A 72,089-nucleotide genomic window follows, 5' to 3' on the forward strand; every position below is an offset into this window, starting at 1 on the left:
TACGGGCCTTCAAAACCCGAGAATCCTGGAGATGTTGATTCTGCCACTATTGAATTTCTACTTCCATCTGGGCCAGTAAATCATATCAATGTCTATTTTCAGCTTCAAAGGTTCGGGCTTGCTTAGCCGCTTTGTCCTCAAGAGTGGCCACCTTTCTCTTCAAATTGGCAATGGTTTGCTCGTGATCCCTTTTCAACTGCTGCAGGTACCGGTTGCGCTCCTCTGTACTTTTTGCCCAGTGTGCCTCGAGTCCTGCTATGGTATTCTCAAAATTCTCCAACTCACTCCGGCACTCACTAATTTCCATTTTTAAACCTTTTATCATTCGCTCATCCGACCGGCTCCTTTGTTGGTTATCAGCGGTTATCCTTATTTGCTGGATTTGGGCCCTAAGCGCATCGTTTTCCTGGGCCAACCTGTTCTTTTCTCCCAGATCAGTAGCAACTTGCACGTTGTTCTCAAATTTTAGACCTTCAATTTGTTGTTTCAGCTTGCTGGTTTCAGCCCGATAGCCTTTTTCTTTTGCTAATCAGTCCCATTGCTCCTGTGATGACTCGGCAAAATTCAGGATATGGGGTCTTTTATCCGGACTTTTGTGCTCAAGTTCTCTTCTGTACCACACAAGGTACCCTGGTGCTACTTCACCTTTGGCCCGATCCTGCACGCAAGTATATGCTTTTAAACATTGGCATTCATTCCAGATCTGGCGGACTTTTGCTTCAGGAAATTGTCCATTAGGGCTAATCTCAATTGCTTGAGCACTAAGATATTCCTTGTGTGGCACTATCTGGCATCTCCCGAGTTGTCTCAAAACTCGATAGGGCGCGTAAGGCTGAATGCTCTTAAGTCCCATCAATAGAAAGTGGGTCCTAGCTGCCGGCATATATATAACCTCATCAACAGGCAACCATCCCAGTGTCCACTATATTTGGCTGGCAGTGAGGGTTCGAAAGAATGACGTCCATGCCATAACTCCCTAGGGTAGACTGACCTCCTTGATTCTCGTGTAAAACTCTTCTATGCAAGTCTTCTTCGAGGAAACATAACTCAAAAGCTCGGAACGGTGGCAGAGATGTTCAGTCATCCATATTTGTAGCAGCAAATTACACCCCTTGAAAAAATTCCCTCTGGCTTTGCAGGCTGTGAGAGCTCGAAAGATATCAGATACTACCATAGGCGCGAGAGTGCTTTCATTTTGAGTGAGCAAAGTACTGACGACCCCGGATATTTTCAGATCAATGTTTCCGTCTTTCCTTGGAAACACCAAAAGGCCCAAAAATGTTATCATGAAAGCCACTCGTCTATGCTCATCCCACTTATGACGGTTACCTTTGTTGCATAACTTGTTACCCGGATTGTTGAATCCTCCTACATGACCATATCTATCGTATATGAAGCACGGATTACAGAAACCTGCAGCCAAATCTCGGTTATGGACCGTCCTGGGTATCTTTAATGAATCTAGAAACCGATGCACAGTGACAGCTCTTGGGGCAATTAGGTATTTTTGCCTTAATGGAACTTCAACATTTCCGATGTACCCGGCTATTTCCTCCAGAGTCGGGGTGAGTTCAGAATCGGAGAAGTGGAAGACATTGTGTGCCGGGTCCCAGTAGGTGACCAAAGCTCTTATGATATCTCCCCGAGGCTGGATTTCCAATAAACCCGTGAGACCTTTCAGATATTTCTTGCCCTCATCTTGCCCTTCACCACCTAGATCATCCCACCATAGCCGCAACTGGACAGGGACTTTAGTCATTATCGAAAAGTGTTCATTTCGCTTTGTGCTCATCCTGCACATTTATTAAGGTGATTTAAGCAAAAATTATTTGACTCAAATATGATTTGACTATATTTTAGACAGAAAGATCCGATTTTCGAACACGGCCTTTCAGCACTTCGGGGATGAAGATTTCAAGGCTGTGAGGGTCAACCGATCAAAACTCTAAAGGATGATCGAAAGTGGCCGTTTATGCGAAGTCAGCCTTCCGCCGTCCCTTTCGGGAACATTTGGCTGTTTTTGACAAAAACAGCATCACTTGATTTATTTATGACTCTTTTTTTTTTCAAAATAGTGGCCCGACATTGGGAACACGGCCTCACAGAGCCTCGGGGACGAGGATTCTAAGGCTGTTGGGCAAATTGGTCAAAATTCAAAAAATGACCAAAACCGGTTGTTTATGCAAAGTCAGCCTTCCGGCGCGTCCCTTTCGGGAACATTCGGCTACATTTGACAAAAGCAGCATCACCCAACTCATTTATGATGAAATTAAAATTCTGACATTTTGGCTATTTCTAAAAAAGGGGAGGTTGGACCCGATGAGGGTTGCCTACATATCTCACACCCTGTGAGAATCAAACCGGCGTAGTTCGGTCAGATAAAACAAACTTCTTTTGAAAAACAAGACTCTTTTTCCATTGGCAAACAAAACCATTTTTCATAAACAAAACTCTTTTTTTTTTCTTTTTTTTCTTCAAAAATTCGGCAAAGTTTCGACACTATTTGGATGTTGATTTTTTTCAAAGTAGGCGATTAACTACCTCTATCTCCCTTTCCTCAAGACATTCAAAAGCCGGTCAGCATGCAAGTCCGAAACAAACAAATGCACAAGTAGCAAGTTGGATGCATCAGGATGGTCTTTTGTCATTTTGGTACATCTGTCCTAGACAGACCCAACCCCTGTGTTGAGCCTCCAAAGTCAAATGCACATGATGCAAACAAACGTTCCTACTAGGGATCCGGCATGAAGCTGGGTTATTCTAGGTTCGTAACCTGGGTATTTGTTCTAGACTGTGTACCCGAGCGGACAACTCGAGTCGAGGAGGGGGCTACGTACCGGGGACCCGCGAGATCGTCCGGCTTTGTAACTTGTCCGACCTCTTTCTTATTTCAGGGAATGACACTAACAGAATAGGGAGTCTCGACCAGCAAGCACATCCCCGAAGATGAGAAGAGGGTTTCGACACAGTTTATATACATTTCAGATAATATCAAAGTGGTAAAAGGCAACATTTAGCACGTTATGCCCAAACATGTAATAAAGATCAGATAATAAAGCCAAATATAACAATTATTCTAAGCTCGAATTCTTGAACCCTGAACTAGAGATTCTGGGTTCGGTCCCCAGCAGAGTCGCCAGAGCTGTCACACCTCCTTTTTGCACGCCTACCCTGAAGGATAAATGCGTGAGGGAGTTTTTCCAATTTAAGTGACAATATTCGAAATGGGATTATTTATTTAATTCAGAGTCGCCACTTGGGAAAGGTTTGGCTTTTGGTGTCCCAAGTCACCGGTTTATCTTGAATCCCAATTCGAGGAAAATATTCGACTTTTCAAATGAAGTCTGCGAACCAGAAATTCTAAGTAAGGAATTCTGTTGACCCGAGGGAAGGTGTTAGGCACCCCCGAATCCCGTGGTTCTAGCATGGTCGCTTAAATTGTTGTAATGGCTAAATATCTGATTTTTATACATGTTATGACTTGTGTGCTTTTATTAAGTTTAAACCGCTTTTATTATTATTTTTTTAATAGAATTGCAACGTCGTGAAAATGCATCTCGAACCACGTCACAATCAATGCACCCGTGATTGTTAATACGTTCCAACTCCGTTGAGATTTGGATTTGGGTCACATAAATGCGCACCCGAATTTAAGCATGTAATTTAATTAAAATCGCGTCTAAAGAGTCTAACGCATTATTATCTTTGGGGAAAGCCGTGAAGTTCGCTAAATGGCCACTCCTAAAATCTAAGTAATTATTAACATCTATTGAGGGCCCCGCAGTTTGTGCGTCTTTGTTTGGCGAGGCTCGCCTCATTTATTTTAAGGATATCCTAAAGTGACTACATTTCTATTAAATTCGTTTCTAAAATAAAAGAGAAAAAATCCTAATTAGTTACATGCTTAAAAAAAGGGCGTAACATATTAAATGCTAGATTAAGACAAATGTTAACGGAAAGGAATATTACTAAAATTGAAATTATAAATAAACTACGGAATCGACAAATAATATGTTCAAAAGAAACTAATTATCCTATAACTAGATTAAACTCGCATTGTTAGATGACTTGAACCGTTGGAATTAATTATTTACGACTATTTGAAACTAGAATCAATCTTAATTACTAATGCATATTCGAAAGTTTATTAAATTCAAACGTTAACTCGTCTTGTTTGAACTCAAATCATGCCATAATGCCTAATTCACGAAATTAATTTAAATTCATGCTTTAACTAAATTTAGCTACATGTTCACGATTAACCTACTGTTGACAATATTAAAACCTTCAAGCTAGTGAACTAACCAGTTTTACCAAGCCGATTCACTAAAGACCAACTTATGTTATTTTCCTCTTACTCCAATTGTTAAACAGTTTGACAGTAATGAGCATGCTTAAACATATACTACCTAATAACCAAACTAAAATAGAGTATTACTTAATACATCACTACAAGATGCCTAGTTATGCAAAACAACCGAAATTTACAGAATAATAAAACATGAGATAACCTAAACACAATCAGTAAAAGAGACAAAGGAAAAAAAAAGCTAAATTAAAACTTCAAAGTTCCATTCTTCATATGTATTCATGCTTTCACATTTCAGCTTACAATATCGATAAGGTTACGGCCATGTACCTGGTATTGGAAGTAAAAGAAGTGGAAGATCAGTAGAAGCAGCAGTAGCGTAAATACACAGCAACAACAGGTTCAGCAACAACAAAACCAGTAACGACCAGTAGAATAACCCAGTAACAGATTGAAAACCAGCAGTACCAGAATGCAATCGCAGTCAAAGCAGAAGAGAGACGGATACAAGACACAGTAGTTTACTGATATTTTGAATAACACTCAAGGAAAAGCAACCTGAAATTATTCAAGTAAAAGTTCAGCTTGTTTTTTCTCTTTTTGCTCTCAAATTCTGATTTCTCAAAATTCAGTCAACTCTCTCCACTTTCTCCTCTATCCTCCTTACACTGTGTAAAAATGACTCTATTTATAACCAAGACTCTTGTCTTGAACCACTAACCCGAAATATTCCCATAATTGCATGCCTTGCCCCCACTACTTAATGTTTTTCTTATTTAATTCCCTTGTTTCCCCATGCCTACATGTTTTGTCCCCCACTATATTAAACAAATACATTATTCTCACTCCATTATGTCTTGTCCCCCACTATATTAAACAAATGCATTATTCCCACTCCATTATGTTTTGTCCCCCACCATGTACTATTGTAATATTATTAATGCCTAGTGGACGGAGCACTCAGATTAAATAATTGTTTAAATTTTCAATTCCAAAAATACCCCTCCGAACTTACTGAAATTACCATTTTAACCTTGAAAATACTGCAATTTACCATTCTACCCCCATCAGCTATAACCAATTCGCCTAATCAATTCTAACCAAAATACAACAGCTATAACCAATTCCTAAACAAATTCAAACAACAAATTCAAACTAAATGATGAACAACAAAGAAACAAACTGGAATTATTTTGACTGAACAATATTTTTATTTTATTTTTTTCTTTTAACACCAAACCTACTTTCAGATTCAACAACAAACAAACAAGTAGATTCAAATTACTAAACTCAAAAATCAATTGAACTTCAAATTAAATCTAACAACATTACAACCAAAATAAAGGATTCAAGTGATTAACCTAACACACTTCTATATTAAAACTAAACAAGAACAAATGCATAAAAACAAACTGAAGAAATAATCAAGAAACGACAAACAACGAACAAGAAAAGAATCAAACATATATTTATTTCAGATCCGAGAATATCAAACAAAATACGGATAGAAATGAAACTTAAACCAACTAACCGGATCGGAACAATGATGAACTCGAACGGAAACAAATCTGCCCGGAAACTTTGAAACCAAAATAACTCGAATCTGCCCGGAAAATAACTCGACGAGTAGGAACGCAGCAGTGGCGGCGCTGGGCAGTCCGTAGGGGGGTCGTGCGGAGATGGAGTTCGCTGGGGGTTTCAGGTAGACGAGGCTGGTGGTAACGACGGGACTGCGTGTGACGTAGCTGCTGGTCATGAGGGAACTACTGGTCATTTGGAGACGACAAACTGCACGCATCGAAGCTGCACGTAGCAGCAGTTCACATCCATGGCTGGAGCCTCGCAACTGGAGGAGCTGGGCGTTCATGGCTTAGGTTGTCGCGGGTGGTCGCTTGGAACGAAGCTTGCTGGCTGCTGTAGGGTGGTTGTGTTATTTGGTCGTTTGGTCGTGGAAGTTGCTGTTGGTTTGGGGGCGATGAAGAAGACGAGGTTGAAGGGGTGGTAACGATGAAGGAGAAAACGAAGTAGTGGCAGCCATGGTCGACGTCCATGGTGGTCGACGAAAAAGACGAGGCAGTGGGGTTGTTTGGAGACGACGGACTATCGTGGTGATGAAGCTGTGTGTGTGTGTGTGTTGGTGGAGGATGAAGGGGACGACGGGAGAGGGGCAGCCATGGGAGGGGAGCTTTGGGAGTTTTGGAGAAGAAGAGGGAAAGAGAGGGGGGCGAGTGGTTTGTTAGGTTTAGGGTTAGGGAAATGAAAAAATGAAAAATGAAGAAAGGGGTTGGGTCTTTGGGGTTATGGACTGGGTCGACCCGGTTTGAAATGGACCGGGTCGTAGGGGAAGGCTGGGTATTTGGTTTAAAATTTGAAGAAAAGGCCCAATCCGATTTCTTCTATTTTTGTTCTTCTCTATTTATTCAATTTCCTAAATAATAAAGTTAAAAATGCTAAGATTAAATTATAAAAACCCAAAATTATCTCAAAAACTCCTAATAACAATTATCGCACATTTAAATAGCAATTAACGATAAAATCACACAATTTGGACGTTAAATGCTAAAAATGCAATGTACATTATTTTTTATGATTTTTTCATTTTGTAAAACAAATTTAATTAAATATTAAATGCAAACGCGACATATTTTTTATATTTTATTAATTTAAACAAATAAACATGCATAGACAAAAATACAAATAATTATCCAAAAATGGCACGAAAATTCAAAAATCGCACACAAAGGAAAATTGTTTTATTTTGGATTTTTGGGAGTAATTCTCATATAGGGCAAAAATCACGTGCTCACAGCCTTAACATACTTGAATCGTTTCTCTTGAGAATCCTCTAATACGCGTTAATTGCGACAAAAAACGGAACAAGTTATATGAAAAGCCTGAAGCAACGACATTGCTTATGCAGAGACAATCTTGATTTGTAACGACCCGATCGGTTGTTTTGAGCTCCGGCGCGTCATTCAGTAGTTTGAGGCCATGAGCAGCTTCATCTCAGGTATATTGACTTGAGTGTATGGTCAAAATTAAAATTCAGGAAGTTTGGAGTCAAATCTAAATGGAAATTCTCATTTTGATAGCTTAAAATTGAAGAAATGAAATAGGATTGGAATTTTGAGTAAAAGACCTCGGAATTGGGATCCGAAGGTTCCAGCAGGTTCGTATGATGATTTCGTACTGGGGCGTATGCCCGGATCGGGTTTTGGATAACCCGGGAGCGTTTTGGCGCCTATTGTGGAAGATAACATTTTAGGAGAAATTGCATCAGTTTGGCTTAAAATGCATTTTAGTGTTATTGATGTCCGTTTGGAATTCCGAGACTGGGAGTAGCTCCGTATGGCGATTATGGATTTGTGAGCGCGATCGGAAGTGAATTCGGAGGTCCGTAGGTCATTTTGGGCCGTTTGGCTAAATATAGAAATTTGAAGGTTTTTGAGAAAATTCGACCGGAAGTGGAAATTTTGATATCGGGGTCGGAATGCGATTCCGAAAGTTGGGGCAAGTCCGTAATGTCGAATGTGACTTGTGTGCAAAATTTGAAGTCATTCCTGAATGATTTTGGTAAGGTTTGAGACACTTAGTCTCTTTTAAGGAATCTTAAGTTGGAAAAGTCAACCGGATATTGACTTATGTGTTAGAGCGATCGAAATGCGAATTTTATGGTTCGGATAGCTTTGTTAGGTGATTTGGGACTTAGGAGTGTGTCCGGAATATTTTTGTGATGACCGGTGTAGAATTAAGCTTGAATCGGCAAAGTTAGTATTTTGGCGAATTCCGGTTGATAGGTAAGATTTTGATCCGTTCCTCGGAATGGAATTCCGAGAGTTGCTGTAGCTTCGTTATGTCATTTTGGACTTGTATGCAAAATTTGAGATCATTCGGACTAGTTTTGACGTGTTTCGACATCGGATGTGAAAATTTGAAGTTTCAAAGTTCATAGGCTTGAATCCGTGGTGAATTTAGTATTTTTGCGTTGTTTTTGGTGATTCGAAGGAACAACTAAGTTTGTGTCATATTATGGGACTTGTTAATATACTTTGTTGGGATCCCATGAGGCTCGGACAAATTTTGGAAGAGTTTTTGGAAGATTTTTGCCGTTTTGAGCATAAATGTAATGATCTAAAGGTTCATTTTTAGTTCTAGAGATCCAAATTTAATTCCGAGACTTCCGAAATTTTGATAATGAATTATAGGACTGATATGAAAATTTTGGTCTAATTTCATCAAGTCGCGATTAGGTTTTTGACGCGAAATATGAGTAATTGTTTAACGAGCAAAATGGATATCGCACTGGGAAAATGAGCTCCGAATTGAGTTTCGATTGAAGGGTTGTGTTCGTATTATTATTTGTGACTCATAGGAACAAGAATCGTCTAATTCCGAGTTCTTATGATGGAGTTAGAGCCATTTTAGTGAAAAATAGCTGTGCTGCAATTTAAATTGGCTGCTGGTGCATTTTTTTAGCAGCAGTGAACAGTAACCCACACGTGAACAGTGCCGCGCGGGTGAACAGTAATTGCGAAAATCTGGGCAGTGAGTTTATATCCGATTTTGGGTCATTTTTCCACCATTTTCAGTTATTTTGAGAGCTTTTGGACGGGGATTGAAGGGAGTTTCAACTGAGATCGAGTGGAGGTAAGTTTTCTGAGTTAAATACATGATTTTATTGAAGAATCATCCTTGAAATCCATGAAAACATAGCCAAATTATAAGAAATTAGGGCTTGAGATTGAAATTCTAAAATGAAGATTTGAGGGGTCATTTGAACTCCGATTTTGGTAAATTTTATATGTACGGACTCGTGGCGAGACGAGGAATCCAGTGATATGACTTTCGTAAATTTTCAAGAAGTGGGCCCGAGGCTCGGGTTTTGCAAATTTCGTGATTTTCGATATTTTTCGAGTCTTTTCGATTGAGTTATATTCCCTTAGCCTATTGTAATATATTCCTTGTGTTTTTGTCAAGATTCGACGCGCGAGGAGGTCGATTCGAAAGGAAAGGGCATCGTGGAGTAGACTTTTAGCCTTCTTGAGGTGAGTAATAGATGTAAATGTTGTTCTGAGGGTTGGAAACTCCGGACTTTCACATCGTAACGCTATATTGAGGCGTGACACGCACTCCATGGCGAGTGCGGGGTCGGATACTATTGGGGATTGTGACTTGGTCCATCCCGTGTGATGTTTATACTATACTGGTGATTGATACACATACTTCATTGATATTACTGGGCTTGATGCCATGTTTGGGGCCTTGTGCCGATTTGTAAAATCCTTCGAGGATTGATATTACTGCTTAGCATGATTTGCATATCATTTAATTTCAGTCCAAGGTTTTAAATGCTGTTTTGCAAACTCAGCCATAATTCTAAGTGTTGAAAACTTAAATGATATTTTTAAATGTATTCCGGGCTGGGAACTTCTGTTTTGTAAATGCCCAAGGGGCTTATTATATTATTTTCTGGACTGATTATAAAGTGACTTGAAACAGTGGTAACAATGACACTGTGTGATATACTTGAAACAGTGGTAACAATGACACTGTGTGATATACTTGAAACAGTGGTAACAATGACACTGTGTGATATACTTGAAACAGTGGTAACAATGACACTGTGTGATATACTTGAAATAGTGGTAACAATGACACTGGATGATATACTTGAACAGTGGTAACAATGGCACTGTATGATATAAATTGGTCAGGTAACAATGACTGACCGGTCAGGTAACAATGACTGACCAAGATATTGCGCTTGGGTTGTAGGAGCCCCTACGGAGTCTGTACACACCCCCAGTGAGCACCGTCGATGATAAATAAATATGGATGGTTCGGGCTGTACGCCGCAGTGGGTACTGGAATGTACCATCATATGCATTGCATTGCATTCATGTATTTCTATTTATACTGTTGTTTAGCTGCTCAGTTCCATATTTTGCTGTATATTTGGATTTTAGCTTACTTTGTGTATTTACTGGATTTTCTTATTTTCGTATTGTAGTTACTTTTATTACTCACTGGGTCGGAGTACTCACTTTACTCCCTGCACCTTGTGTGCAGATCCAGGGCAGTCTCAGGCTGAGTAGATCCAGTTGATCAGCAGATCCAGCTTCTGGGAGTATCGAGGTAGCTGCACGGCGTTCGCAACCATTGATCTTCTCCCTCCTATCCTATCTCTTTATTTCCGCATCATCAGACTTTGGATATACCATGTATTAGGATGATATTCTGTATTCTAGAGGCTCAGATTCATGACACCGAGTCCTAGTGAGATTATATTGTGTATTTTATTAAATTCTTCAGTACTTTAATCCTGCTTAATTGATATTTCTTTCCGCTATTTTTGATAAATTGGATTAAGTGTTGAATAATGGTTGGGCTTGCCTAGTAGTGTGCTGGGCGCCATCACAACCGGGATTTGGGTCGTGACAAGTTGGTATCAGAGCCTAGGTTACTTCGTCTCGCGAGTCATGAGCCAGTTTAGTAGAGTCTCACGGATCGGTACGGAGACGTCTGTACTTATCCTCGAGAGGCTGCCGAACCTTTAGGAAAACTTCACATTCTTGAATTCTTATCGTGTGTCCTTGATTCAGCTTGAAAAGAAACTTTTGAAATTCCTTCCGCGTGATCGTATGCACCAACGGGCGCTCAGTATCAGATGTGTCTCGATGGCTTTGATTCCCCGATCGAGGGGCGAGGTGTAATCTCTGTGAGTTTGAAGTTAGACCAGTATGGAGGACTTGAGGCCAAATCTTTGCCAATGGCTTGAGCACCGAGGTGCTGATTTTGTGAGCAAGTGTTTTGAACTCATATGTTCATTATTGTCCTTGTTAGCCGGAATGGCGGTTGGATATCCACGTGATGAGTATGTTAGTGTTGCGAGGTGTATTTGTACGACTTGGTAGTGGCGAAGAAGCCTACTGGATAGTAGATGAACTGTTAAGTGATTCGTTTCTTATTGTGATCTGTTGAGTAGCCCGAGTTATGGGCGCGTGAAGAATATTTTTCGTGTCTCCTAGTTAGATAAGTCTTGGAGCTGAGATCTCTTCCGTAAATGTATTATGACGAAATCGTTGAGTCAAGGAGACCACCTTGAAGGTCGAAAATATTAAAGAAAGAATATGTTCCTACTTGGTTGAATAGCCCAATAATGGAGGGTTGAAGGGTATTTTCTATGTGTTATGATTCAAATAGGTGCAACACATGTCCATGTATCAATTTAGATTTATGTAATTGATATGCATTGTGATGCTTTGTCAAGTTGTGGATGTGTTGTTAGGATGGTTTTTGGTGATTCTCTGGCAGGTGGATAAGACCAATTACAAAGGAGGCTCTGCCGAAATTTTTGAAAAAATTAGGACTTAGTTAAAAAAAAAATAAAAAAATTGGTCGCCTAGAGAGTGGGCTTAACTGTTGTGTGAGTAAATGCAAGAATTGCAGAAGAGTTAAAATTCCAGACGATTCGTGTTTCCACGAGCTTATGATGGAGTGAGTTTAATCTCACCATGATATTACGACAGCAATAGAGTATATGTGTTGTGATCTATGACTTCGAGCCAAGTTGGGGAGCTTGCTGTTGATTAGCTGATTGCACGGTTTATTACCTGCGTGAATTCTAGTTATTGGCGTATTGGTGGGTTATTGTAGCTACGGAAAAGGACCATGAGTAGTAATTTGAGTAAATGAGTTGTTGGATGCATGCTATGGTTAGCCTTATTGGCTCATATTTAGACTTGAGGGAAGATTCATGATTTATGCCTCGTATAGGTGCAGGTTTCGAGGGAAGTGATTCCGTTGGGTGCTTTATCGAGATGGTATTCATATGTTATAAAATTCAGTAGAGTTGGTTGCATTCGGGGCCAAGTCAGAGCTGGGTGGCTCTCAATAGCGGTCCTAGTGAATTCAAGAGGCAAAGTGTGGTGCCTGATGATTATGAGTCTATAAGTACAGTTAAGAGTCAAGCTTTTGAAGCAGCTTATGAAGAAAGACACAGAATGTTCTATGATGTTTTGACTTGCGGTGTAGCATTGAGAGACATGAAATGGTCATGGTTTTTGAGACAACATGGTCTCATGATTTAAGGTCACTCGGGGTGAGTGCGGTTGGATTAAGTTAGGTGTTGAAAGGAGATATTATTATTTCTAAGGCAATCAAGGATAAACTGGAAGGAAGTAGATTGATTAGCCATAGTTGAGTTGGAATATTGGTGTCAGTGATCGGTTCGTTCAGCGTGATCGAGTTATGCATGTGATTTGTGGCAGTGCGTGTGAGGCTTCTCGGCCATAGTGATTGATGTTATTCTGAATCATTCTTCTGTTAGGGCCTGTTATGAGTAGGCGGATCTCGGAAAGGGTTATGGCGGCTTGGACCACTACTTAGAGATTGGCATATTCGACGGTTAGGAGAATTCGCCTGTATGTTGCTATAGTTCTCCTGAAGTGAGTTAAATGGAAGGTCTTATGTGATGAAGTATTAGCCTATCGTCGGTTCCAGAGTTGTGATGGAGATCGTGTCTATCGTATATCGGCACATGAGGTGCAGTGAGTGGTACGGAATTTGAAGTAAGGACCAAGGTCGCAGTTTGGTCAATGAATGTGATGTCAAGAGCTCGGATGAGCAGGAAAGGAGTTTAAGTGTTTTGAGTAAGATGGGTATTGGCGTCAGTATCACCTGAGATCGGTGTTCTGTGAGAAATGCCTTGCATCCTGGTTAGGGATTCTTGATCGCTTTTCAGTGTTAGTGCAGCCGGTGGTTTGAATGTGCAGGCCTGTTAATTATTTCGGAAGATGGTGGGAGCTTGTCCCGCGGGAAGATTGTATAAGTGTGACATGTAGTCACTTGATTAATTAGAAATTTAAACCAAGTATGAGGATTTTGGTAATATCATCCATTTGATAATTTATGCTTGGAGGGCACTCTGCTTATTGGGTTATAGACCTGTGAAATATTATTGGCCTAGCTTGGCACGATAAGGATCGACTTGAGGTCGGGGGATAGATTTAAATGTGGAAGTGAGCCTTACGTCAGGCCAGTTGTGTTTATTTCAGCAATGCGCTCTTTATGGAAGGATAGTCGCGGTCTTATTTCGTGGTCAGATAATTCATGTAAAGATATATTGCGATGTATGAGTTATGAGACGACTTGGTAAATTCCTTATGTGTTGAGGTTCCGCTCAGCGGTGATGTTATATGAGCAGGATGGCTCTTGAGACTTAGATCATGTATCGCACCTCAGTTGTGCTTGAGTTGTAGCCTATAATGCTATATGTTTCCTTGGGAATGGTATTATGCACCTTAGTGTGTTTATGACCGATATTCGGTATTTGGATGTGGTGAGCTATTCAGCTCGACGTGTATCTCCTTATGTGAGTCCTATATGTGGATCGGGTGGAACGCCGCCATGGGTATGTTGTTTGGATCGGGTTGCGCGCCGCAATAGTATGATGTTCAGTTCATTGCCCATATTTGCTTTTATGTGTTCTGTTTCCTTGTTTTCTGAGGAAGTCCATGTTAGTGTGCGAGTTGAGTAGTTCCTCCCAGAGTTCGCCTTCCTTTTGTATCGCGTTCGAATTGGTAGCCCACTGGCACATTGTGGCGTCTTGTGGGATTTTTGATTATGTCCGAGGTGACTTATTGCCTGAGCAGTTCGTACTGGGTGAGACGAGGTTACTAGATTTGGGGTCAGTGCAAACTGATTATATGAAGTATATTATAGAGCAAAGATCATTCTTTGGTTTGAGACAAGGTAATGGAACTTGTCAGGAGTATAGATCCAATGAATTGTTGATTCAACAGTTGATTATGAATTTCGGCACATCTCTTCAGTCATATCGGTGTTGTAAAAACTAGAGCAAGAGCTATGTAGGTCATGAGATGCAATGGGAGCATCAGATTTGTGGAATTTCGACTATTATGTTTAAAGAATGTTATTGTGGTCCTATGAGTAAAGTGATGCAAAGTGTGAATTCAGCAAAGTTATGCAGCCATGTTGGGTACAGCGTGTGGAGATTGATATGGTGGTCGTATGATGGAAACAGGCTTGGCAGGAAATTCAGGATGTTGGAATTGGACCTAATGGCTTATTTGCTTGAATAAGGGAGTATACCTACAGAGTTGTCGAGCTAATGTGCTCAACTGAGTGGTGGTAGCACGGGAAGGTGCATGAGGTGTTAAACAAGTGATTTCAGACTACTTTAGTGTAGTTCTCAGCACGTTCGAGGACGAACGTATGTTTAAGTGGGGGAGATTGTAACGACCCGATCGGTCGTTTTGAGCTCCGGCGCGTCATTCAGCAGTTTGAGGCCATGAGCAGCTTCATCTCAGGTATATTGACTTGAGTGTATGGTCAGAATTAAAATTCAGGAAGTTTGGAGTCAAATCTAAATGGAAATTCTCATTTTGAAAGCTTAAAATTGAAGAAATGAACTAGGATTGGAATTTTGAGTAAAAGACCTCGGAATTGGGATCCGAAGATTCCAGCAGGTTCGTATGATGATTTCGTACTTGGGCGTATACCCGGATCGGGTTTTGGATAACTCGGGAGCATTTTGGCGCCTATTGTGGAAGATAACATTTTAGAAGAAATTGCATCAGTTTGGCTTAAAATGCATTTCAATGTTATTGATGTCCGTTTGGAATTCCGAGACTGGGAGTAGCTCCGTATGGTGATTATGGATTTGGGAGCGCGATCGGAAGTGAATTCGGAGGTCCGTAGGTCATTTTGGAGCCGTTTGGCTAAATATAGAAATTTGAAGGTTTTTGAGAAAATTTGACCGGAAGTGGAAATTTTGATATCGGGGTCGGAATGCGATTCCGAAAGTTGGGGCAAGTCCGTAATGTCGAATGTGACTTGTGTGCAAAATTTGAAGTCATTCCTGAATGATTTGGGTAAGGTTTGAGACACTTAGTCTCTTTTAAGGAAGCTTAAGTTGGAAAAGTCAACCGGATATTGACTTATGTGTTAGAGCGCTCGAAATACGAATTTTATGGTTCGGATAGCTTTGTTAGGTGTAGAATTAAGCTTGAATCGGCAAAGTTAGTATTTTGGCGAATTCCGGTTGATAGGTAAGATTTTGATCCGAGGCTCGGAATGGAATTTCGAGAGTTGTTGTAGCTTTGTTATGTCATTTTGGACTTGTCTGCAAAATTTGAGATCATTCGGACTAGTTTTGACGTGTTTCGACATCGGATGTGAAAATTTGAAGTTTCAATGTTCATAGGCTTGAATCCGTGGTGAATTTAGTATTTTTGTGTTGTTTTTGGTGATTCGAAGGAACAACTAAGTTTGTGTCATATTATGGGATTTGTTAGTATACTTTGTTGGGATCCCATGAGGCTCGGACAAATTTTGGAAGAGTTTTTGGAAGATTTTTGCCGTTTTGAGCATAAATGTAATGATCTAAAGGTTCATTTTTAGTTCTAGAGATCCAAATTTGATTCCGAGACTTCCGAAATTTTGATAATGAATTATAGGACTGATCTGAAAATTTTGGTATAATTTCATCAAGTCGCGATTAGGTTTTTCATGCGAAACATGAGTAATTGTTTAACGAGCAAACTGGATATCGCACTGGGCAAATGAGCTCCGAATTGAGTTTCGATTGAAGGGTTGTGTTCGTATTATTATTTGTGACTCATAGGAACAAGAATCGTCTAATTCCGCGTTCGTATGATAGAGTTAGAGCCATTTTAGTGAAAAATGGCTGTGCTGCAATTTAAATTGGCTGCTGGTGCATTTTTTTAGCAGCAGTGAACAGTAACCCGCGCGTGAACAGTGCCGCACGGGTGAACAGTAATTGCGAAAATATGGGCAGTGAGTTTATATCCGATTTTGGGTCATTCTTCCACCATTTTCAGTCATTTTGAGAGCTTTGGGATGGGGATTGAAGGAAGTTTCAACTGAGATCGATTGGAGGTAAGTTTTATGAGTTAAATACATGATTTTATTGAATAATAATCCTTGAAATCCATGAAAACATAGCCAAATTATAAGAAATTAGGGCTTGAGATTGAAATTCTAAAATGAAGATTTGAGGGGTCATTTGAACTCCGATTTTAGTAAATTTTATATGTACGGACTCGTGGCGATACGAGGAATCCGGTGATGTGACTTTTGTAATTTTTCGAGAAGTGGGCCCGGGGCTCGGGTTTTGCAAATTTCGTGATTTTCGATATTTTTCGAGTCTTTTCGATTGAGTTATATTTCCTTAGCCTATTGTAATATATTCCTTGTGGTTTTGGCAAGATTCGACGCGCGAGGAGGTCGATTCGAAAGGAAAGGGCATCGCGGAGTAGACTTTTGGCCGTCTTGAGGTGAGTAATAGATGTAAATGTTGTTCTGAGGGTTGGAAACCCCGGACTTTCACATCGTAACGCTATATTGAGGCGTGACACACACTCCATGGCGAGTGCGGGGTCGGATACTATTGGGGATTGTGACTTGGTCCATCCCGTGTGATGTTTATACTATACTGGTGATTGATACACATATTTCATTGATATTACTGGGCTTGATGCCATGTTTGGGGCCTTGTGCCGATTTGTAAAATCCTTCGAGGATTGATATTACTGCTTAGCATGATTTGCATATCATTTAATTTCAGTCCAAGGTTTTAAATGCTGTTTTGCAAACTCAGCCATAATTCTAAGTGTTGAAAATTTAAATGATATTTTTAAATGTATTCCGGGCGAGGAACTTCTGTTTTGTAAATGCCCAAGGGGCTTATTATATTATTTTCTGGACTGATTATAAAGTGACTTGAAACAGTGGTAACAATGACACTGTGTGATATACTTGAAACAGTGGTAACAATGACACTATGTGATATACTTGAAACAGTGGTAACAATGACACTGTGTGATATACTTGAAACAGTGGTAACAATGACAATGTGTGATATACTTGAAATAGTGGTAACAATGACACTGGATGATATACTTGAACAGTGGTAACAATGGCACTGTATGATATAAATTGGTTAGGTAACAATGGCTGACCGGTCAGGTAACAATGACTGACCAAGATATTGCGCTTGGGTTGTAGGAGCCCCTCCGGAGTCTGTACACTCCCCCAGTGAGCGCCGTCGACGATAAATAAATATGGATGGTTCGGGCTGTATGTCGCAGTGGGTACTGGAATGTACCATCATATGCATTGCATTGCATTCATGTATTTCTATTTATACTGTTGTTTAGCTGCTCAGTTCCATATGTTGCTGTATATTTGGATTTTAGCTTACTTTGTGTATTTACTGGATTTTTTTATCTTCGGACTGTAGTTACTTTTATTACTCACTGGGTCGGAGTACTCACTTTACTCCCTGCACCTTGTGTGCAGATCCAGGGCAGTCTCAGGCTCAGTAGATCCTGTTGATCAACAGATCCAGCTTCTGGGAGTTTCGAGGTAGCTGCACGGCGTTCGCAACCATTGATCTTCTCCCTCCTATCCTATCTCTTTATTTCTGCATCATCAGACTTTGGATATACCATGTATTAGGATGATATTCTGTATTCTAGAGGCTCAGATTCGTGACACCGGGTCCTAGTGAGATTATATTGTGTATTTTGTTAAATTCTTCAGTACTTTAATCTTGCTTAATTGATATTTCTTTCCGCTATTTTTGATAAATTAGATTAAGTGTTGAATAATGGTCGGGATTGCCTAGTAGTGTGCTGGGCGCCATCACGATCGGGATTTGAGTCGTGACATGATTGAACCATTTTCCTTAAGTAACTTATGAAATGAAAATCTTGATGAAGCTCTTTCAGAACAAAAACATTACAAAAAGTTTGTTGGAACTGAATTATGAAAGCTTTCATAAGTTTGCTGGAAGGCTTTCATAAGTAACTTATGAAATAAAAGTTTGCTGGAAAGCTTTTCATAAGATGTTATGGAAAAGTGTGCTGATATTGATTTTTTTTAAGATTTTAATCTTAAGTCTAGGTGGCCCCACATAGCAAGCTTAGTGTCTTTAGAGTATGACACCTTTCCATTTTCATGAATAGTCATTAAGGAATTTAGGAGGGCTTGCCACACTGGGGGGTTAAGTCTTATCCTATGCTTATTTTATTAATTAATTATCCATTAATTTTAATTAACTTATTCATTCCCCCATTAACCAATAATCAACCAATTACCCATATAATTAAAAATTATCTCAAATTACTGAAAATACTATTCACTCTTAATACACTTTACGTACCTTACTATCATGGTCATGGGGTACCTTGTATAGCATTAGTCCATAAATACCGGGTATTATGGCTCAGATCGTTTTTTTCCAAATCGACAACCTTCAACAAAACTCATTTTCTTTAATTCATTTACCCTTTATCTTTCATGGCACTTACTTATCACTTGATATAAATAGAATAAATATGTTAACCTTAAGATAACCTCATCCCTGCGTCTATGTCGGTTAACTGAAGACGAAACTTTAACGTACGAAAATGCGAGATGTAACATCCTTCCCCCTTAGAAACATTCGTCCTAACTCTCCGGGATCTATATAACTTTGGTATAGTCTCCTTTGTAACAACACTACTACCAACTCTTCCTGTGGAAACTCAATAATTCAACGTCACATAGGACCATAATCATCAATTACGACAATGGCCTCACACTACCAATGACAATAACTAACACAAGAATTCATACACGTACCTTAAGGTTATGACGTCTCAGTCGGACCCTTCTCTGGAGGAGGAAATAAGTAGGGATATCTAGACTTCATATCTTCCTTGGCCTCCAAGTCATTTCTTCCACATTATTGTTTCTCCAAAGTACTTTCACCGAAGCTACATCTTTAGTTCTCAATCTCCGAAACTGTCCGTCTAATATTGCAATGGGAGTTTCTTCATATGATAGCTGCTCTGTGACCTGAACGTCGTCATATGACACAACTCTGGAAGGATCTCTGATTCATTTACGGAGCATCAACACATGAAAGACTGGATGTACAGATTCCAAGTCGTAAGACAAGTCTAACTCATATGCTACCTGGCCTACCTTGCGTATGATCTTATATGGTCCAATGTATCGAGGGCTAAGTTTTCCCCTTTTTCCGAACCTCATAACGCCTTTCATTGGTGATATCTTTAGGAATACCCGATCGTCAACCTGAAACTTCAAGTCTCGCCGTCGATTATCCGTATAAGACTTCTAACGGCTTTGAGATGCCAATAGCCTTTCCTGTATAAGCTTAATTTTCTCGATTGCCTGCTGTACCAATTCTGGTTCTGCTAACGTAGTTTCCCCAATACCAAACCACCCTATAGGCGACCTACACTTTCGTTCGTAAAGAGCTTCGTATGGAGCCTTCTGAATACTGGAATGGTAGCTATATTATTTTATTGGGCCAGTCAGATTCGTTCCACCACCCCAGGAGCATGATCATAGAGCAGAATCAAAATTGGCGGTCCAATTTATAAGTTCAAAGTGGAGACAAAAAGTGATTCACGTCGTGCCGCAACATTAAATCAAGCGCTTGTTGGGAGGCAACCCAGCTTTATTGCTTTTTTTAAATATTTTTTATTACTATTTTTTTAATTCTATTATTTTTGTAGTGTCAATTTTTTATTTTCTAGGAGCATGGAAAACAAAGTTATTGGAAGGATGCAACAACAAACCAGATGGTTGGAACTAAGTGTGAGGTACCCGCACGAAGGACCAAGCCTAGGAGAAGTCTGAGTACCCTATGAGCTGCTAGTGCTTCGGTCTTTGGCCTACCAAGGAGTTTCTTTTACCCTCTTATAGTTATGATGTGCATTGGGGATAATGCACAATTTTAAATGTGGGTTGAGGAGATTATCTGGGTGACTTTTCATGATACTTTAGATGTGTTAGTTTAATTAAATAATATTTTTTAAAAAAGATTGGACTTTTTCCGACGATGGATCTATTAGATAATTTTCTTGAGGGATTTAAGTCTAAAGAAAAAAAAACAAAAAAGATTTTCTTTTATTAGGTAGTGTAGCAATTACCCCTTGGTTTTTCTTTGTGCCGCGGTTCTTTTCCAAGGGGTTTGTTTGAATCGGGTGTAGTTAGTTTTATTTTTTTAGGAGTAGGAGCCAGTGTGAGATGAATTGAATTGAAGCAATATCTCTTGACTTTGTTATGCCTTGAGAATAGTTAGTACTTTGGTTGTGATGCTTAGGCTCAATTTTTGACTCTTGTATAAGTACCTTAAATTATATGTTCTTAACTTTGCTCAACTATTTTGACTAAAGTGTATTTATGATCCAATCTTGAGTGAGTCATGTGCCATGTGCGTGTGAGGTTTGTATTTTGTGCATTGCATTTGATGTCTAGAACTTGCCCCGTGTGTTTGCAAAGCAAAATAGTAGTTTTGTTCAGTCTTGGAAGTGATATAGACATTTTTTTGTTGAGCCAGATATGTATATTTTACCCGCTTAATTGTTATGTATCATAGTTAACCCTTTTGAGCATGTAATCCTGTTTCTTTGGCAACCACATTACAAGCCTTACCTAATTGTTTGAATTAACCATCTATTTGAACCTGTTTACCTCTCACGAGCACTTGAATTGTTATGAACTGTGTAAAAGTTAAAGAGTGGATGGTTGGTTTGACATTTGAGTGGAACTAACGAGATAAAGAGAAAGGTGCACTGTATTAGAAAAAAAAGAGTAAGAGCCACTTGAATTGAAAAAGAAAAGAAAAAAATAGTTGTATTGTGTGCAGATATTCATTCACAAGTGGTAACTCTTGATGTAATAGTGCTTAAATAATTTGGGAGTTGATGTATATTGATGTGAAGGTGGAGTCATGGTTTGACATAAGCACGGGCTTGAATGTTAAAGTGTATGTATTAAAGTTCTTAGGGAGGTGTAGTCACTCTTATATCTAAATGTATCCTACCCGTCCTGCAGCCTACATTACAGCCAAATAAAGTCCTACTTGATCCTAGACTGAATGAGCTCGATTAATAGAGTAGTACACTACGGGCAAGCCTATGGTGCATCTTTTGTGGCATATAAATGTTATTTTTGAGAGTGAGTGAATTCTTTCCATCTTGAGTTCCTAAGTGTTCTTAAATTTTATTGTGTGGAACTACTCTCTTTTGTTGTGTGAGGGCACTTGATTCATGAAGGAAAGGTAATGTCAGTGACTGCTATGTTAGAGTAAGTAGGTGAGTTGTGAATAATACGTGGTACTTGTGAGTCAAATCTTGAGGTAAAGATGTTACGCTTTTGTGCTTAGTCTATTTTAAATATTCTTGGTGAATGAGTTAGGAGAATTGTTTAAAAAAAGGTCATGTCTATATAAAGTGTAGTTTGATTGCTCGAAAATGAGCAATAGTTTAAGTGTGGGATGTTGATGATAGGCTATAATTATGTATTTTAGTCGCTTATTACACTCTAGTTTACTGCACTTTAATTGAGTTTGAGCTTTAGCCGCTAGTGTTTTGCACTAATTGTGTACTTGATGCATTGTAGGAGTGATTCCGAGCTATACAGATGTTATGGAATGAATTCAAGTGATTTGTAGCTTTTAAGTCTAAGTAAAAGCCCAAGGAATCAAGCCGAGATCGTGTTCGGGGATCAATGGATGATAGTTAAGAATGGAACGGAGAATCGAGCAGGTATACGGCACACTGTATAGTAAAATACATATAACATTTTGCTCAGAAGTCTGTTTGGTCTCAGCAATATATCGTTGAAACGATATTTGAAAGGGATACAACTTTCATGATTTGCATTTTCGCAAATTCCCACTACCGCGGTGCGTGGTGCGGCACGTTGTGCACCGCACCTGTGGAAATTTTCTGCAGCCTGTCAGAATCAGCAATGCGGTAGTACAAATTTTACAGAGTGAGTGTCCTATTTCGTGTGGGAGAAGGTATTTTCATCTGGGCCTGACCCTACTTTGTATAAATACATGTAAAAATTCTATTTTGAGGGGTTTGGACAGATTTGAGACACAAATTTGACCTAAGGAGGCAGAGACACAATGGAGCAAGGCGGAGAATTCTTCTATGAGTTTTTCCTTCCTGTTTCTATTTTTCATTATTGGTTATGACTTTTAGTATTGTAGTTTTACATACTATTATGAATAGCTAATTTGTTATCTTGGGTTTTGATGGAACCTTTTGTAGGGTAAATTCTTGTTATGTTTTTATATAATTGAGCCGTAGTATTTTCTTTATTTGTTCAACTATATTATTCTTGTGGTTGATTGAAGGGCCCTCAATTAGCCGTGCCTATTTAGTATGTATTACTCGGGAGAGAGTGCATATTTAGGTAGTTGTTGAACAACATCACTCCCGACGTATGTGGGGAATCAATAACCAAGGGTTTAAAGGTGGGATTAGGGATAACGCCTTGGGTGCGATCTAAGTGAGCTGTAATTAAATCCAACTAGTGTAACTCCGGAGAGTATATTTAGTAAATTGTCGTAATTACTTGGGATAGAATTACAACACGCAAAGCGCTCATATCGGTAGAGAATACTTAGGCGAAATTATAGAAGACATAGCGGGAAGGATTCCGATAATTGGGAAAATCATAACTCTAGACCTCCTTAATCTTTTCTCCAACCTGTAGTATCTTTAGTGTTAAATTATTATTTTAATTTGTTAGTTAGTTAATTAAACACAACAATAATAATATCTATAAGTTAGGAATTGTTCAAGCTTGTATTCTTGGTGATAGTGAACAACTGTAGCTAAGCCTTAGTTCTCTGTGGGATTCGACTCCGGACTTGTAAACCAAATTATATTTGCAACGATCGCTTGTTCTTTTTATAAGGCATAGTTGGGCATGATCACTGATGTTTGATTTCTTACCATTCCATAGTTCATAGGGTGTCTTTTTGAGAATAGGATGAATGAGACATCTGTTAATAATATGACACCGTGTACTTACAGCTTCAGCCCAGAAATGGTGAGGTAAAGAGTTTTCCACTATCATCATTCTTGCCATATCTTACAAGGTTCTATTTTTTTGTTCTACTACACCATTCTGCTGAGAAGATCTAGGTGAAGAGAAATTATGAGAGATTCCTTGATCATTGCAGAAATTCTCAAATGCTCTGCTTTCAAATTCTCCTCCATGATCACTTTTGATTGTAGAGATGTAATAACCTTTCTCACGTTGAACCTTCTTATAAAAGACTTCAAAATTCTTTAATACATCATCTTTATGACTAAGAAATATAACCCATGTAAATCTAGAAAAATCATCCACAATAACAAAAGCATATTTCTTACCTCCAATACTAGCAGTTCTAGTGGGGCCAAATAAATCCATGTGCAGTAGTTGAAGAGGTTTGGATGTAGAAACAATATTTTTAACTTTGAAAGAGGATTGAGTTTGCTTTCCTAATTAACATGCATCACAGATATGATCTGTAAGGCCCCGAAAAATTTCGCTAAGTAATTTAGGATTTCGTGGTGTCAGGTAGGCTAATCATAATATTTTATGTGCTATTAACATAATGGGCATCAAGTGGGTTTGGTAAATAAGTGTACAATTCTTATGGTAAGTAATTTGGGGTCCAAGGAAGGGCCTACGTCTAAGTCAAATTTGAAAATTTTCATAATAGGCTAAGATTCCAAATGAGTTCGCACAAGTCCCTACTTTGAACGAGCATATCAATATATCTATATATATATATATATATATATATATATATATATATATATATATATATATATATATATAAAGGTTTTACGTGATGAACAACCTATCATATGAAAGGTCTTCAAGTCTGGTTTCCAATGCTTCAAACCGTTCGTCATTTGAGCATTCCTACACAATTGATCAAATTACCAAAGGATGGAAAAATGCGATCCTGTGTCGAATCTGCGATCGCAAATATGTCGCATTTTTGACTCTGCAATCATAGATCTATCACAGATTGGGCCAGTGTTGCCAAATTTTGGGCACCTATTTTGCGATGCATTCCACGGCCCACATTCTTGTTTTGCGGCCCATTCTGCGATCACAGACCCGATTCAGAGGCTTATTTTTCCTATTTTTATAACCCGACCCCATTTTAATATATAGTCTTTGGGGCTTCATTTGGGGTCATTTTCTATTGATTTTAGAGAGAGTTGAGAGCATATTGAGAGAGAGAAACAGAGAGAAGGAGCTAGCTTCATAATCACCTATCTCTTGCTCAAGTCTTCAAGAATCAAAGAACCCAATCACATGTTCTTCATCTAGGAGGTAAGGTTCTATACATTAGACTTTAATTTCGAGTTTGGGGTATAAGATGGGTTATTGAGGTATGATTATTGGGTGTAATAGTATTATGTAAACATGCATGTACAAATTAGGTTTGTGAGAAGATTGTTGAATACGAATAATTAAAGATTAGGTTGGGTAATGAAAGAAATCTTATAAAAGAGCCTCGAAATCAAGATGCACAACTAGTGTTAGATAAAATGCTCAAACGAGTCGAAACCATGAATATCTTCCTAATTTGTGTTCAATTTTGTTATGTCTCGAAGTAGATTGGAATTGCTAGAATTTCTAGAACGTTGTAGTAACTTAAGGAAAAACTCTTCGAGGTATGTATGGCTAAAACCCCCTCTTCTTAGAAATTGAGCTCCGTTGGTGTTTGTGCAAATGTTGTAAGACTAAAATTGGATTGATGTATTGATTGTTATTTCACATGAATTGGTTTTGCAATTAGGTATACGTGAAAAGTGAGCCTCAATGTGATCAATGTGATATCCTTGATAATTTAAAGATGTGTGAAGAATATGAATCATGTGTTGAAATGCTTAGACTTCAAATCAAGATTAAAAACTGAGATTGTTATGCCAACTATGTGAAATCCTTTAGGTATAAAGATGTTAGGAATAAATCAAATGAATTTGGGAAATAGAGTGTGGCCAACGTGCCGAGAACTTGAGTTATAATTGTGCCTGGTGATACCTATGACATGAGAAAATATGAAACGGATTATGAAATGAGCCTTGACTCTACTTTCCATAAACGACTTCAATAATAAAGTGCCCTAAAGGCTTTGTACACAATTTATGCCCAAAAGTGGCCGTTCGAGATAATGTTTTGCCTTATAAGTACATCTAATGTGATCTGAGTTGTTACATAATTCGATGTTGAAATTGTATATTTTCGTGATTGGAAAAGAGTAATCCAAGAATAATGGGTGTAATTGCTTGTTTATGCCTTTGATGTGTGTTTCTATTGTGGTTTGACGTGTCCCCTCTTTTTTGGAAGAGTCCTTTTTGTTTAAAGCTCCATTGCTAATGAACTTGAGGTGTATGATTTCTGAAATATTGTATATGCCCATGATTCATGATTCCTCTCATGTGTACTTGACATCTTGGATTGAATGACTTGTTGTTGAAATTGATATTGATGTGAAATGTAGGGGGAAAATAGCTCGAATTTTGAAATATGGCCTAGTGCCAAGCATGATGTGATAATTGTGGCTCCAAGTGCCGATGAACTAATATATGTGAAACGAAAATTTAAGTGAGATGATTAATGGAAAAGTGTAACGTCTTGGTAAGACGACTTAGCCGATCAGGCCGTGATCGGATGCCATGCTACACACATGGTGATATTGTGCTGATATTGAAATCGTAAAGTGAGAATGAAACAGTGATTGAGGTAACGTCTTGGTAAGACGGCTTAGCCGATCGGGCCGTGATCAGATGCCATGCTACACACATAGTGGTAATGTGTTGATATTGAACCCGGAAAGTGGCGATGAAATAGTGATTGAGGTAACGTCTCAAATGAGGCGGCTTAGCTGATCGGGCCGTGATCGGACTCCATGCAATAAAGCGGTGGTATTGTGAATGATGATGAAAAGTTTTGAAATGTCCCAACCTAGAGGTATGTAAATTATGTGAAAGCTATGTGATTCCTTTTAATTGATGACGTGGTGATTGTTTAAAGCTTTTGTTGAATACTTATGATTTCTATGTTCTTGTATGATAGTTCTTTCTATTGAGATGGTGTTTATGATTCCTTTGTTCTTGTATGAAAGTTCTTTCTATTGATATGGTGTTTAGTTATACATACTAGTGCTATTCGACGGCACTAACGTCCCTTTTGTCGGGGGCACTACATCTTTAAATGGACGTAGGTGGTTCCATAGCAGACAATGTTGGTCGCAGCTAGTGACGCATCTTTCTTTCAGCTAACTTGGTGAGCCCCACTTCATTTCGGGGTCTTGTATCGTTGTTTATCATGTACTTTGTATTTTGAGGTATAGCCGGAGTCTTGTTGCCGGCATTTTCATATTACTCTTCAGTTGTATTTAGAGGCTCCATAGACAGGTTGTGGGTAGTGTCTGTAGACATGTGATTTTTGACCCTCCTCAAAATTTTACTCATTTTAGCTTTTAAATATTTAGTTTAGGCCTAATATCGCTATTTTACCTAGTTTTAACTATTTTACTTTATTTTAAGAACAAAAATTGAAAATTACAAAAATAGTTCCATATTTCTCTACTTAATTCACGTATTAGATATTTTTAGAAGGATATACTACTTTTAACCTATTTTTGTTCTAATATAATCCTTGAAAATATCAAAAATAGTTTCAACTTCAATTTTAATTTTTATTTGAATATTAATAGTTTATTAAAATCAATTAGTAAGAGTAATTTTATATCTTTTATAAGTATTCATATTACTTTTAAAAAAACAAATTGAATTTTCAGCTTTCTTAGCCCAATTTTTGTAGGAAACTAGAGCCCAATTTTGAAGCCCAAATCTTGTTAGCCCATACCCCATTTCCCTTAAAGAGATAAAAAAAAACCTAGACCTAGACATTTTTTTGGGAATCAGTCGTTACCCTCACAAAAACTCATACGAGACCCCAATTCGAGGATCTTCCCCAAGCCCCACCTTTCGATTTCTCACTCTCTTACCAGAGGAGACCACCAGCTGCACCAAACTCCTTCCCTTTAGCCACAGCCGAACAACTAGCCGCCACCCTCACCACCCAAAGATACACGCCCAGACGGACAGAGAACTAGAGTGAAAGGTGATCGAAATTTCAGTCCAAAATCGAGTGAATTCTTGGAATTATTTCAAAGTTTCAGGAGGAAAAGTACAACTAAAGAATATAATTTTTCTTTGTGAGTTAGTTGTGGGCTTGAATTTTAGAAAGGAAATTTACAAAATAAATAATACTGCTTCTTCTTTTTGATTTCAAATTGGGTTTCAAAAAAAAATTATATGAAATTTGGTTGAGCTGAGGGTGTTTCAAACTCGTTGTTGTTGATTGCCGTTCGAGTTTCTGGTCGGGTTTGCTATTTTCGTTCAAAGCTTCGATAATATCCACTGTTCTGGATTCATTGGTCGCTCAATTTTGCTCTATTTTGTTGCTGAAATTGCTGGAATTCCTACATATAAATACAAAGTAAGGTCCATCTCTCTCTCTCTCTCTCTCTCTCTCTTTAATCTCAATTTCAATATGCTACTGTGCTGCGTTTGATGCAAGATTAATAAATTTTTGGTTAATGTTCATTTACATCAACATGTCTAAAATAGATTTAGCACTTAAAAGGAAAGGAAAATTTGAGTTTAAACCTTAGAGAGCATTTGGCCTTTAAAGGCTTTAGTGCTTTTATGTCATTTTTTACTAGCTAGCAACCCGTTTTAGATTTGGACTTATTAGTTTTATCGAATTTGAGTTGAGATGAACATGAATTGACAAAGTATAAATACTGCTTGGGCGTGGGTTTAGAATTATGTCATATTTTACACTGTTACTTTATTATGGGTACGATATATGCATGTGTTAGACCATCTAACACTCGGGTAGTCAAACTTTAGGATTTTTCTTTTCTTTTCTTTCATATGAGATAAGAGGAGTTGATTATTATCTCCGGGGAATGCCCCGAGGACCTTGTAAATATATTTTTATCCGGGGTATGCCCCGTAGTATCATGTATTTAGAGGCTTTGATGAACGTCATGGAGAAGTCATAGCATATGTTAGTTTAGGATTTTTCTTTTCTTTTTTTCTTTTTATTTTCTCTTATTAGGTGGGGAACAACCTCGAGCCTCTTGTGTGTTTATTTTCTTTTGTTTATTGTTTTTACCGCAATTCGATATTCTAAAAGCTAACTAGATCGAGTATGCAACCGTACTAGTTACGGCATTTGGGGAGTGCCTAACACCTTCTCCCCGAGTCAAATGAACCCCCTTACCCGAATCTCTGGTATAGACTTAGTTTTGAAGTGCAAGTGTTGTAAAAGGGAAAATTATTTTTAGAAAAACGGTGACCTGACACACCGAAATCAAATGTCAGGTGGCGACTCTGAGTTATTTCCTTTTGAACACGAATTTTTGTTACTTTCGAATTGAAAAACTCTTTTGAGCTTTACTAATTCCTTTTATTAATTTAAGAGGGTTAAGTTAGTTGGTAAAAAATGGGTGTGACATCTCTGGCAACTCTGCTGGAGAGTTGAGGTTTTTATGTGTTTTGTTTGCTTTATTTGATTTTTATTTTTATGTCGTTTTATTATTTGCTAGTTGCTTATTTGTTTACAGTTTTTCCTTTATGTGTTACTGCTTTATAAATTGTCATCATTTGCATAACCCCGAGTCTTCTTTCTGCAACAAGTCTTCCGGAGTACGATTGAGCGTACACGGCCTTTTTGTGAGTCACCCGTGTCTTTAGGGGGGTGGCGTGGGAGCGTGGAGTGGGCAGACAACTAGAGCAGCCGCCGTCTACCACATGCCGCCCCGAATTGCCTTGTCTAGTGAACCCCAAACGTAGGTCAGCCTTTAGGTCATGCTTATTTGCATCATATAATTTAAACTTAGCAGGGTTCGGTCCCAGGCACCGTATCCTGTTGTAGGCGGCCTATCCAAATTTTGTCAAAAATGGGCCCGTGGCCCAAAAAGACATTCAATCATCCCTATGTGATACATGTTGCATCTTTGAGGGTAAAAAGGTCATTTGGCGGACCTGTGGTTGGGAAAGAAGGGTGAAAGATGAAGCGAGTAGGGCCTAGTTATATTTTTCTTGCACAACTTTTTCAAGAAAAAGACAAAAAAATGAGAAAATGAAAAATCCAAAAAGATTTTGCACTCTCGCATCATTTTTCAAAAAAAAAAAAAAAAGAGCAAATGAAAAATCCAAAAAGATTTTGCACTTTCCCATCATTTTTCAAAAGACAAAAAATGAGAAAATGAAAATCCAAAAAAAGATTTTGCACTTTTCCATCATTTTCCAAAAATAAAAAAAAAGAAAAAAAATATTTTACATCATTTTTCAAAAAGACAAAAAAAAAATATTTTTTCCAAATTAGTGTCATTTTCTAAGCTTTCTCCCATGTCCAATCTTCCCGAACTACGCATACCTGATGCTCGTCTTTCGGGGTGGGATACGTAGGCAACCCACGTAGTGTCCGGTTTTCCTAGTGTCTTAGTTTCTTGGCTTAACGGGGTCTTAGCCAAATCTTGCATGTCTAGCCACGTTTGGCCACATCGGTTGTTTTTGCAAAATTGGGATATTTTCGCAAAATGGCTTGTTAACCATGTATTAGATTCATGTGCCCATAGCAAGGTGTCCTCTCAGTTTTAAGGTCCATTCCTGTTGAATTTGCATGTCTAGCCACTATTGGCCATATCGGCCATTATTGCAAAATGGGGTCATTTTTGCAAAAGTGGTTCAATTACCCATGTCTTAGGATCTTAAGTCCACAACTAGGTGTCATATTACTTTAAGGTCCGTCCTTATCGAGTTTGCATCTTTAGCCACTTTTGGCCATATCAGCCGTTTTTGCAAAATGGGTCATTTGTGCAAATTAATTTTGGGCCATGATTATTGGGAGTTTGAATTCATATAAGCCTTAGTGAAGTATTTTTCCATGTCTTTGAGGTCATCTTATTTGAGTTTGCCCTAATAGCCACATTTTGGCTACGTAGGTCATTTTGCAAATAGCCCAATCGCGTCTTGCATATGTCTAATAGAAGGTGTTGTGGCGTCACATGTGTCTTGAGTCACTAACTCTATTTGATCTTATTTTTCCCATTCAGGTATGGAGTAATTTGCTAGAGTTTGAGCATGACAAATACCCTAGGACCATTCTAGTCAAGACCATTGCATGCACGAACTGCTTGAGGAATTTTTTTTATTTTTTAGTCTATGTTTTAAATTTTTAGTCTTGTACAGTAGTATCGAGTCTGTCAGTCTAGTAAAGATTGTCGAGTCTTTTGTTATAGTACTCCCTGTTTTGTATTTGAAAACCCAAAAAAAAAATTATAAATGAAAAATCCCAAAAAGATTTTTATTTCTTAGTTTATTTTGTCCATTACTTTTCTAGAACTACACTTGATCTGATTCATGAGGGATATGATACGTAGGCAACCTACATAGGGTTCGATCGAATCATTTTTCAAAAATAAAAAAAAACAAGAAGGAAAAAGAAAAGAAAAAAAAGAGATGAAATTGTGCATGTGAGAAATGAGAGGAAAAAAAAGAGGGATAATCAAAAAGAAAAGAGGGGGAAAGAAATGAAAAACCAAGCGGTGTTAGAAAGGAAAATGAAGAAGGAAAAGGGCTAGAAAAGTGAAATTGGGATGATGCCATATGACCTTCGTACCCTCGAAGTCATTCTAGAACCGTTAATTGTTGCTAGGGGCATTGCACGGAATTGATATTTCTATTTGATAAATGCTCTAACGCTGACATGTTGGCTTTGTTTTGCTCCTCTTTGTTACTTTCATTATTATTATAATAGAGGGTGGTTAGTTTGTGGCACTTTGGTGATTCGTCCATACAACACCAGAAAGCATAAGTTAGTCATGGCTAGCAAAGAAACAGACACTGAGGTTGTACACCCACCAAGGGAGATTGTAGAATCAGAATCAGAACTGAAAGAGGGGGTCCGAAGGTTGAAACAACAGATGACAGAAATGTATCAGTCTTGGGTCAGGGGGCATCCTCCACCTTCATTCCCCACTAACTGCACTGAAAACCCTGCAACTATCCCGCCACTATCACAAGCCTAGGTTCCCACTACTGTTGACCTTTCCCCTCAACATGCACCGGGCTTTATCCCTTACCACAATTACCCTGGCACTTCCCCCAAATTTTCCATGCTCTACCAGCCAAAACAACCTCATACCCTGCTCCGACATCTGCTCCTATTTTTGTAGCTCCTCCACCAGCTACTCTTCCTCGATCCTCTAGCAAGACCATGTTCAAAGTCCCCGATGCCCAAGGAAAGAGACCCAAGGAAAGTTTTAGGGAGTTTTGGTTCAGATGGAACGAACAAGTTACTCGGGTCAGTTCTCCGATTGATAGAAAAGATATTGCTGAGCCCTGCCAACGACATGATCTAGTGGGCATTCCTGCTAAACGCTTTCTGCCTTAATACTGATCCCATAAATATCCTTGTACTCCAGATAATCCTCATCAATGCTACTTTCCTCCAAAAAATCCCCAAAGTCATACCTCACCTCTCGAGTACTCTATCCACAATGCACCGCCATATGCTCCACACTCACAAAACCCACAACGGCTTGCACCGCCTCCACAGATGTCTTACCCACCTCTACAAGCATATCAACCCCCTACCCGAAAGAGGTTCCAACCAAGGCCAAAGTACAAAATGAGAAGGCAACAGCAAAGAGAAAAGTCGTCCACTCCAATCGGAGAATCCTACACAAGCTTGTTTGAAAAGTTAAAACAGTCTGGCCTGTTTGAGCCGCTCATCGGCTATACTCCAGACCCATATACAAAAGGTTTTGATCCTACTGTACGGTACATGTACCACTCTAATGTCCAAGGGCATAACATTGAAGATTGTCGTGATTTGAAAAAGGAGAGAGAAAGAATGATTCAAGAAGGAATAATTGTGGTCCAGGACAATGACACCCAGAACATTGCATAGAATACTTTACATGCACATGATGATGCACACTTTTTTGGGAAGATGCGTGGTGTAAGCACGTGATTTTTGCCCTATATGAGAATTACTCCCAAAAAATTCAAAAATAAAATGATTTTTCTTTGGTGTACAATTTTGTGATATTTTGAAGAATTATTTGTATTTGTCTGTGCGTGTTTATTCGCTAAATTAATAAAAAATACAAAAATATGTCGCATTTTGCATGTAGGATTTAATTCTACAATTGTTAGTAATTAAAATTGTTTTACAAAAATTAAAAATTACAAAAATAGGCATCGTTTGCATTTTTAGCATTTAATGTCCAAATATACAATTTTATGCTTAATTAATACTTAATTGTGCGTTAATTGTTATTGGGAGTTAATTTGCGCCTTTATAACTTAATTTAGTTCTTAATAATAGTTTAAGTATTTTTATAATTTAGTTTTAGAAAAATAAAAGAAGAAAAGAGAGCGAAAATATAAAGAAAGTCGGAATTGAGCCTCTTCTTCAATTTCAAGCTATAGGCCCAAAAAATGGCCCAATCTTCCCTACGACCCAGTCCATTTCGAACTGGGTCGACCCAGTCCATTAACCCAACACCCCTTCTTCATTTTTGTCCAACACAAAACAAAACCAAAAAAAAAATAATAAAAAAATAAAAAGTGAATTATCACTATTAATAGTTTTATTTTTTGTTTTTTATATATATATAAAAAAAATCCGAAAATATTTTATTTTATTTATTATTTTTATTTAAAAAAAATATATATATATATATATAGTAATTTCGGAAATGATTTTAAAAAAATAAAAAATAAAAAAATAAAAAAAAAGTAAAAGAATGTAGAAAATTTTTTTTAAAAAAAAAAGTAAAAAGTTTTAAAAAAATTTAAAAGTAAAAGAAGGTTGGAATTAAAAAATAAATATAAAGATATCTGAAAATTTAAAAAATTTAAAGTAATTGAAAGTAGCATTTTTAAAAGAAAAAGAAAAGATAGTGGTTTATTTTTTAAAGAAAAGTTAAATAAAGTGAGATTCTCTTTTAAAAAAAATAAAAAGTGGGATTTTAAATAAGATAAAGTAATTAAAGTTGGAATTTTAAAAATAAAAGTAAATAAAGGTGGGATTTCTTTTTCTAAAAAAATAAAAGCAATTTGTAAGTGGGATTTCTTTTAATTAAAAAAATAATAAAATAATAAAAAACAAATCTGAAAATTTCGAAAATTTTGCTATAAATAGAAGAGAAAATTTAGGAAGAAGGGTGGAAAAAAAGAGAGGAAAAACTAGATAGAGAGAAGAAAAAAAGAGGGGGCGGAGTGAGAAGTATACACCCGATATACATTCTGTATACACTGAATATACAGGGGCAGAATTCATTTTGGAGAGTTTTGAAGTTGAAAAAAAAAATAGTTACTGCTTCATTGCCTCGCTTAAGATCTGAAATAGTCAGAACCTTCCTGCCTTTTACTTCTTCACTATACTTGGAGTCGTTTATAGTCTCCTGGGTTTTCTGCTATTCCTAATGTACTGGTTTGCGATGTTGTTGAATCTGTTGTTGCTGTGTTATTACTGCTGCTGACTTCTCCTTCTTTTGTTCTTGTACTGCTGTTTCCAGGTACACATTTGTACAATCTCGGCTTGAAGCAAAAAAATGAAATATTAATCAGGCTTTGTTCCTGTTGAATTCCTCCTATTTAGATTTGTGGTTGAATATAATTTTTCTTTCTTCGTATAAAGATGTAGTTGAATGATTAATGAATAATGAGGTTGCATATGTATACTTTCTTCATCTAATAATGTTAGTTTAAATTACGGAGAATAATTAATCTGTTTTGATATTATGGTCAATCTCATGTTCTAGTATTATTGAATAACAGAATATAAAATGAAAGCAGTTTTTCTTTGTACAAACTCGATCGCAATTTTCCATTCGCATTAGCCGTAAACTAATAACTAATAAGTTACGTTTTTTAGCATGTAAATAATTAAGAGATTTTCTTTTAGTTTAGAGACGAACTTAATAGAAAATATAGTCATTGTAGGTTTATCCTGTAAAAATAAAAATGAGACGAGCCTCGCCAAATAAAACGTATAGATTGCGGGGCCCTCACAAAATGTATGGTTTAATTAGAATTCGGAAGGACCGTTTAGCGAATTTCACGGTCTTCCCCAAAATAATAACGCGATAGTCTCTTTAGGCGCGTGTTTAATATTTTACTTTCTTAAGCCTGGGTGTGCATTTCATGCGACCCGAGTCCAAATCCCAAAACATCAAATAAAACGTGTTCCGGATTGTGGGTGCATTTCATGTAACGCAGTCCAAAGACGTGTTTTAAGCGATGTTCATATTTCTTTTAAAAACAATAATAATAAAGCGGTTAAAAGATAAAATTTGCACATAAGTTCATATTTGTATAAAATCAGACAATCAAGCCGAATATAACAGTTGAGCGACCGTGCTAGAACCACGGAACTCGGGAATGCCTAACACCTTCTCCCGGGTTAACAGAATTCCTTATCCGGATTTCTGGTACGCAAACTGTAATATGGAGTCATTCTTTTCCTCGATTCGGGATTAAAATTGGTGACTTGGGACACCCTAAATCTCCCAAGTGGCGACTCTGAAATAAATAAACCAATCCCGTCTCGATTGTCCTTTAATTGGAAAAACTCCCCTGCACCCTCGCGGGCGCGGAAAAAGGAGGTGCGACAGCTCTGGCGACTCTGCTGGGGACTTGGCCCAGAACCACTGGTTCAGGGTTAGAAATTCGAGCTTAAAATAACTGTTATAGTTGGCTTTATTTATTATCTGATTTTTACATGTTTATGCTTAATATGCTAAATGATGCTTTTACCGCTTTAATATTATCTGAATTGTGTATAAAACTGCTACGAAACTCTTCTTCTTTCTAAGTCTTCTAAATTTATGGTGTACACGTGCGCGTGACCCACCTTTCTGTCAGAAGTCATACCAAATAAGACGAAGTTGGGACAAGTAACTAGGTCGGGCAGACTTTCGTGCTCCCGGTACGTTGCCCCCATTTCGGCTCAAGCTGTCCACTTGGGTAAGCCAGGGCTAGAACAATATGCCTCAGGTTTTTTTTTCACTTGGAATAACTCAGCTTCATGTCGGATCCCTAGTAGGAACGTTTGTTTGCATCACGTGCATTTGACTTTGGAGGCTCAACACAGGGGTTGGGCCTGTCTAGGACAGGTGTACCAAAAAATGAAAATGACCATCCTGATGCATCTTACTTGCTGCTATTTGCGCATTTATTTGATTCGGACTTTTGTGTTGACTGACTTTTGAATATCAGGAATAATATTTTGAAATTGAAAAAAAATAGTGGTTAGGGAATTGATTGTTTATTTTTGGAAAAAAAAACAATGCCCAAATAACTGTCAAAACTCTGCCGAAATTTTGAGAAAATGAAAAAAAAAATATTTTATTAGTTTGTTTTATTAAAAGCAAAGGAAAAATAGAAAGAAAAAAAAAGAGTCGTTGTTCTGTCTTGTTTTTAAAAAACAAATTAGAAAAAAAATAGTTTGTCTTGCCATAAAAAAAAATGAAAATGAAAAAAAGTCTTGTTTTAAAATGAGTTTTTATTTATTTATTTGTTTAGATACCAAAATAAAAATAAGAGTCGCGTCGAAAGTGGTTTTATTATTTGTTGCAAATATGTATATATATAAAAATCCAAAAAAGTTGTTCTTTATTTCCAAAAAATGTATATATATCTTTATTTGTTGCAAAAATATTTGTCGTGCCAAAAGTCTAGAAAAGTTTTTTTTAGACTCTCAATTTTCAAAACAAAAAAAAATCCAAATTTTTTTTTAAATAATATAAATATCTTTATTTTCCATGGTTGATAAAACAAAAATAATAAAAATGTTTTCTTTAAAAAAAAAATCCGAAAATATTTTCCCTCTTCTTTAAAAATTGAAAAGAAAATTCAAAATTCAAAAAATATTTTTTTTAGAAAGCGTTTCTTTTATTAAAGGTAAAATTCCAAAAAAAAAAAATATTTTCTTTCTTCTTAGAATAAGAAAAAAAATATCTTCCTTTTACTTTTGAAATTCTCAAAGTTCAAATCAAAAGAAAAGGAATTCTTAGAAATCTTTCTTTCAAAAAGAAAATCAATCAAAAATCCAAAAAAAATAATATAAAAATACTTCCTTTCTTCTTTTAAAGCAGTTCTTTTACAAAAAAAAAATCATCATAATTTAAAATCAGTTTATTTACTTTATTCATGACCGGCCCGAACTACGCGGGTTTGATTCTCACCGGATGTGAGATACGTAGGCAACCCTCATCGGGTCCAACCCCCATTTTTGCTAAAATAGCCAAAAACCAATAAATAAATAAAAAACATGTTAAAATTTTAATTTTTTTTCATAAATAAGTCGGGCAGTGTCCAGCCTCCACTTTTTGCTAAAACAAAATAGCCAAAAAAAAATATGTCAAATTTTAAGAGTCATAAAGAAGTCGGGTGACGTTGTTTTATCAAGACATAGCCGAATGTTTCCGAATGGGACGCCAGAAGGCCGACTTTGCATAAACAACCACCTTTTGGGTCATGTTTAGGATTTTGGTCTAGTTGACCCACACAGCCTTAAAAATCTTCGTCCCCGAGGCGCTGAAAGGTCGTGTTTGCAACACCAGGTTTTTATTGTAATTTAAAAAAAATAAAAATAAATAGTCGGCGGTCAGGTGAATACCGTTTGAATTTTGTCATAATAAGCCGAGCCATCTTCGGCCGCGTCTTAAACCGTTCTTGCCGAAATAGCCTCAGAGTATCTTTCAGTTGTCGAAAGGCTATTTTCGTAAAAGAACGGACAAGTGTGTAAAGTGTCATAAAATAATCCTCTCCGGCCTCAAAATTTGGACGGGGCCACATTTGCAAAAATAACCGTTTGGTTGCATTTGTCAAACGGAGAAAGGAAGCTGGCCGTTTGTTTTGGAGTTTGTAAAACTTTTGATTATAATATGTGGGTCGTTTGATTTTCTAGTTTGTAGGTCATTTTTAAACCTTTGAAACCCAATTTGAAAATTGAAAAAAAAATGATTAGTATTGCTTATCTTTTATTGGTCCGAACTACGCAAGGTCTGATTCATGCGGGGGCATGATACGTAGGCAATCTCTATAAGATTCGACCACCACAATAAAATATATATAATAAAATAAAATAAAATATAAGTGAATAAAATTTTCAAGAAAACTGGGACGACACAAGCAGTCGAGCAAATGCATAATAGAAAGGGGATATTTGTCTAGGAGCATTGCATCTCAACGTGTAATTATATATGTGTTAAATTCTCAAAACTAACAAGTTTGTTCATTTCCAGAATTCAAGCAGTTAGTTTCTCTAAAGAGTATATTGGCATATTATCATTATCACACGAGATCAAAAGGACGAATACCCGAAAGTATGTCTATCCCAGATGTTGACACAGGTATTGAGCTAGAGGAGATGGATGTCGGGAAAATGAAAGAAGAGATGTTTAAACTCAAACAGCAAATGGCTGAAATGTACCAGGCTTGGTCTACAGGGCAGTTACCCCTATCTTACCCAACTAACCCTGCTCCATCAATGACCCAAACTCAGGATAATATTACCACTGAATTATCCCCAAATTTCCCCATTTACCAACACTACCGAGGAACCACCTCTCAAACACCGCAGTCTCCACCTCCAAAACCAGTTTCATACTTTCCTCCACATGTGACTCCTGTTTTCGTAGCACCTCCCCCGGCTACATTCCACAAATCTCCTAGTGAGCCTACATTCCAGGCCTAGGACAACCAATATTACCCCCCGGATCCCACCCTCAAAGCCTCCGAAATCCATTCAACTGCTCCTTGTTTTGATATCCCAACCGAAATTGACAAGCCAGCCAAAAATGCTGAACAAGAAGAAATGTTCAGGAAGGTCAAAAGTCTAGAACAATCATTCCGAGACATGCAGGGATTAGGTGGGCAAGTCAGTGTAGCTTACAAGGATTTGTGCTTGTTCCCAAATGTACAATTACCAGTTGGTTTCAAGATGCCTAAATTTGACCTATACAATGAGCACGGCGACCCAGTAGCCCACTTAAGGGGTTTCTGTAGCAAGATGCGAGGAGCTGGGGGAAAGGATGAATTATTGATGGCTTACTTCAGTCAAAGTCTAAGCGGATCAGCTTTGCAGTGGTATACACGCCAGGACCATGGGAGATGGTACACCTGGGATGACCTGGCACAGGCATTCGCATACCATTTCCAATACAATCTGGAAATCATCCCAAATAGATTATCTTTGACAAAATTTGAGAAGAAACATAATGAAAGTTTCAGAGAGTATGGTTTTCGGTGGAGAGAACAGGCAGCAAGAGTGGATCCTCCTATGAAGGAGAGTGAAATGGTAGACTACTTCCTCCAAACCTTGGAACCAACTTACTATGCCCATTTGGTTTCAGCGGTAGGGAAATCATTCAATGAGGTAGTGAAGATGGGAGGTATGGTGGAAGAAGGCCTCAAGACAAATAAAATTATGAGCTATTCAGCAATTAAGGCAGCTACTCAAGCTATTCAAGGCAGGGTAGGAGAAATCGGAAGAAAGAAGAGAGAGGAAGCAGCGGTAGTTGGTTCAGGAATTTGGTCGGGACCCAGAGGTTCACCGCCTTACTATAATCAACAACGACCTCGCCAATCAACTTACCACCACAATTCATCCCAACACTACTATCACCTTACAGAGCCCCATTCTTCCATTAACCAAGCCCAAACATATACTCAGCCTCCGGTTCGCTCGCAATGGCGCGCACCGGCTCCCCAGAACACACATACACCGCTGCAAAACACCTATTCACCACCAAGAGCCTACAAGAACCCTCCAGGGGTAGGTTTCCGGGGAAATCAGGCTTTCAGAAATGAAAAAATACAAAGAACATTCACTGAGTTAGGGGAAACCTATACTGCCGTGTTCCACAAATTAAGGCAGTTAGGCTTGTTGAGTCCTGTTGAGCCCAGATTGCCAAATCCCTTTCCCAAAAATATGGACCACTCGGTAAGCTGTGAGTATTGTTCGGGGGCTCTCGGTCATGATACCGAGAAATGTTGGAAGTTGAAACATGCAGTACAAAATCTTATTGACACCAACAAGATTGAGGTTCAGACACCAGAGGCACCCAACATTAATCAGAACCCGTTGCCGGCACAACTTGAAACCCACATGATTGAGCTAATGCACGAAGGAGGGAAGCTAAAGAAACCCTCACAAACAGTGATGATGATCCGTGTCGGTTCAAAATAAATGTTAACCAGTGGGAAAACGGTGGTATAGTTGGAAAAGGTGGATAACAAGCCAGTTATGGTGTTGGGAAAAGGGTCCAATGAGGCAGATGTACAGTTTGTGGGGTTGAAAGCAAAAATCAACAATTGAATGGCTACTCCTCTTCCTATACGAAGGGAGTCTTGGTAGTGGGCTCTGATTTTCTTTTTTGTTGTCTGGATTATTCCAGGGTTGTAATCCAAATCTTTCTTGTGCTCGCCAAAGTGTGAAACCTTGCTATCCCGTATTTTAATAAAGTGAAAGTTTTTTTCCCTCATTCCTTATTTTGTTTTAATTTTTCTTCTTATTTTTGTCTTCTGAACAGTTCTCTTTCTACTGATTCTAATGACATGGCATGCACGACGGATCTTCAACCTAGTCTAAAAAAAGAAATCAATCAATCTAATTTCGAACTTATAGTACAAGATTGTGATGATAAGTCGGAATACGATGAGGACTAAGCCTTCAGAAAAATTAACAGAGAGTTGAGCCAAGTTAAAAAAAAAAAAAAAAAAAGAGCCCAACTCAAATGACACGGAAGCCGTCAATCTAGGGGATGCGGATGACATCAGGGAAGCTAAGATAAGCATCCACATGGAACCAAACATCAGGGAAGAACTAATCAAAGCACTTACTGAATTCAAAACATTTTGCATGGTCATACGACGACATGCCGGGCTTAAGCACCAATCTAGTGGTTCAAAAATTGCCCACTGACCCGGCATTACCCCCCGTCCAGCAAAATTCAGGAAGATCAAAACCAACGTGAGTGGGAAGATTAAGGAAGAAGTGACCAAACAGCTGAATACTAAGGTTATTCAGGCCGCTCGATATCTTGATTGGTGGGCTAATGTGGTGCCAAAAAAAAAAAACGGAAAATCCGAGGTATGTGTTGATCATCGCAATCTAAACAGAGCAAGCCCGATGCTTTATGATCCACAGATATCGAAGGGAAATGCGTCGACATGGCTATCAATTCTGACGCAGTTAAGAGATATTATGATTTCTGGTAATTGTAATTGTTGTTTGTTTGTACTTAGCATTTATCAGAGAATGAAATGACGGAGGCAATTCTTTCTTCTATCCAAACACTTTGACCTTTGCTTCCCCTTTTGAGCCTTATTTACTCTTTCATACCCCTCTTTTGGAATCTGTAATGAAAACGAAAAAAGTAATGATAATAAGAACAAAAGAAAAGTCAAGAAAAAAAAAACAAAGGAATGGGAACTACGTTTGACCTGATTCCTCAAAGAAGGATACGTAGGCGCCTCACGGCTCGGTCATAGTGTAACATAGTGTGCATAAGGTAACATATTGTGACAAAATAAAAATCCCCAAGCAAGAAAAACTGGGGCAGAAGTTGGTGCTTGTAATTTTGGCAAGAAAGTTTGATTCCAAGAGTTGTACTATTTTACCCCTAAAAATTATTTTTGAACTTTTGATACCCCCTTCTCCTTTCAGCCATACATAAAAATCCCTATTGATGTCCAAAAAAGACCTCCCGATCAGTATCTGAGAAGTGCTAAGTCAATGCAAATGGAAGTCGGGAATAACACTCTGATCCCCAGCAAAGAAGAAGATCATAAGCTGGAACTGAATTGATAGCCGAAAGAATCCCCAACAGAGAGAGTCATATCGGCAACACTCCAATTTCCAGCGGAAAAATAAAATAAAATGAGAGAGTCTTATCGGTGAAAACCTTCACAGGCACCATAAGGCGACAGGAGTTGAGAGAAATGAGAGAGTCTTATTAGTGAAAACCCCTCGAAGGGCACTATGAGGCGACAAAACAAGATTGGCGGGAAGGATCCGCAAAGAGTTGAGTGCCTGTTTATCCCCAGCAACATGAGGCCGTCTGGAAGGTTGATTGATACAAATAGACTAGGTTGATTAATCCGGAATGCGCGACATGATCGTTGGAATCGGTTATATCATTCAGAAAAGTTCTTTTCTTTCCTTTTCCCTAGCATTTGTTCAGAAAGACTTCTTCTTTTTTCTATTTTTTGAAATCATCACTTTTTCATTTCTTGGTTTAAAAGACTTACCTTCCCAGCAGTTTGTTTTTTTAAAAGGATTTTCAGAGCTTACTACCAGTTGCCAAAATGATGCAAAGCAAAATGCGAATAGGACACGCCAAAGATAAGGCGATAAAGAGAAAAGAAGTTGGTCGCAAGACCAAATGATGAAAGGGGCCTAGATCCCAATAGGACCAAATTTCCAGGGGAAGTTGGAGAAAAACAGGAAAACAACAGTTGAGAAAATTGTGGACCTAATTCCAAGAGGGCCCCCGACAGATCATCGAGATGTAGGAGCATCCCCAACAGATTTTCGACCAAGTTCCAAGAGGGTCGGACAACATAGAGTGGGGAAGGGAGAAAGGGAAAAAACCATCCCAGTAGGAGTATCATAACCAACCACCGGGTTTTTAAACTAACAAATTTTGTTTGGTTTGAAACAGGTAAATGGAATGGCAGTGAAGACCATAAGGGAAAATGCAAACTGGGGCAGAAAATTTTCTTTTCAGTTAGAAAATTTTCTGGAAATCAGGTACCCATTTGGGGAAGAATAAAGATAGCACCAAGGAAGTGGTCTTTGAACCAGGGTTTCCCCCAACATAATAAGCTTCCAATGGAGGAAGTTGATCCCCAGCAGACAAAACAAAGAGATGACATTTGTGCTCAGAAAATCAAAGAGCCATTATCCTCCCCAGCAGCTTCCAGAAGAATGAAGCATCGATTTGAAGGGATAAAATTCCCCAGCAGCATTATCCTCAACAACGTTATCCCAAAAAGATAACACTTTTATCCCCAGCAGTGTTAAGAAAGAAAAAAAAAAGAAAAAAAAAATTGAATTTAAAGGAAGGAAAGAAAGGAGACTCCCCAAGTGGTATTATCCCCAGCAATCAGGCATCCACCTGGAGAACAAGGATGAGTAGTTGAAGTATTAGTAATCAGGCATCCACCTGGAGAACAAGGAAGAGCAATGAAATATCAGAAATCAGGCGTCCACCTGGAGAACAAGGAAGAGCAATGAAAGAAACAACAATCAGGCATCCACCTGGAGAACAAGGATGAGTAGTTGAAGTATTAGTAATCAGGCATCCACCTGGAGAACAAGGAAGAGCAATGAAATATCAGAAATCAGGCGTCCACCTGGAGAACAAGGAAGAGCAATGAAAGAAACAGTAATCAGGCATCCACCTGGAGAACAAGGATGAGTAGTTGAAGTATTAGTAATCAGGCATCCACCTGGAGAACAAGGAAGAGCAATGAAATATCAGAAATCAGGCGTCCACCTGGAGAACAAGGAAGAGCAATGAAAGAAACAACAATCAGGCGTCCACCTGGAGAACAAGGATGAAGAAAAGAAATAGCAATCATCTGGAGAACAAGGATGAAGAATTGAATTAGCAGTCAGGCATCCACGTGGAGAACAAGGAAGAACAGTTGAAATATCAGAAGTCAGGCGTCCAGCTGGAGAACAAGGAAAAGCATCAAAACTGGGGCAGAAGATTTTCTGCCATGGTCGAAAATTTTCTCAGAAGAAAAAGGAAATCAATTCAAGTTTTAAGAGATAGCAAGACAACAAGATTTGGAGAAAAACAGTCGGAGGTAAGACAATTCCAAGATGTTGAAAATGGGATCATCCGCCCTCGAATAGGATATTTTGGGATCATCCGCCCTCGAATAGGATATTATGGGTTCATCCGCCCTCGAATAGGATATTTTGGGTTCATCCGCCCTCGAATAGGATATTTTGGGTTCATCCGCCCTCGAATAGGATATTTTGGGTTCATCCGCCCTCGAATAGGATATTTTGGGTTCATCCGCCCTCGAATAGGATATTTGGGTTCATCCGCCCTTGAATAGGATATTTTGGGTTCATCCGCCCTCGAATAGGATATTTTGGGTTCATCCGCCCTCGAATAGGATATTTTGGGTTCATCCGCCCTCGAATAGGATATTTTGGGTTCATCCGCCCTCGAATAGGATATTTGGGTTCATCCGCCCTCGAATAGGATATTTGGGTTCATCCGCCCTCGAATAGGATATTTGGGTTCATCCGCCCTCGAATAGGATATTCTGGGTTCATCCGCCCTCGAATAGGATATTCTGGGTTCATCCGCCCTCGAATAGGATATTCTGGGTTCATCCGCCCTCGAATAGGATATTTTGGGTTCATCCGCCCTCGAATAGGATATTTTGGGTTCATCCGCCCTCGAATAGGATATTTTGGGTTCATCCGCCCTCGAATAGGATATTTTGGGTTCATCCGCCCTCGAATAGGATATTTGGGTTCATCCGCCCTTGAATAGGATATTTTGGGTTCATCCGCCCTCGAATAGGATATTTTGGGTTCATCCGCCCTCGAATAGGATATTTTGGGTTCATCCGCCCTCGAATAGGATATTTTGGGTTCATCCGCCCTCGAATAGGATATTTGGGTTCATCCGCCCTCGAATAGGATATTTGGGTTCATCCGCCCTCGAATAGGATATTTGGGTTCATCCGCCCTCGAATAGGATATTTTGGGTTCATCCGCCCTCGAATAGGATATTTTGGGTTCATCCGCCCTCGAATAGGATATTTGGGTTCATCCGCCCTCGAATAGGATATTTGGGTTCATCCGCCCTCGAATAGGATATTTTGGGTTCATCCGCCCTCGAACAGGATATTTTGGGTTCATCCGCCCTCGAACAGGATATTTTGGGTTCATCCGCCCTCGAATAGGATATTTTGGGTTCATCCGCCCTCGAATAGGATATTTTGGGTTCATCCGCCCTCGAATAGGATATTTTGGGTTCATCCGCCCTCGAATAGGATATTTTGGGTTCATCCGCCCTCGAATAGGATATTTGGGTTCATCCGCCCTTGAATAGGATATTTTGGGTTCATCCGCCCTCGAATAGGATATTTTGGGTTCATCCGCCCTCGAATAGGATATTTTGGGTTCATCCGCCCTCGAATAGGATATTTTGGGTTCATCCGCCCTCGAATAGGATATTTGGGTTCATCCGCCCTCGAATAGGATATTTGGGTTCATCCGCCCTCGAATAGGATATTTTGGGTTCATCCGCCCTCGAATAGGATATTCTGGGTTCATCCGCCCTCGAATAGGATATTCTGGGTTCATCCGCCCTCGAATAGGATATTCTGGGTTCATCCGCCCTCGAATAGGATATTTTGGGTTCATCCGCCCTCGAATAGGATATTTTGGGTTCATCCGCCCTCGAATAGGATATTTTGGGTTCATCCGCCCTCGAATAGGATATTTTGGGTTCATCCGCCCTCGAATAGGATATTTGGGTTCATCCGCCCTTCGAATAGGATATTTTGGGTTCATCCTCCCTCGAATAGGATATTTTGGGTTCATCCGCCCTCGAATAGGATATTTTGGGTTCATCCGCCCTCGAATAGGATATTTTGGGTTCATCCGCCCTCGAATAGGATATTTTGGGTTCATCCGCCCTCGAATAGGATATTTGGGTTCATCCGCCCTCGAATAGGATATTTGGGTTCATCCGCCCTCGAATAGGATATTTGGGTTCATCCGCCCTCGAATAGGATATTTTGGGTTCATCCGCCCTCGAATAGGATATTTTGGGTTCATCCGCCCTCGAATAGGATATTTGGGTTCATCCGCCCTCGAATAGGATATTTGGGTTCATCCGCCCTCGAATAGGATATTTGGGTTCATCCGCCCTCGAATAGGATATTTTGGGTTCATCCGCCCTCGAACAGGATATTTTGGGTTCATCCGCCCTCGAACAGGATATTTTGGGTTCATCCGCCCTCGAATAGGATATTTTGGGTTCATCCGCCCTCGAATAGGATATTTTGGGTTCATCCGCCCTCGAATAGGATATTTTGGGTTCATCCGCCCTCGAATAGGATATTTTGGGTTCATCCGCCCTCGAATAGGATATTTGGGTTCATCCGCCCTCGAATAGGATATTTGGGTTCATCCGCCCTCGAACAGGATATTTTGGGTTCATCCGCCCTCGAACAGGATATTTTGGGTTCATCCGCCCTCGAATAGGATATTTGGGTTCATCCGCCCTCGAATAGGATATTTTGGGTTCATCCGCCCTCGAACAGGATATTTTGGGTTCATCCGCCCTCGAACAGGATATTTTGGGTTCATCCGCCCTCGAACAGGATATTTTGGGTTCATCCGCCCTCGAACAGGATATTTTGGGTTCATCCGCCCTCGAATAGGATATTTTGGGTTCATCCGCCCTCGAATAGGATATTTTGGGTTCATCCGCCCTCGAATAGGATATTTGGGTTCATCCGCCCTCGAATAGGATATTTTGGGTTCATCCGCCCTCGAATAGGATATTTGGGTTCATCCGCCCTCGAATAGGATATTTGGGTTCATCCGCCCTCGAACAGGATATTTTGGGTTCATCCGCCCTCGAACAGGATATTTTGGGTTCATCCGCCCTCGAATAGGATATTTGGGTTCATCCGCCCTCGAATAGGATATTTTGGGTTCATCCGCCCTCGAATAGGATATTTTGGGTTCATCCGCCCTCGAATAGGATATTTGGGTTCATCCGCCCTCGAATAGGATATTTGGGTTCATCCGCCCTCGAACAGGATATTTTGGGTTCATCCGCCCTCGAACAGGATATTTGGGTTCATCCGCCCTCGAATAGGATATTTGGGTTCATCCGCCCTCGAATAGGATATTTGGGTTCATCCGCCCTCGAACAGGATATTTTGGGTTCATCCGCCCTCGAATAGGATATTTGGGTTCATCCGCCCTCGAATAGGATATTTGGGTTCATCCGCCCTCGAATAGGATATTTGGGTTCATCCGCCCTCGAATAGGATATTTGGGTTCATCCGCCCTCGAATAGGATATTTTGGGTTCATCCGCCCTCGAATAGGATATTTCGGGTTCATCCGCCCTCGAATAGGATTTTATTTTTTAAAGTTGTTGAAATCAGGAGCCCCCCTGAAGAACAGAATGGCGATGTATTGGTTGAAGAGAGGAATGACATTCATTTTTAAAGTTGTTGTTGAAGTTGGGAGCCCGCCCATAGAACAGAGGCATACATTTCAGTCTTTAATTTTCAAGCATTGAACTTGGGAGCCCGCCCAGATAACAGAGACATACATTTCAAGTCTTTAATTTTCAAGTATTAAAATTGGGAGCCCGCCCAGATAACAGAGGCATACATTTCAAAATCAAGTCAGAGGACAATAAAACAGAGGGTTACAATAGGAATCCCCAGCAGGAAACAATAAAATTCCCCGGCACCGGGAAACAGAAGGTTGCAACAAGAGGTCACAGTACAAACTCAAGTACATGTGTCAAAAGAAGTAAAGCACCGAAAGAAATGCAAGCAGACAAGGAAGCAAGGCAACAAAAACAAATTGTACTCTAGCCTAGCTTCTTGTTTTTTTTAAGCACGGTGTAACAAGGAGATCGGTAAGCAGTAGTAATAGCATGCAACAACAGTAACATTGCAGTCCAACGGTAGTCCCAGCTACCAAAATTTCTCGAACTACATTGACCTGATTCCTGTTTAGCCTAGGATATGTAGGAAACCTTTGAAGCAAAGGTTCGGTCAAATCTTTTTCAAAAAAATGCTTCAACGGAGTACTCGGATGGGCAAAAATCGCTCGCTTTATCTTTGCACGAAAACCCTTCGTGTCTCCGGGCAAAGAGGGGCAGCTGTAAGCACGTGATTTTTGCCCTATATGAGAATTACTCCCAAAAAATTCAAAAATAAAATGATTTTTCTTTGGTGTACAATTTTGTGATATTTTGAAGAATTATTTGTATTTGTCTGTGCGTGTTTATTCGCTAAATTAATAAAAAATACAAAAATATGTCGCATTTTGCATGTAGGATTTAATTCTACAATTGTTAGTAATTAAAATTGTTTTACAAAAATTAAAAATTACAAAAATAGGCATCGTTTGCATTTTTAGCATTTAATGTCCAAATATACAATTTTATGCTTAATTAATATTTAATTGTGCGTTAATTGTTATTGGGAGTTAATTTGCGCCTTTATAACTTAATTTAGTTCTTAATAATAGTTTAAGTATTTTTATAATTTAGTTTTAGAAAAATAAAAGAAGAAAAGAGAGCGAAAATATAAAGAAAGTCGGAATTGAGCCTCTTCTTCAATTTCAAGCTATAGGCCCAAAAAATGGCCCAATCTTCCCTACGACCCAGTCCATTTCGAACTGGGTCGACCCAGTCCATTAACCCAACACCCCTTCTTCATTTTTGTCCAACACAAAACAAAACCAAAAAAAAAATAAAAAAAATAATAAAAAGTGAATTATCACTATTAATAGTTTTATTTTTTGTTTTTTTATATATATAAAAAAATCCGAAAATATTTTATTTTATTTATTATTTTTATTTTAAAAAATATATATATATTTATTTTAGTTTGTTTTATTAAAAGCAAAAATGATTTTAAAAAAATAAAAAATAAAAAAATAAAAAAAAAGTAAAAGAATGTAGAAAATTTTTTTTAAAAAAAAGTAAAAAGTTTTAAAAAAATTTAAAAGTAAAATAAGGTTGGAATTAAAAAATAAATATAAAGATATCTGAAAATTTAAAAAATTTAAAGTAATTGAAAGTAGCATTTTTAAAAGAAAAAGAAAAGATAGTGGTTTATTTTTTAAAGAAAAGTTAAATAAAGTGAGATTCTCTTTTAAAAAAAATAAAAAGTGGGATTTTAAATAAGATAAAGTAATTAAAGTTGGAATTTTAAAAATAAAAGTAAATAAAGGTGGGATTTCTTTTTCTAAAAAAATAAAAGCAATTTGTAAGTGAGATTTCTTTTAATTAAAAAAATAATAAAATAATAAAAAATAAATCTGAAAATTTCGAAAATTTTGCTATAAATAGAAGAGAAAATTTAGGAAGAAGGGTGGAAAAAAAGAGAGGAAAAACTAGATAGAGAGAAGAAAAAAAGAGGGGGCGGAGTGAGAAGTATACACCCGATATACATTCTGTATACACTGAATATACAGGGGCAGAATTCATTTTGGAGAGTTTTGAAGTTGAAAAAAAAAATAGTTACTGCTTCATTGCCTCGCTTAAGATCTGAAATAGTCAGAACCTTCCTGCCTTTTACTTCTTCACTATACTTGGAGTCGTTTATAGTCTCCTGGGTTTTCTGCTATTCCTAATGTACTGGTTTGCGATGTTGTTGAATCTGTTGTTGCTGTGTTATTACTGCTGCTGACTTCTCCTTCTTTTGTTCTTGTACTGCTGTTTCCAGGTACACATTTGTACAATCTCGGCTTGAAGCAAAAAAATGAAATATTAATCAGGCTTTGTTCCTGTTGAATTCCTCCTGTTTAGATTTGTGGTTGAATATAATTTTTCTTTCTTCGTATAAAGATGTAGTTGAATGATTAATGAATAATGAGGTTGCATATGTATACTTTCTTCATCTAATAATGTTAGTTTAAATTACGGAGAATAATTAATCTGTTTTGATATTATGGTCAATCTCATGTTCTAGTATTATTGAATAACAGAATATAAAATGAAAGCAGTTTTTCTTTGTACAAACTCGATCGCAATTTTCCATTTGCATTAGCCGTAAACTAATAACTAATAAGTTACGTTTTTCAGCATGTAAATAATTAAGAGATTTTCTTTTAGTTTAGAGACGAACTTAATAGAAAATATAGTCATTGTAGGTTTATCTTGTAAAAATAAAAATGAGACGAGCCTCGCCAAATAAAACGTATAGATTGCGGGGCCCTCACAAAATGTATGGTTTAATTAGAATTCGGAAGGACCGTTTAGCGAATTTCACGGTCTTCCCCAAAATAATAACGCGATAGTCTCTTTAGGCGCGTGTTTAATATTTTACTTTCTTAAGCCTGGGTGTGCATTTCATGCGACCCGAGTCCAAATCCCAAAACATCAAATAAAACGTGTTCCGGATTGTGGGTGCATTTCATGTAACGCAGTCCAAAGACGTGTTTTAAGCGATGTTCATATTTCTTTTAAAAACAATAATAATAAAGCGGTTAAAAGATAAAATTTGCACATAAGTTCATATTTGTATAAAATCAGACAATCAAGCCGAATATAACAGTTGAGCGACCGTGCTAGAACCACGGAACTCGGGAATGCCTAACACCTTCTCCCGGGTTAACAGAATTCCTTATCCGGATTTCTGGTACGCAAACTGTAATATGGAGTCATTCTTTTCCTCGATTCGGGATTAAAATTGGTGACTTGGGACACCCTAAATCTCCCAAGTGGCGACTCTGAAATAAATAAACCAATCCCGTCTCGATTGTCCTTTAATTGGAAAAACTCCCCTGCACCCTCGCGGGCGCGGAAAAAGGAGGTGCGACACGTGGTGACAGGGAGTATAAGCATCCTTTTGGAAACTTGCTGACTGAGGTTAATGATATTGAAATTGGTGATGGTCCCAGTAATTTTGATGTGCAACCCAATGGCTAAGATGTCGAGCTTAGTAATTGGAAAAATACTCCGTTCTTGGCTAGCCAGGGAGGGGTTTTGGTGGTTTATTTTGATGTCATTTCTGTTGTCCGGGTTATTTTAGGGTTGTAATCCGGATATTGTCTTGTGGCTCAAACCCTTCTTCTTCTTATTTTGCTTAGTTCGTTTAGTAGTAATAACTCGTCTAGTTTTATCTATGATTGTTCCAGGGTTATAACCCATGTCTATTTTGCTTGTTTTGTTCAAACCTTTCTCATCATCTGTCTAATGCAATCTCCTGTTTTCTGTTAGTTTTAATCAGTTTCGTTTAGGTCATTTTTTCTTTTATAGTTCTTTTTATGCTAACTCTAGTAACATGACATGCTCGCATAATTCTCAGCCTGGTCTTGAAAGTTAGTCTAATCATGAAGTAATGACACTGTTTTGAATATAATAAAAGAAGGCATTTGAGGAAACACGTGAAGATTCACGCATCCTTAGATAACGTGAAGCTTGAATTGAGTGACACTGAGGCAGTTAGTTTGGGAAATCAAGAGGTCGATAAGAGCATACAATAAGGGAATGTCTCTCAAGTAGTTTGAGCAAAATTAGTCAGTGCTGAAATGCATTCTTCCACATCAATATAAGGTTGAGTCAAGTCTGCTTCGAACTGGCAATGATCATTCATTGGGACAAAGTTATTGCTCGTCGACACTTTTTGTTTGTGATGTTGCCATCAATAGATACTGTGTGTGATTTGTTTGCTTATTTTCAATTGCATGTTTGTACTTGGCATTTTTAAGTTTGGTATGACGAAGGCATTTTATTCTGCTACCCAAACACTTTTATCCTTTGCTACCCATTTTGAGCCCTAATTTTTTGTTTCAAACCCCTCTTTTGGAATCAGAAATATAGTTAGGAACTAGAAAAGGAAAACAAATGAGAAAAAGAAAAAGAAAAAAAAAAGAGAAAAAGAAAAAAAAGAGAAAAAAGGAGAAAAGAAAAAAAAGGAAAAAGAAAAAAAGAGAGAAAAGGAAAAGAGAAAAAAAATAATTTTGTCTTTTGAACTACGTTTGACCTAATTCTTGTCACCACAAGATACATAGGAAGCCTTACGGTTCGGTCACACCAAATAAAATATTTCATGATCCCCGAAGTCAAGAGTGGGGCAGTTTTTCTTAGAAATCTCATCAAAGCAAAAAGCAAAAAGCAAAAAGCAAAAAATAATAAATAAATTCCCCAAACTCCAAGAAACTGGGGCAGAGGTTTTAATTTTGCCAAAAGACGTGATTCCAAAAGTTGTAATTTTGAACCCTTTCATCTTAAATTATTTTGAGCCTTCATGCTACCCTTTCTTCCTAACCCTGTCCAAAAGCCTACATTACGGTCCAAGAAAGATCTTCTGGCCAATCTTTGAGGATGCCAAATCAAGTGTGTGGTGAAAGTATGATCTTCTTGCATCGTAGGTAATACCTTTGCTCTCAACACAATGAGAGAAAATGATAAAATGAGAGAGTCTTATCGGTGAAAATCCTCAGGGGCACCGAAAGGCGACGGTGAGTTAAGAAAAGAGCAAAATGAGAGAGGCTTGATGGTGTAAACCCTTCAGGGCACTACAAGTCGACTGAGGATTATGGATCAAATGGGACAATTGAAGCGCTGAAGCCTAGTTTCATAGCGAAGAGGTACAACAAGAGTTGAATATTAGACTTGCTTGAGAGATTGGACCACTTGATCCAAAGGTGCATGTCATGGTCATTAGAGTTGGTATCCACATCTCATAAATTTCTACTTTGTAATTTTCTTGTTAGGTATCATCTTTTTCACTTGTCCCTTATTTTGTTCCTCTTGTTTTGTTTGAGTCCTTTCTTGAGTCTGTTTGATCAGAACAAGTGAGAAATGGCTTCAAAATTCATTACCAACTTTCCAATTGCACAAAACGAATTTGGCTAGCACGCCAAAGTGGCATAAGTCAGGTAAAAGTGGTATGCGCATTGAGTTAGTAACAATCAACATGCTTTGGGATTCATGTGAAATGCAAGGGTTCGGTAAATGTCAATTCATGAGCAAAATGCAACAGATAGAGGACATTGGGATGGAATGGAGCAGAGTTGTTTTCTATGATAAGGGTTGAAATAAAATGGGTAGTCGATAACAGTCAAGGTCGTCCAAGTTGATATCAAAGTTATCATGGTAGTGGCAGAAGCAAACACTCAGCAATGATGCCACAAACTAACCGCCACGTTTTCAAACTAACAAAATTTTATTCGTCTAAAACAGGGGCAAGAAAATTTGTCAATCCATAGGGACCCTCCCATGAAGAAGGCATGGCTCAGGGGCAATAAATTCTGTTCAGAATCCTCCAAGAAGAGAGCATGGCTCAGGTAAGTTCATTCTCAGCTTTTCGAGACCCTCCTAGATAATGAGATTTAATTTTCAAGTTTTCAGGACCCTCCTAGACAATGAGATTTAGTTTTCAAGTTTTTAGGACCCTCATGGATAATGAGATTTAATTTTAAAAGTTCTCAGGACCCTCCTGGACAATGAGATCTAGTTAAATTTCAAAACCTTCATAGATAACAAGATTTAACGTAAGTTCTACCTGTAGGAAATATAACTTAGCTTCAAAGTTGTCACTTTTAAGATGAGATTTAATTTGAAGTTTTTAGGGCCCTCCTAGATAATGAGATTTAGCTTTTAAATTCTTAGAGCTCTTTAGGTAACATGATTCGATTAACACTCCTAGATTCCAAACTGGGGCAGAAAATTTCTTTTGTTTTGTCTGTTTTGTTGTAATGGCAGACGCCCACCTGGAAAACAAGGGAATACAATTCAAGTTTTGAAAATCAAGCAACCACCTAGATAATGAGGGAATACAATTCAAGTTTTGGTAATCAAGTGCCCACCTGGATAACGAGTGAATACAATTCAAGTTTTGGAAATCAGGCACCTACCTGGATAACGAGGGAATATAATCATGTTTTGGAAATCAGGCACCCACCTGGATAACGAGGGAATACAATTCAAGTTTTGGTAATCAGGCAGCCACCTGGATAACGAGGGAATACAATTCAAGTTTTTGGTAATCAAGTGCCCACCTAGATAACGAGGGAATATAATTCAAGTTTTTGGTAATCAGGCACCCACCTGGATAATGAGGGAATACAATTCAAATTTTTGGCAATCAGGAACCCACCTGGATAATGAGGGAATCTATATCAAGTTTCAAGCTTTAACGGCAGGAGCCCACCTGGAGAACGAGGGAATCCATTTCATAATTATTGTGATTTTTAAGTAAGCAACAGGCGCCCACCTGGAGAATGAGGGAAGTCATCTGAAGTTTCAAGTTAGTGGCAGGCACCCACCTGGAGAATGAGGTAATTTATTTCGAGTTCAAGTCATTGGCAGGTGCCCACCTGGAGAACAAGGGAACCCATATCAAGTTTCAAGTCACTCGCAGGCGCCCACCTGGAGAATGAGGGAATCCATATCAAGTTTCAAGCTTTAACGACAGGCGACCACCTAGAGAACGAGGGAATCTATTTCAAAATTATTGTGATTTTCAAGTAAGCAACAGACATCCACCTGGAGAACGCGGGAAGTCATCTGAAGTTTCAAGTTAGTGGTAGACACCCACCTGGAGAATGAGGAAATTCATTTCAAGTTTTAAGTCACTGGCAGGCACCCACCTGGAGAATGAGGGAATTCATTTCAGTTTTAAATCAGTGGCAGGCGCCCACCTGAAAAATGAGGGAATTCATTTCAGAGTTACTTTCAATTCTCAAATTCTAGAGGCGTCAGGAGCCCCGCCTGAAGAACAGGGTCAAGTTTTAATTTCCAAGTTCAAGAAGCATCAGGAGCCTGCCCGAAGAACAGGGTCCATTTTTCAGTTTCATATGGAAGATCAAGTAGAGATTCAAGACAAGAAGTAGATAGGTTCTTGTATTTTTTTTGTTTTACTTCTGCTGTAAATTATCCTTTTATTTTCGATGTAATGGTAGGAACCGCGGACCAGAACCTCAACGACACCTCGACCGGCTCTCCACCTTAGTATACTCCATCACCTCATTCACTTCTGAACTAAACATGGCCTAATTCCTTTATAGCCAAGGATATGTAGGCAGCTCAGATACCAGGGCTCGGTCACATCCCCCTTCTTCATAGTTTTTGGTCTGCCTAAATAAGGGTCGGGTCAAAAAACCTGTCTAGTCGTTCTTTGTCTGAAAATACTTCGTATTTCCAGTCAAAGAGGGACAGCTGTAGACATGTGATTTTTGACCCTCCCCAAAATTTTACTCATTTTAGCTTTTAGATATTTAGTTTAGGCCTAATATCGCTATTTTACCTAGTTTTAACTATTTTACTTTATTTTAAGAACAAAATAAAAATTACAAAAATAGTTCCATATTTCTCTACTTAATTCACGTATTAGATATTTTTAGAAGGATATACTACTTTAACCTATTTTTGTTCTAATATAATCGTTGAAAATACCAAAAATAGTTTCAAATTCAATTTTAATTTTTATTTGAATATTAATAGTTTATTAAAATCAATTAGTAACAGTAATTTTATATCTTTTATAAGTATTCATATTACTTTTAAAAAAACAAATTGAATTTTCAGCTTTCTTAGCCCAAATTTTGTAGGAAATAGAGCCCAATTTTGAAGCCCAAATCTTGTTAGCCCATACCCTATTTCCCTTAAGGAGATAAAAAAAAAAACCTAGACCTAGACATTTTTTTGGGAATCAGTCGTTACCCTCACAAACACACACACACGAGACCCCAATTCGAGGATCTTCCCCAAGCCCCACCTTTTGATTTCTCGCTCTCTTACTAGAGGAGACCACCAGCTGCACCAAACTCTTCCCCTTTAGCCACAACCGAACAACCAGCTGCCACCCTCACCACCCAAAGATACATGCCCAGATGGGCAGAGGACTAGAGTGAAAGGTGATCGAAATTTCAGTCCAAGATCGAGTGAATTCTTGGGATTCTTTCAAAGTTTCAGGAGGAAAAGTACAACTAAAGAATATAATTTTTCTTTGTGAGTTAGTTGTGGGCTTGAATTTTAGAAAGAAAATTTACAAAATACATAGTACTGCTTCTTCTTTTTGATTTCAAATTGGGTTTCAAAAATATATATATATATATATATGAAATTTGGTTGAGCTGAGGGTGTTTCAAACTCGTTGTTGTTGATCGCCGTTCGAGTTTCCGGTCGGGTATGCTGTTTTCGTTCAAAAGTTTCGATGACATCCACTGTTCTGGATTTATTGGTCGCCCAATTTTGCTCTATTTTTTTGCTGAAATTGGTGGAATTACTACATATAAATACAATGTAAGGTTCATCTCTCTCTCTCTCTCTCTCTTTAATCTCAATTTCAATATGCTACTGTGCTGCGTTTGATGCTAGATTAATAAAATTTTGGTTAATGTTCGTTTAGATCGACATGTCTAAAATAGATTTGGCACTTAAAAGGAAAGGAAAATTTGAGTTTAAACCTTAAAGAGCATTTGGCCTTTAAAGGCTTTATTGCTTTTATGTCATTTTTTACTAGCTAGCAACCCATTTTAGATTTGGACTTATTAATTTTAACGAATTTGAGTTGAGATGAACATGAATTGACAAAGTATGGATACTGCCTGGGCATGGGTTTAGAATTATGTCTATTTTACACAGTTACTTTATTATGGGTACGATATATGCATGTCTTAGACCATCTAACACTCAGGTACACAAATTTTAGGATTTTCCTTTTCTTTTCTTTCATATGAGGTAAGAGGTTGTCCCCGTTAGTTGATTATTATATCCGGGGAATGCCCCGAGGACCTTGTAAATACATTTTTATCCGGGGTATGCCCCGTAGTATCATGTATTTGGAGGCTTTGGCGAACGTCATGGAGAAGTCATAGCATAGGTTAGTTTAGGATTTTTCTTTTCTTTTTTTCTTTTTATTTTCTCTTATTAGGTGGGGAACAACCTCGAGCCTCTTGTGTGTTAATTTTCTTTTGTTTGTCGTTTTTACCTCAATTCAATATTCTAAAAGTCAACTAGATCGAGTATGCAACCGTACTAGTTACGGAACTTGGGGAGTGACTTACACCTTCTCCCTGAGTCAAATGAACCCCCTTACCCGAATCTCTGGTGCAGACTTAGTTTTGAAGTCCAAGTGTTTTAAAAGGGAAAATTATTTTTAGAAAAATGGTGACCTAACACACCAAAATCAAATGTCAGATGACGACTCTGAGTTATTTCCTTTTGAACACGAATTTTTGTCACTTTCGAATTGAAAAAACCTTTTGAGCTTTACTAATTCCTTTTATTAATTTAAGAGGGTTAAGTTAGTTGGTAAAAAAAGGGTGTGACAGTGTCGGGTATTGGAATTAAAGTAGAAATATTGATGTTTGGCAATGATGTATAAAACTTGTAATATTTTGACAATTATGAATTAAGCTGCTAATGGAAATAAAATGGAAGTTGTTAATGAAATACTTGCAAAGTATGATTAATGGAGTACATCTCCTATTTTTTCATGAATTAGTTTGGATAGAATGAAACCTAACAGGCTTACTCAGTCGGGTTTACTCGATTGAGCGCCGGTCGCGCTCCTCGATTTTTGGGGCGTGACATGATCTTTTGAAAAATCTAGTTTTGGAAGACCAATGACAAGATCATGTTTTGAAAGTTTTTGAATGGTGTGCATGCTTGCGTGCCCAAGTTTCCTATGCCAAACCCAAGGATCTTCAATTATAGAATAAAGACAAATTTGATCCCCAAATATTTCAAGGTTTTTGATAGTATAGACATTTCTGTCCCTATTGGCAGAGAGGATGATATTACCTGATTTGTCTTCTATGAACCAGTCATGTTTCTTAAAACGAACCTCATAATCATTGTCACATAGTTGACTGATGTTGAGAAGATTGTACCCGAGTTCATCCACGTCATATGTAGAGCTTAAAAGAACTTTTCCAACACCAATAACATTTCCTTTGGATTTGTCACCAAATGTAACTGTTCCTCCATCTATCTTGGTGACTGATTTGAACAGTTGTTTGTCACCTGTCATATGTCTGGAACACGCGCTGTCGAGATACTATTTTCCTTTTCGGTTCTTCTTGCGGTGTTCCTGCAATAAAAGATTACTTATTTTTAGGTACCCAAGCCTGCTTGGGTCCTGACTGGTTAGATCTATTTGTTTGATTTGAGGATTTTGGTCTCCAAATCCACCTCCTATTGTTTTTGAACCTGCAATGATTTGAGGCGTGACCTCTTTTGCCATACTAGGTGCAAGGTGAGATGTTAAAGTTTCTAGAATTATTTTCAGTTCTAATTCTGTTCCTGCAATTGTTAGTTCTATGCCCATTTTTACCACAAAAGGTGTCACGCCCCAACCTCGGGAGGCACGATCGGCGCTCAATCGAGTGAACCCAATTGAGCAAGACTTATTGACACTTGCTACCCAACTCAACATGATTAAGGAATTCGACTTTCTATTAATTAGACAATAGCAAAATCAAGCATTCAACATTTTTAATTCATTTTTATATTACAAATCGTAAACCGTACCTAAGCTTTCAAGATTTTACATAGTCATAGCTTAGACGAACAAGAGGATAGAGTTATAACACAGATCATTAACCCATCCAACACCCATACATAACCCACACATCGTCTACGGAGCCTCTGTGGATACAAAAGACGACTTATGACAACGCCGGCAACAAGGTCCCAGCTATACCTCAAAAGTGAAAGTCTACCACAAAAGATGTACAACATAACCCCTTGAAGGAAAAAGGGATCACCAAGTCTTCGAGAGGAGGACAATCCTCTATGAGCGATCGACACTGTCCGTTAAAGAGCCACCTACATTCATTTAAAAATGTAGCGCCCCGGCAAAAAGGACGTTAGTACCATGGAGTAGTACTAGTATGTATAACTAGACGCCATCTAGTTAGAAAGAACTTTCATACAAGAATAAGAAATCACAAGTATAACTCAAAACTTTAGACGATCGCCACATTATCAAATAAAAGAATCATACAACTTTCACATCATTTTTCAATAGCTTTTAGTTTGGGGCATTTCACACTATTCATCATTGTTCACAATATCACTGCTATCTTGAGCGGAGTCCGATATATACTTCAAGAATGAGGCATATACTTCAATCACAATCTCATTTTCTTTTTTTCTGGAATTCATTCACAATACCACCGCTATCTTGAGCGGTGTCCGATCCCGACCATCAGCTAGGCCGCCTTTACAAGGCATTGTTCCCTTTGCATTAATCATTTCGTTTCACATATATCATTTCATAGGCACTTGAGGCCACAAATTGTCACATTATCCTTGGCACTAGGCATCATTTTTACATCGTTCTCAGTTTTATATTAGCTTTTCCATTTAGGACAATAGGTGCACACAAGAGCAATTTAAATTGTAAGCGTAGATAAGACTTCCCGTAGGTGGCACAACACTGCAACTTCAATCAAAATTTAAAGTCCAAGCATTTCAATACATAATTCATATCCTTGCCCTTTTCAAGTTATCAAGATAGCACGTTCATCATGTTAAGACACATCTTTCACACATATACGGTTACAACATCAATTCATGCAAAATGACAAGCAATGCAACAATTCAGCTTTAATCTTACCATATTCACACAAACGCCGATGAAGCTCAATTTCGAAAAGATGGGGTTTTAGCCATACATACCTCAATAAGGCTTTCCTTAATTCTTACAAAATTCCGGGACTCTTATCACTTCAATCTATAGTATAAAAATTACAAATCGAACCAAGAATTAGTGACATAGTTAAGATTTTAGCTCATTCAGGTATACTATCAAGCACCAAGTGTGCATGGTGATCTTAGGTCCCTTTTTGAAAGAGATTTCTTCAATGTTATACTTCAATTGTTGTCTCTTTAGTTCTCATCCTCCCCATACCCCATTATCTCTTATGTATGCAAGATTATTAGCCATTTTTCCCAAGAACTCAATTATTAATCACTTATTTTGAATAGAAAGTTCAAAATTACAGATTATTGAACAAGTTCTTACCTTTTTAGGGTGAAGACCTGGCAACTCTCTTGACAATCTTCAAAATTTTGGGGTGAGAGTTGGGTGGGGATTAGATGAAGGTCACTCCCTCTCTCTCTAGAACTTCTTTTCTTACTCTATCTTTAGTAAAAATAATATAGAGAAGGTCGGACGGGGTGTTTTTAATGGGATGGGGTCGGGTTTTACAAATTAGAAAATAGGAGCCCCGACTCAGATCTGCAATCGCATATGTGATCACACAGCTGACATGCGGCCCGCAAAGTGGACCACAAAAATGGTCCCATAAACTGAACACAACTTCCCGGGTATGCGACAAGAATGCGGTCCGCATACCTGTTCTACGGTCGCATAATGCACCGCAGAACTGCCCCTTGCAAAAATCCCAAGGGGATTATGCGACGACTATGCGGCCCGTATATCGAGTATGCCATCGCATAATTAGCTGCCTAGTTGACCTCAAAATTACCTATCACACTACTTGATTCTGCGGTGACTATGCGGTCCGCATAACTGTTATGCGACCGCATTCTGGGCTGCAGAATCGCATTTTTCTAGAAAACACAATTACTTAACTTTTTAACGCACAGATCAATCCAAAAGGTCCAAACTAGGTCTGACACATGATCCTAACTTGGCACTACGAGATTCGGGTTTTTCAGTAGGAAATTCACGGGGCCTTACATCCTCCCCCACTTAAGATCATTCATCCTCGAATGAGGGCCAAGGTTCACTTGTTAGAAGTCTTTATGTAATCTCAACTTTGCACATATGAAACATTTCAATATCCCCAAATTTGGCTAACTCCCTAAATTTCCGAAAATTTCACCAGAATTTCCTTTGTATTTAGGCCTATCCACATGTCAGAGAGCCCTAGAAACATATCCTAATAGTATAAACATATTCCATAGACATAATACAACTTGTACAACATTATTTATGGCCGTATAGACAACATATATAACTAAAATGGAACAGTTTTACATGGATCAAATCAAAGATAAGAGTTTGTATTAACCAAATGCATAATAGCTATTTCATGTCTATTCAAACAAGTGTGGGTATTTCTTTCTCATTTATTCTTCGGCTTCCCAAATGGCTTCCTCAACCTGCTTGTTCCGCCATAACACTTTTACGGAGGCAATTTCCTTATTTCTCAACTTCCGGACTTGCTTATCAAGAATGGCAACTAGAACTTCTTCATAAGACAGTTCTTCATTAATCTCAATGGTTTCAACTAGCACAATAGTGGACGGATCTCCCACTACTTTCTTCAACATAGACACATGAAAGGCCGGATGTACCAACGGCATTTCGGGTGGAAAATCAAGCTTGTATGCCACCTGACCAATCTGCTGGATGATTCTGCATGGTCCGATGTACCTTGGGCTCAATTTTCCTTTCTTCCCAAACCGCATGTTACTCTTCATGGGGGAAACCTTCAAGAATACCCAATCATCTTCCTTGAATTCCAAATCCCTATGACATACGTCCGAATAAGACTTTTGGCGACTCTAAGCAGTTTTCAACCTTTCCTTAATAATCTTGACTTTCTCCATGGCCTTGTGCACAAGGTACGACCCTATCAGTTCAGCTTCTCCAACCTCGAACCACCCAATGGGAGACCTACATATTCTACCATACAGTGCCTCAAATGGTGCCATCTGGATACTATCATGGAAGCTATTGTCGTAAGCAAACTCTATAAGTGGCAAATGATCATCTCAGCTACCTTTGAAATCAAGGGTACAAGCACGCAACATGTCCTCAAGCGTCTGAATAGTCCGCTCTGCTTGCCCGTTGGTCTGGGGGTGAAAAGTTGTGCTAAGATTTACCTGCGTGCCCAAACCTTGCTGAAATTTCTTCCAAAAGTTTGCCGTGAGCTGAGCCCCTCGATCTGAAATGATTGAGACTGGAGTACCATGCAACCTGACTATTTCCTTGATATATAACTAAGCATACTGTTCCGCTGTGTCGGTAGATTTGATTGGCTAGAAGTGTGCTGATTTCGTGAGCCGATCCACGATCACCCAAATTGAGTCGAACTTGTGCGGAGTGCGTAGTAACCCCACCACAAAATCCATGTTGATCATTTCCCATTTCCACATTGGGATTTCTATGCTTTGAGCCAATCCACCGGGCCTTTGATGTTTGGCCTTTACTTATTGACAGTTCAGACACCTTGCCACAAAGTTTGCCACATCCCTTTTTATGTTGTTCCACCAATAAACTTCCTTAAGATCATGATACATTTTTGTAGAACCTGGGTGCACTGAATACCTGGAAGTGTGAGCTTCTGCCATGATCCTTCCCCGAAGATCGTCAATATCTGGAACACATAGGCGACCTTGGTGCCGTAGGGTACCATCATTCGTGCCAAAGGAAAAAGCTGTGGTTTTGTGTTTATGAATCCCCTCTTTTAGCTATGCTAACAATGGATCATTGAATTGCTTCTCTTTCACCTCCACCACGAGTGACGATTCATCCCTATTCTGCACAATTATCCCTCTTTCACTAGGGTCCTCAAGACAAACCCCCAAACTAGCCAACTGACGAATCTCCAGGGCCAACGGCCTCAGATGCGCCTTCAAATGAGCCAAACGTCCCATAGATTTTTGACTAAGAGCATCTGCCACAATGTTAGCCTTTCCCGGGTGATAGAGAATATCAATGTTGTAGTCTTTGAGTAACTCTAGCCATCTTCTCTGCCTCAGATTCAACTTCTTCTATTTGGAAATATATTGGAGGCTCTTGTGGTCCGTGAACACATCCACATGGACCCCATATAGATAATGTTGCCAAATTTTTAGCGCAAACACCAGTACTGCAAGCTCTAAGTCATGGGTCGGGTAGTTCTTTTCATGATTCTTGAGTTGCCTGGAAGCGTAGGCTATAACCTTGCCATATTGCATCAACACACACCCGAGCCCGATCCTTGAAGCATCGCAATACACCACAAACCCCTCTATACTCTCTGGCAGGGTTAATACCGGTGCTGAAGTCAATCTTGATTTCAATTCTTGGAAGCTCTTCTCACAAGCATCTGACCACTGGAACTTAACTACTTTTTGGGTCAATTTAGTCAATGGAGAGTCAAGAGTAGAAAACCCCTCCACAAATCTTCTATAGTACCCGACCAAACCCAAGAAACTGCGAATCTCCGTTGGAGTGGTAGGTCTAGGCCAATTTTTCACTGCTGCAATCTTTTGAGGATCAACCATAATTCCTTCCCTGGAGACGATATGACCCATGAACGCGATAGATTCTAGCCAAAATTCACATTTCAAAAATTTCGCATACAATCGATGCTGTTGAAGAGTCTGTAAAACTGCCCTGAGATGGTTAGCATGATCCTCCTGACTCCGGGAATAAACAAGAATATCGTCAATGAACACTATTACAAAGGAGTCTAGAAAAATATTGAAGACTTGATTCATAAGATCCATGAAAGCTGCCGGGGCATTTGTTAGCCCAAAAGACATCACCAGAAATTCAAAGTGCCCATACTGAGTCCTGAAAGCTATTTTTGGAATATCCCGCTCCCTTATCTTCAATTGGTGATACCTGGACCGCAAGTCAACCTTTGAAAAACACATAGCACCCTGCAATTGGTCAAACAAGTCATCTATTCTGGGTAGAGGGTATTTACTTTTGATGGTGACCTTGTTAAGCTATCGGTAGTCAATACACATCCGCAACGACCCATCTTTCTTCCATACAGACAAGACCGGTGCGCCCCATGGTGACACACTTGGCCGGATGAAACCCTTTTTCTAGCAAATCCTTTAATTTCTCCTTTAGTTCCTTCAATTCTACCGGTGCCAATCTGTAAAGTGGAATTGATATAGGTTGCGTGCCTGGTATCACATCGATCCCAAAATCAATCTCCCTGTCTGGTGGGATCCCGAGGAGCTTATCTGGACAAACATCCGAAAATTCGTTCACAACTGGCATGGACTTAAGACTAAGTGCCTTGGCATCGATGTCCATAACCCGAACTAAATGGCAGATACACCCCTTCTTGATCATCTTTGTGGCCTTAAGGTAAGAAATAAACCGACCTTTAGGCGCCACATTATCCCCCTTCCATTCAACAATGGGCCCATTAGGAAACTCAAGCCTCATAGTTCTAGTCCAACAATCAAGCTTGGCAAAACATGAATAAATCCAATCCATTCCCATTATTACATCAAAATCCACCATCCCCAATTCAATAAGATCGGCCTTGGTATCCCTACCACACACCGTGACAACACAACTTCTATAAACTCGAGTAGCCAAAATTGACTCACCAACCAAAGTAGACACTAAGAATGGTTCATCAAGCTCTTCTGGTTCTTTCCTGAATTCCATAGCAACAAAAGGGGTAACATAGGACAGGGTGGAACCGGGGTCAATAAGTGCATACACATAATGAGATTGGATAGTCAAAATGCCTATAACAACATCTGGAGAAGCCTCTGCAGTCTGGTGACCACTCATAGCATAGAACCGGCTGAGTCCTCCCGAACTCTGCGCACCACCCCTAGCTGCACCACGCCCCGCGGGTGCTGAGGTACCTCGAGCTGGAGAGGGGGCTGAAGATGTAGCAGCTGTTGGGCTAGCTAGCTGTGCTGTGCCCCTACCTGCTTCCTGGAAGGATACACGACAATGCCTCTGAATATGACCCCTTATCCCACATCCATAACATATAGGCAACTCCATGTAGCAAATCCCCGAGTGCATCTTCCCGCACCTGGGGTACGGGGACCTCTGCTGCAGTTGGGATCTCTCTCCTGACCGACCCCGCTAGTGGGATCCTCTGTTGCCCTGACTGGGTCTGAAATGACTCCATTGCTACTACTGGCTGGGCCCTAATGGTGGTGCGCTGGCTAAAGACTGTATAACAGACTGGGACGGTCCTGATGATCCTCCCCGAAAAGCTGATCTTCCCCTACCTAGTGACTCACTTATGTTGCCCGCAGATCGGGTCTTTCTATTACCCTCTCTCTCCATTCTATTCTTCAGTTTACGGTTCTCTATGGCTTGGAAGAATGCTACCATCTTCCCATAATTCATGTTAGAATTCAAGGCAGCTATAGAAGCCTCATTAATAGTCAAAGGATTAAGGCCCTGAACAAACCGATGCACCCTAGCCTCCATTGTGGGTAACATGTGAATAGTATATTTGGACATGCGGGTAAACTTCATATGGTACTCCCATACACTTCTACTACCTTGCTTCAGATTCTCAAACTCAGCTGCACGGGCTGCCCTTGTCTTGGCAGGCAGGAAATGATCTATAAATGCATCGGCAAACTTGCTCCACCTCGCCGAAGAGCTCCCCTCGCCACAGGAATCTTCCCACAACTCAAACTACGAATAGGCCACCCCTTTCTGGCGGTAGGAAGCTGACTCTACTCCCTCTGTCTCAGTTGCACGCATAACCATGATGGTCTTGTGCATCTCATTAATAAAATTTTGAGGGTCCTATTCTAGATTGGCACCCATAAACACTGGAGGGTCTAACTGAAGAAATCTATTCACCCTGGAACTGGTGGAATCCCCTTGCTGGCTAGATGAACTGGGTGCAGCACTTGACCTTTGGGCCTGAGAGGCCACTAGCTGAGTCAACATCTGAATAGCTCCCCTAAGATCCCCATCAGAAATACCAAAACTAGAAGCTGGGGCTGGAGGCGGAACAAGAGTATCAATTAGAAGGATAGTGGTACCCCTGTAGATGCAGGAACCAAGTTAGTCTGCTCCTGAATGGAAGAATCGGTCAGGGTCATAGCAGGGCGATTATTCTCACCCGCAGTATTAAGTAGTGAATCATCGGCCACTCCTGGGGTGGCACTGGCTCCATGGCCAATTCTGGCTTTCTTCTTAGGTGCCATATACTGAAAATTGAATGAATGCACTAGTTAGAGGAGGAATAGTTTCACAATCGCCGCATGATCCAGAATATAAAAGAAGGGTGTTATTCCTAATACCCAAATAGCCTCAAACTTATAGATGTGGTCAACTTCACACCGATAAGAAGGAATCTACTAGACACGGCTCCGAGACGTCCTAGGACACTTTAAAACTTTAGGCTCTGATACCAAGTTTGTCACACCCCAACCTCGGGAGGCGCGACCGATGCTCAATCGAGTGAACCCAACTGAGCAAGCCTCATTGACACTTGCTACCCAACTCAACATGATTAAGTAATTCGACTTTCTATTAATTAGACAATAGCAAAATCAAGCATTCAACATTTTTAATTAATTTTTATATTACAAATCATAAACCGTAACTAAGCTTTCAAGATTTTACATAGTAATAGCTTAGACGAACTAGAGGATAGAGTTATAACACAGATCATTAACCCATCCAACACCCATATAACCCACACATCGTCTACGGAGCCTCTATGGATACAAAAGACGACTTATACCTCAAAAGTGGAAGTCTACCACAAAAGATGTACAACATAACCCCTTGAAGGAAAAAGGGCTCACAAAGTCTTCGAGAGGAGGACACTCCGCTACGCGCGATCGGCACTATCCGTTAAAGAGCCACCTACATTCATTTAAAAATGTAGCGCCCCCGGCAAAAGGGACAATAGTACCATAGAATAGTACTAGTATGCATAACTAGACACAATCTAGTTAGAAAGAACTTTCATACAAGAATAAGAAATCACAAGTATAACTCAAAACTTTAGACGATCACCACATTATCAAATAAAAGCTTTTAGTTTGAGACATTTCACACTATTCATCATTGTTCACAATACCACCGCTATCTTGAGCGGAGTCCGATCTCGACCCGATTGGCTAGGTTGCCTCATTTGAGGCATATACTTCAATCACAATCTCATTTTCCTTTTTCCGGAATTCATTCACAATACCACTGCAATCTTGAGCGGTGTCCGATCCTGGCCCGATGGTTCCCTTTGCATTAATCATTTCATTTCACATATATCATTTCATAGGCACTTGGGGCTACAACTTGTCACATTATCCTTAGCACTAGGCCACATTTTTACATCGTTCCCAATTTCAATATTAGCTTTGCCATTTAGGACAGTAGGTGCACACAAGAGCCATTTAAATTGTAAGCATAGAAAAGACTTCCCGTAGGTGGCACAACAATGCAACTTAAATCAAAATTTAAAGTCCAAGCATTTCAATACATAATTCATATCCCAAAAACTGAACACACTGCCCGGGTATGCGACAAGAATGCGGTCCACTTACCTGTTCTACGGTCGCATAATGCACCGCAGAACTGCCCCTTGCAAAAATCCCAAGGGGATTATGCGACGACTATGCGGCATGCATATCGAGTATGCGATTGCATAATTGGCCGCATAGTTGACCTCAAACTTACCTATGACACTGCTTGATTCTGCGGTGACTATGCGGCCCGCACAACTGTTATGCGACCGTATTCTAGGCCATAGAATTGCACTTTTCTGGAAAACACAATTTCTTAACTTTTTAACGCATAGATCAATCCAATAGGTTCGAACCGCGGTGAGAATTTTATAAATTTCTGACACATGATCCTAATTTGGCACTACGAGATTCGGGTTTCTGAGTAGGAAATTCACGAGGCCTTACAAAAGGAGCTTGCTATTTTATTTCTAATAGGAACGTTTTGAACTAAACTAGAACTTGAAGATTTCTGTAGACCATTCAATTGAAGCCTGAGTTCGTTTACTTCTTCTTGAAGTATATCACTTTCAACTTAGCATATTTCTAGTTTCTAGGCCCAATCCTTTTTTTCTCTTTATTTTTCTTTTTCGACTTTTCTAAGTTCATTTACCACTCTTATAATATCTACAAGAGTAATATTAACAAATTCTTGAAGTTCATAACAAGATGGACATAAAGGAGTATGTACCTCTCTAGTTCCTTCATCCAATAATGGATAGGGTCTTCTTGAATCATCTTCTTCTTCATTGATGTCAGTCATTAGTGCAAGTTTATCTGGTTCTTCATTTTCACTAAGAGCCATAAAACACATATTGGCAATTTCCTCATGATCAGATTCCTCCTCATAGCTCCATGATCCAAAAGCTTTCTTCTTTTGTACATTCCTGCTAAGCTTCCTTTTTAATTCAGGACAGTCAGCTTGGACATGTCAAAGTTTTCCACATTTGTAAGACCTTCCATCATTTTTATCTGTTTCATTGCTTGCCCTTCCTTTCCTGAAATTAACCTTACCTCTTCTGTAGTTTTTGTTACTTCTCATCATGTTAGTCACAACTTGCGAGAACATTGCAATGTTTTCATCTTCTTCTCCTCCTTCTTCTTCATCTTCATTTTCAGGTTCAGACAAGTTGCCTTGAAAGCAATGCTTTTCTTTTTCTCTTGAATTTGTCTGTCAAGATGAGTTTTCTCAAAAGCAATCACATCACCTCTAAGTTCATCATAGGAGACTCTATCCAGGTCTTGACATTCTAGAGCGATAACTTTTGGTTGCCAAATTGTAGGTAGACTTCTGAGGATCTTTCTAACCTGTTCGCCACTTTTAATGGGTCCTCCAAATGATTTGAGGTTTCCAAGGATTTTGCTAAATCTGGAGAATATTTATTCAATAGATTCTCCATCCTTCATTTGAAATAGTTCATATTCCCTAACCGGGAGATTTATTCTAGTTTCCTTTACTTTGTTGGTTCCTTCATAAGTGACTTCCAGTTTATCTCACATTTGTTTTGAAGTTTCACAATTGGATATTTTTTCATTTTCTTCTCCACTGATAGATTTGTACAGTAGATTTTTTGCTTTTGCATTTACAGTAATGAAAATAGCTTGTTCATTAGTGTAATCGTCCAAATCCAGAGGATCAGTAGCTTTGATGATTTCACAATCTGCATTTTTTGTAGGAGGAATTGGAAGATTTCCCTTTTTATCACACGCCATACTTTGATACTGTATGACATGATGTATGTTTCCATGCGAACCTTCCAATATGAAAAATGCTAACCATTGATGTAAGGAGGTCGAACTTGAGAGGTTCCTTCTTGAAAGAGAGCACCGACAATAGTGTTGGATCCCATTGATCTTTTTCTCACTGGCGGTAAAGCACAGATTGTTATCCTTGCTCTGATACCAATTGAAAGTACAAGGGGGGGCGAGTGAATTGTTGCCTAATTAAAATTTAGTCGGCTAATATGAATATTAGTTGACTAATCCACGAGACAAAAGGAGTAAAAGCAGTAAAGAGCAATAGTAAGACACACACGATTTATGCTGCTTCAGTACCGTTGTGGTACTTACATCCAGTCCCCTTGGTTCGCAAGGGTTCCCTTAAGATCTTGAATAAATTTACATGATTGATGGTATCCTTTTGTTTACCATCAACATATAGAATCAACAATTAACTTCTAATCAAGTGATACAACTTTCTTTTGTACTCTAGATCTCTCTATCTTTTGAGACACTGATAACTCATAATTACAGTGTTTGAACTAAGAAGTAGACAGATTTGGAATACTCTTTTTGTAGTTGCCTAGTCTTCTTCTTGAGAGAGCTTCCCTTTTATACCAGAGAAAAGAGCCGTTAAATCCTTATTGGAAATAGGAGGCATAAGATCTTTGATTAAGGGATTTGACCCAAGAGATGCCTCTTTGAATCTTGCTTTTTGACTGGCCCAGACTTGAATGTGACCTTCCATGTTCCGGCTGATTTCAAGGAGCGTATTCTTCGAAACTGGAATGAGTTCCCTTTATTGAGTCAAAAATGCTTCTTGATTGAACATTAATGATTGTAACTGAATCTTCGTTCACTCCTTGAGTTGAGCTGCCTCTTAATGATCATTAATGCAGTAACTAATTCTTCCTTCTTTCTTTATTTTGAATCCAGTAGCAATCTTGCTAATTATCTTCATTCTATCCTTTTTGTTTACCCTGAAAATATAATAGAAGATAATATTGTAATCATTGAAACTTAACCTTAAAACCTATCAGAGTAGTACAGAAAACATTTAAAAACATAGAGAGTGATGTGAGGGGTTGACCACTTGACGTGTCATTACAAAGAGGGGGGTCAGAGTAACTAATAATACAACTAGTGGTTCCCTTATCAGGGGACAAAAAAAAGGATGGTCAAAAAGGATGTTGCAAACAGAGCGAGGGTTGTGGAGCTAGTGGCAGAACCCTTCTAACAAAAAGTTTTCCTGAGCAGTCATCTTCCAAAGCTGTTTGGACAAAAGGTAGAGGTTTGCAAAAACAATGATGCATGTTGTGCTATCCATGTTGCATCCAAACTTTGCAAGTAAATCCGCTACTTGATTTTGCTCCCTATAAATGTAACGTACAATAGGATCATCCAGTCGAGCGAGGAAAACCTGCAATCATTTATAATGTTAGCATATAACGGGTATGAGGTCTGTAAAATTGTAGTGACTGCTTGGGTATCGAGGTTCACTTCTGAAGGTTTATAACCACAATTATGTCCAATTGCAAACCATAATAAATTGCACGTAATTTAGTTTCAACACTCCATGGGAGATGTGATGCCCCCGCAAAAGCCCATAAGCCAGTTGCCTGCGGAGTCATGTATAACACTACACATCCCGCCCTGACCGATATCTAATCGCACTAAACCATCAGTGTTTAGTTTGAAAGGATTAGTGGTAGAGGGTCCCATTTAAGGTGTAGTGGTGTGCAACTGGGTGAGGATGTGGGTACACCCACAATATAGAAATATTCCACTACCATATTTAGGATATGTGAGGGGGAGAGCGGTTTTTGAGCTGAACGAAAGACCTTGGCATTTCGAGCTAGCTAAATATGCCAAGGGCAGAAAGGTATGAGGATAGATTTTCGGATATTGAGGGAGTTTGGAATATCAACGTGTAAGATAAGTTGTTTTAGCCACTGAAGTGGATTATCCACAAGCCTAGTGTCACGACCTAAATTGATGGGTCGCAACGGGTGCCCGAGTCCTACCTGCCAAACACCCCTAATCATGCGCCTAAGATATAAACCTGAATAACATCTGGTGAATTACGAGAATAATACACATGAAGTAAATCTGCCCAAAAGGCATACATACGTATATGTGCAACATACGTAGGGCAAGCTGACAAGGCTGCTATAGATAACTATACATCTTAAAACTAGAAGCCGGCAAGGCCACATACTATCCAACTAGACATACTATATACAGACCTCTAATGGAAACATAACTGTACAAAGATGGGACAGAGGCACGTCATACCCATATATATATATATATATCGTACCAAAATCAAAAGCAGCTCCGGATCAAGTGGAGCACGCCAAGTCTCGCTGATCAGGGATCCTAAGAAGGGGGACCGTCAGCTTGCCTGCTTGCACCTGTGGGCATGAAATGCAAGCCCCGTGAAATAGGGCGTCAGTACGAAAAATATACTCAGTATGTAAGGCATGAAAATTAGTACATAAAAGACATATATGAAATATGGAATAAAGAAACACTTCTTTAAATCTGAATAACTTTGTAAATTCTGAAACATTTATAATGTCATGCACACGTGTATAAATGTTGTGCCATGCATGGGTATGAGTGTACATAATATCATCAAGCCACTGAGGGCATCCCGTCATATCATCTCGGCTACTATGGGCAACATCATCAACATATACCAACTGATCAGGTGGTGGTGCGTATATAACGCTGTAACCTTTTCCCATATCCCATATACATATTTTTACATATATATGCATATATAACGCTATTTAGTCATGGGTCAATGCACATAAGTGAAATGCATGAAAAATACGTAATAATCTCAATATTTCCTTCCGGATAAACTTTTCAGCTGCGTATTATTCTGAGACCCATGAACAGAAGATAATAAAAATTCTCATGGGGAATCAAGAATATAGACACCCCTAGTATTTTTGTGGATAGGGTAATTTATGGAAACTATGTGTTTGCTCGTTTCTTCTATATAATTTGGACCATGCCAAAACAAAGAAGGAATGACCTTAACTTACCTGGAGTAGGAAAACTCCGTATAATATTCTTGGTGAAGATTGCACAGTACTCTTCTAGAACAGCAAAATTCCATGTTGCTACTATTTCAACAAATTCTCGTTGGAAAATTTGCTTCTGTTTCTAATGTTTTTGAAGAAGATTATATATATCAAAGTGAGTTATGAATGTATTAGCTTCTATATCTAATGTTTCTTTTGGACTAAGAATGATCAACAATAATTCATGGTATTCTGATCCTAAACGAGATAAGACACATAATGAAGTCTTATCTTATCTTGGTTAAATTTTAACTTTACCCTTAGGTAGCCACATGGCAATAATGACCAAGAGTTATGTTTAGCCATAGTGGCTTTATGCCACATTGGGGGGGGGGGTATAATTTATAATGTTTTTATCCACTTATTAGTTAACTAGGTAATGTCCTGTTACTCGATAATTAATCAATTACCCGCATAATTTAAAAATTGCCATAAATTACTTAAAATTCTACTTATTTTTAATATACTTTATATATACTTTATACATTATACTGCAGTGGTCAAATGGTACCTTGCATGGTACTAGTTCATAACTATCGGGTATTATTGCTCGACCCGTCTTTTATTCCAAATTGGCCACTTTCAACGAAACTCGTTTTTTTTAATTCGTGTACCCCTTTATCCTTCATAACACTTATTTATCGCTTGTTATAAATAGCATAAATACGTTAATGTCAAGATGATCTCATCCCCGAGTCTATGTTAATTAACTGAAGATGAAGCTTTTAACGTACGAAAACGCGAGATGTAATATCCTTCCCCCTTTGAAACATTCGTCCTCGAATGTTCAACTCCCCGTGATCTATATAACTTTGGCTGGGTAGCCTTTGTAACTACACTACTACCAACTCTCCCTGTAGAAGCTTAATAATCCAATGCCACATAGGACCGCAACTATCAATAACGACAATGGCCTCACAAGACCAACGACAGAAACCAATAAAAGAATTTGTACACGTACCATATGGTTATGATATCTCAGTCGGAACCTTCTATGGAGGAGGAAATAAGTAGGAATATCTAGACTTCATGTCTTCCTCAGCCTCCCAAGTCATGTGTTCCACATTGTTGTTCCTCCAAAGTAATTTCACGGAGGC

The 72,089-nt window shown here is 38.7% G+C and overlaps 2 long non-coding RNA genes across 2 annotated transcripts; one reads left to right on the forward strand and one right to left on the reverse strand.

Moving 5' to 3' along the window:
• The first annotated feature begins 27,097 nt into the window (after positions 1–27,097).
• Positions 27,098–30,568, forward strand: LOC142181236 (uncharacterized). The gene is made up of 2 exons (XR_012709798.1): positions 27,098–27,685; positions 30,315–30,568. It is a non-coding gene; the product is annotated as an uncharacterized LOC142181236 (long non-coding RNA).
• On the reverse strand, positions 27,160–30,315 carry LOC142181238 (uncharacterized). The gene is made up of 2 exons (XR_012709819.1): positions 29,429–30,315; positions 27,160–29,306 (listed from the first exon to the last, which is right to left on the reverse strand). It is a non-coding gene; the product is annotated as an uncharacterized LOC142181238 (long non-coding RNA).
• Positions 30,569–72,089: the final 41,521 nt, after the last annotated feature.

This window comes from Nicotiana tabacum, chromosome 1 (genome assembly GCF_000715075.1).
Source record: "Nicotiana tabacum cultivar K326 chromosome 1, ASM71507v2, whole genome shotgun sequence".
Lineage (NCBI taxonomy): Eukaryota > Viridiplantae > Streptophyta > Magnoliopsida > Solanales > Solanaceae > Nicotiana > Nicotiana tabacum.